Source organism: Ischnura elegans (assembly GCF_921293095.1).
Source record: "Ischnura elegans chromosome 13 unlocalized genomic scaffold, ioIscEleg1.1 SUPER_13_unloc_4, whole genome shotgun sequence".
Taxonomy (NCBI): Eukaryota; Metazoa; Arthropoda; class Insecta; order Odonata; family Coenagrionidae; genus Ischnura; species Ischnura elegans.
This window is the reverse complement of record NW_025791660.1, coordinates 8,543,184-8,615,272: the sequence shown is the minus strand read 5'-3', so window position 1 is coordinate 8,615,272 and position 72,089 is coordinate 8,543,184. Positions and strand designations below refer to the sequence as shown.

Genomic DNA, 72,089 nt, shown 5'->3' with positions numbered 1-72,089 from the left:
ACAAATCAGCACAGTTTTTTCTTCATTGGCAGACATTACAAACAATTAGTTAGCGTAGATATGGGGTCACCTTTGTCCCCCGTCCTAGCTGAAATTTATAATGATAATTTTGAAAAACTTAAGTTTTCTTTAATATGTCCTCCTAAAAAAAGCATAAAATGATATCGATATGTAGACAATGTGTTTTGTGAGTGAGAGGGTATCTCATTACAGCTAATGCGATTTCTGAGAGTGCTCTATTCACAGGATAAATACAAGTATAAATAAATAAGTACAATTTTTAGTATGGAAGTCGAGAAGGAAGGCAAACAATGGAATGTAATGGGTGTAGACCACAGAGTCAATTGGATTAAGTATCCACTGCTGTTTGTTTTTTTATCGTTTTGAAAGGATGGAAATTCAGATTTATTTACATTTGCTGTCATTCATAGAGAATTCATATTTTATCGTAAATATTATTGATTTACTTCTTGGTCACATGGAAAATATAAGCTAATATGGGTGTTTATATGGTTTAAGAAGTAGTTGTATTTAATCACCTGCTAAGATAGTTCCAATTCCCTGTCCATTCATATTTTGATGCTTACTTTCAGCCTACTTCTATGGAGAATGGAGAGCTGATTCAGAAAGAGACAATGGCCATGGAGTCTATGACGGAGGCATTGGGTAAGTGCTCTTAAGTGCTTGAAAATGACTTCACAGGGAAGACTTGTAACAAATTCTGACCAGGCGAATGTTCCAATACTGGATCTCAGAATTCTATCAAATTTTGTGATCTCAGAATTCGATCAAATTTTGTGATCCAAAATTCGATCAAATTCTGTGATGAAATTTGTCGTACTTTCATTTTACTTTTTATTTTACAGAAGCCTGTTATTCACCAATATTTCCATAAATTTGAAAAAAATTTTATTTTATGAGTGGCTCGACACCGTGACCGCTCTGGGTGACAACTGGGCACTTTAAGCACGAGACTAATGCTAACCCTTTGCAGAGTGGCTTTTATTTATTAATGCGTTTGACCTGCAAATGTTTAACTGGATTTATAGTTTAAAATATTTGTAATGCATGTTACCCCATTTGGGGGCTGATTCGAGGACAACTCACAATGGACTACAATAACAAAATTTGGTTAAATTCTTTGATCAGCTTTTTGGACACTCCACTTGTGAAGGATGTAGCATGTGAATTTTTCGTCCTGCTATACTTTCTTTAGTTTATGTTCACGGTTCTGCTGGATAATTTAATCAGGTCGGCAAATTTCTAGTAAAATTTTCTGCACGTTTCAGTGAAATATAGCAATATTTGGAGTCATGGTATCGATAGACAAAGTTAACATGGAACTTGTTAAAATGAGGACAAAAGGTTTGGTTCAGTTTTGAAATAATGGGAAAATTTTAATTTGATACATAACCCTTCCAATTCACTCTGTTGTGCTCATGGAAACTGTGCTTTATTAGGTCAATTACATATTCATGGAAGAAGTGAAATATGGAAAAATACTGATTTGGCTAAAAATAGGAAAAACTCGATTTCAATGCCTTGTGTGCAGAAGTTCTGGTTCTGGAGATAAAGGACAGTAAGCTACCAGTCCATGCTTACTTATTCTTGTTAGCTAAGATTTTAAGGCTATAGTTTCATCCAAATTTTTCATGGTTGTACAATGATGTACAAGGAATCACCCACATTGAGGGTGGATATCAGAGGTTTGAATAATTTGGATGTAGTTTTACAAATAACTGCATGGTATATTTTTTATAAGGATACTCTACTGCCATTTTGCATGAAATGGTGCACTGGGGTGTTTTTTGGAGTAGATATTTGAGGCAATTATGTAATGCCTTACTTAATTTCTCTGAGCTGCAGTGCCACTCAATTTGTGAAGAAATGTTAGGAAAACAGTATAAAAAATCATTTGCAACATTGGTTATGTGTATAGCATTGAACCAAAAGATCGTTTAAAGTTACAACTTTAATATCTGTCTAATGGTGTTATAAATTAGGTCAACGAATCATAGATTAAATTTCTAACTTTACTTATTTTGAATGTGAATTCCTTTTCTAGATCTCCCAGCTTCTGAAAGAGCCTCAGCTTCGTTTGCTCTCCTTGAACCGAAAATTACAGCATCAAATTCAAAGAAAGAAAGGAAGGTGATGGATAAAGGCATTGAAAAATGTGGTACCTATCTTTCTGATAAAATAACTTCATGCTCAATTCCTGGTGATGGACAGCTTCATTCGAAATCTAAGCATGTGTCTAAAATCAGAGGAAAAAGAGCAACAATGACTGTTGCTGGGGAAACAAGTAGTTGTGAGAATCCAGACAGCATAAAGTTTTTCAGGGTCACTGACAGTAGAAAGAGTTGCCATGAGGCAGTCATGCGAGAAAACAAAGAGATGAGTACTAGCATGATAAACAATCCTGGGAAGTGTGCTAAATCAAATGACAATTCCTATCGTTGCTTCGACTGTGGAGATGCATTCAATGCCAAGAATGATCTCATCAAGCACCTCAAAATTCATTTTGGTTCTGGCAATTTCGATATTGATGCTAATTTGACTATTGGAAATGATTTGGCCCTCAAAACTCTTGTTTCAGGAGGGGAAACTAATACTTCTCATCAGCCCACCTCCTCCAAGAGTTTAGATAAGCTGATATGTAACAGACAAGGGATGAGACAAAACGTAAATGGGCTTTTTAAGGCAAACTTTGGAGGAACAAGGGAGAACAAAAATGTGAGGGAAGTAAGGAAAAGCTTAAATGTAGATGGGACATCATGCACAGATAGTTCACACTCAGCAAAGAAACCTTATTCCTCCAATGAATGTGAACAGTCATTCGCTAATAAGAGTTGTCATGTCCATCACAATTGGAATCATGCGAAGGCGAAACCTTATTCCTGCGGTGAATGTGAAAAGTCTTTCTCTAAAAAGAGTCACCTTGTCAGTCACATTCGGACTCATACGATGGAGAAACCTTATTCCTGCGGTGAATGTGAAAAGTCTTTCTCTCAAAAGAGTTCCCTTGTCTGTCACATTCGGACTCATACGAAGGAGAAACCTTATTCCTGCGGTGAATGTGAGAAGTCTTTCTCTGTAAAGGCTAGCCTTGTCCTTCACATTCGGACTCATACGAAGGAGAAACCTTATTCCTGCGGTGAATGTGAAAAGTCTTTCTCTCAAAAGAGTTCCCTTGTCAGTCACATTCGGACTCATACGAAGGAGAAACCTTATTCCTGCGGTGAATGTGAAAAGTCTTTCTCTCAAAATGTTAGCCTTGTCTATCACATTCGGACTCATACGAAGGAGAAACCTTTTTCATGTAACGAATGTGAAAAGTCTTTCTCTCAAAAGGGTAACCTTGTCCGTCACATTCGGACTCATACGAAGGAGAAACCATATTAATGCAATGAATGTGAAAAGTCTTTCCCTGTAAGGAGCAACCTTATCTGTCACATGAGGATTCATACAAAGGAGAAACCTTATTTCTGCGGTGAATGTGAAAAGTCTTTCCCTTTTATGAGCAACCTTGTCCTTCATTTGCAGACTCATGCGGAGGAGTAATGTTATTCATGCAATGAATGTGAAAAGTCTTATGGTACCAAACGAAACCTTGTCTTTCACTTGCGTGTACATAGGAAAGAAGTCTTATTGTTGCATTGATTGTGAAGAGACTTTCTCTCAATTGATTCATGTTTTCTATAATTTAAAACAGTGTTAGGTCTTAGTAGTCTAATTAATTAGTGTTCATTAGTCATCAAGATAAATAATTCTCATTACTACGATAACTGCATGTTTGAAATCGAAGAATTGCCTCATAATGTTCATGTAATACAACAATATTCAATTAGGTCTGTGACCTACTTTCTTAATGTTCGAGTAAATTTACTGTACTATATTGTCAAGGATCAATAAATTATTAAATTATCTTTAACTGCTATTTTTAATGGTAGTAAAGTGTTTAAATTTTTAGGGCTTTTTTCAGTGTACCCCTCCCCTAAATTTCTGGTGTCCCCCCCCAGAAATTTCTCTGAACTTCCTCCAAACTTATCCGCAGAACTTCTCCCGCTAAGGACTTTTTGCGCTAAGGTTTTTCGCGCAAAGGCCCTTCGACTCAAAAGCTCGGAGACTCGAAGTATCGGAAACTCTGGTCTCTTATAAATCCGGCCTCCGGAAAATCCTGCCTCCGGAAACCCAGCACCCGGAAAACCAGCCCCGAATCCAGCCATACGTGGAGAGCGAGACTTATATAGGACTACTGCGGAGGAATACCTACCCCTTGGCAATTAAAGGGAAATGGGTGCTGAGGCACCAATATGGAGTTTGGAGTGAGAAGTTTTACCATAGTTCTATCACTACTCTCTCTCCTTCCAACACCTCACCCCTCTATCTCTCTCCCCTGCATGTTTTCGAAAGAATTTCCCTCTGATTCGAGTGATGTCTCCAACCCAAAAATTGAGGAGAAAATCCCGGCCTGCACGGTGTTCCCCCCTTCTACCCCGGGTAGGATGACGGATGCTTGGCGGAGCTGCTAGTCAACAGGGGCATATACGCAGCTGACTGAACATTGCCATTTTTACCCCTACACTTTGCAAAATCCCTCCCCTCCACCCTGACAGGTCGTGGAGTATGCAAGCCCTCTCTTTTGCTCGGGTGCTCGTGGTGGATGGTTGGCGCGACTGACATGGGTGATTTTAGAAAAATTATGCAGCTGGTACATAGATTGGTAATGTTTCCTATGGGAACATTAGTTATCATCGTTGTTTTCTGTAATTATTCTGATTTGGAATACTTCTACTTCAAACAGATGTTGATTGAAAATAACTCGTAAATATTTTGACAATTGTTTCTTGAGTGCTGAATTCTTGTTTGTGGAGTCTTTCCCTGAACCAGCTTGTGACCGACGATTGGAGTTCCTTATTTCTGGGCTAACGTGGACAATCTCCAAGATTTAACGACGTAACGCTACATTTATATAAAATCCATTTATTTCAACACTTTTGATTGAGGTTTGAGGCACTAAGGCTCAAGAATTATTTTCTATGTGGCATTAATTCTAATTGTATGATTAAATAATGCTTGTTTTTCTGATAGATGTAGGTTCATATAGTGCTTCTATGTAATTTTTATGAAAATGTCACGTTAATGATAATGTACGATTGATTAAGAGAGATCTAAGTCTAACTAAGTAAGTATATTAGAGGGCTAATGTTATAGGAGGGAATCGTATTGACTGTTTTAATTCTGAAAGAACCGATAAATGGCCTCGGAGTTGCGAGCAAGAGGTGAGAGTTCCATCGTTCAAGGTCGTTCTAGTTCCCTCTCTTCTTTCCCTTCCTTCACTCCCTTCCCACTTCCTAACTCTCCGTCCGTATCCATCGCCTCCGGCTGAGGGAAGACGATCTTCGCCTCGGACCGAGAGAATAGTCTAATAGTCTCTCTCCTATCAGCATGCGGAATCGGGACCTTGTGGCAGGGTCCTATTAGAGGGGTTCTTTCACGCTTGGCGAGCTGCGTCCTCCACGAACCCATCGATCTTTTCTTCTGCTTGGCTTTCATCATTACCACTAAAACAATTTAACAACATGCAGCTGTAAAAAAGTGTTGGAACGGTCTAATGTACTTCAAAGATCGAAGTCTGAAACCCAGGCAGATGAGGGAGGGAATTATCAGGGGGTCTTCGGTCCTATAAATATATTTTCATAAACTAAACGAATAGGCTTTCAAGTTATAGCGTCACGAAAATATTCACTCAACCAACAAGGATTATGACGAAATTGTGAGAAGAGATATGCTCGAATATCGAATGGAGGTTGATGGGGTTTTCATATTCAGCATGCTAATAATATGCGTCCATAATGATTCGTTTGACAAAGTACTGCAGCCTCCCTCAATGCGGTACTGGAAAATAGGCAAAATTGAGATATAATATCGGCAATGGTATTTTGTCGGAAGACGTGGTACTGAGCCACATTAAAACACGGAAATCAAGCTAAAACACTGTGAAACCAAACAATCACGCAGCACAAACACTCACCTTGCAGATTTGCTCTAAGGAACAAATTTCCGCGAATACACACACATATACTCCCCAACCCCCACTTTGCCCACCGAAGAGCACGGCCGTGGGGATTTTGTTCTCTTTCAGCTGTTCAACAGACGTAGATCGTCCATTCATTTATAAAAAGAAGTTTCACATTTTATGCATTATTTTCTATTTTATCACTATCCAACCTTACTAAATGTAACAGTGAAATAATTTCGTTTCTCGGTGTTACGCGCATATTTGACGCAGGGGGAGGAGGAGGATAATATTTTATTTTATCGCATGCATGCACGACTTCAATGACGTTTTGGTTAACTTTTTTATGTAAAGACGACAGGCTGCTTGCACTACTATTGGGTACACCCACCTCTGACTTTTCTTTCTTCCGATCCGAAGTGGCAGGAGATCCGTTACTCGAGCACCTGCTGCACCCAAGGGAAGTGGGAAGCGGTCCTCAGCTGGGACATTCTGCTATTTCACAATGAAGCACCACCTAACTTGACTTGATTGCTACACTAGAGGCAGTTTGACTGCAAGTAAAACACACGTGTTAGCATTAGAATGACCGGGGCAAGACACGTACCTATGATGACCGCCAGCGGTCGATTGACCGTTCGCCCTTTTCTTGCGCTCCCTCATTCGTTTTCCCTTTTATAGCTCAACGTAACGAGGATAGAAGTGTTCTGATTACTTTTCATGTTCTGATTAGTTTCACAGTTAGATTTAGTGTTTACATTACAAAAAATATCAATTACACCAAAAAATATTTCTGAAAAATAAAAATGCGTATCACTTGCATAGTTAAAATATAATGCGTGATGTGTTTAAAAACTCAAGTAGCGTTTCAGAACACGTTATTTGCTGAAATTTTCTTGGTTAAAAAGTATCTATTTGAGAAAAAATAAAAAAGAAAACATTAAAATGAAGCACTACAAATTTGGTCTCAAGGTATATATTTCTTTACTCTCTCAGCACTTTTGCAAATATTCTGATTACTTTCGCGGCGTTCAAACATGTATTTGGGAAACACTCATCAGAGTTAAAATGGAATAGTTTTCCTGGAACATCGAGAAACGTTAATTTTGCCCATTAAATAAAAAACGCGATGAATTTTTCTGGGTCAGAAAAAGTGGTACAAAGGAGATGCAAAATGCCGATATCGGCACTTCTAAAGACGCCCAGTGGGATCCAGGAGAAACTGTCGTCACCCTATGACAAACAAACCGGTGACAACTCGAAGCTTAAACGAATCAAGAACGCTAACGTAGACTACAAGAAAATAAAAGAGTCCGCGCTTAGATAATGTGACCGAAGTTGTAGATTGAGACGTGTATTTGAATCTCGAAGAGGTAGAAAAGAAAGCCTTCGGAATGTGGCGTTTTCTACTTCATTCTATCGATTCTCGGAGTTTGTGAAACCTCTTAGTAAGATATATTCTGGAGACCAAGCGCGAAGGGACAATGAGGGTGGCATAGGGAGAACCGATCGACCCAGAAATATATTCAAACACGTTCAATGAGAGCGTTGAAGAAAATATCTATGGGACGTGCAGAACGGAGGAATATAGAAGGAAACCATCAGAAGAAGCAGCGATCAAGGGAAAGCAAGGCGGAGTGAAAACGAACAAGTTGACGGGGAGGTGGTTGGAAATATCCATGATCGTTTATGTGACAGGCGGCACGAACGCAACAATGAATTTAAGCTAAATGAATGTTTATCACTGCCCATAGAATGATCTACCGATTCGATCGATGGATTTTTCTTCCTCATAGGAAAATTCACTAGGATTGGTAGCATATTAATTGCGTTTCGCTTGGTTTCGCTGTTAGTAGGGCCCGTCCACCTTTGTGACGGTGCGGGATTCCTCGTCCCTTCCCTTCCTTCCCTATCCCCTCCCAGGAGGCGTCGTCGGGCTCTCATCGCGGCGGCGCCTCCTTCCTTGTTCCTTCCCGTCCTTCCCCTTCTGGGTGCAGAGGAGAAAAGCTAGCGCTTACAGTCCCTGCCCCAGGAGTATATCCCCGCGAGCCCGCCCAAGGGTTTCGTTTCCATTGCCCATAGAATGCCTATTAGGCTTGGTTAGTGGTGAATCTTTACGAGGACGCATGCTATGGTATTGCTTGTGTCTCTCCTTCACATAAACTGTAAAATCATACGTAAGGAAATGAGAATCAAACTTGAGTATCGTTCGTGTGTGTTAAAGTGCACGCTATGATATTTGATGAAACTGACACCAAGGATGGGCAAAGTGAGCTAAATTACGGTATTAAATACAATAACGGCCATTTGATCGCTCACGGTCATTCTGGGTAAAAGCTGACATTAATCTGGACATGAATTTTTTCCACTCATATAGCTTCATTTTCAGGTTGTGTGTTCCGAAATATCAGAAGACAAAAATCTCAGCGTTATCGGTCGGAAAATAACAAAATGGTGCTGAAAATAAAATGACGAAATGTTAATTGATCACCTCCGGTCATTTTAGTGTTAACAGATGTGGTTTTTACCCTCCATGTACTTCCACATGGATGGGTTTGATTGCAGGTCCGCCGCTAGAATGCAAATCCGCGCAAAATTAATATACATCAAATTTCTTACTATGCGGTCCAACCATATCCCTCCAAGTTATACTGGGGAATATTCAGGTCCCTATGGATTAATTCTCTATTTTAACTCTTACAAATTTTGATCGATACTGTTTGAAACTTTCAGTTGCACGCCGTTCCGTTGATGCCCACCACTTATTGACAAGTACTCTATTGGTTATACTTTTTAGTGATTTTCAGTAATCTCGCAAGGAAGTTCATTAGTTTGGATAACTATAAATCTTGTGGTTCTGTGACTCAATAATTCCTTACGACCACAAAAACAACAATTATTCATTTGGCACTCTGGCGTCATCTATATCCGTTTTTAGAAATAGTTGAGATGAGGAGAGATACTAAATCGTTCGAGTTTTCCCTTTAATTAAAAATGAAATTTTCCTAGCGTATAGGCTGTTGTGTAGCCTTTGCGAACAAGAGATTTTAGGTGTTGATTTTCTCGCGGAGAGTACGGCTGGAAAAAATACAGGAGATACAAGGGAAAAACGTGGACCCACGAAAAGGGATTTTGAACGAATTTAGAGCCAAGAGATTTTGCTCAAAATATATAACAATCATTTCCACGACGAGCTCCAAAGCAGAAAATTTATAAGAGATTTGTAAATTTTTACGAGTGCTGTTTGGATGATTTCTTTTATAAGTAAATTGATTTAATGCCTTAAAAAGTAGTTGGAGTGAAAATGTGAGTGCTACTGTGGGAGTTTATCGGAGTCTTCAGGAAGGAATTGTGAGGGTACCCCGTGCAGACTAAATCTCCGACCGAGGTGCACCGTTGCACCTTTCTGCAAAAACTGATTGACAACAATTTATTTGTTAACTGAAGATCCAATGAAAAACATGTTCTCATAACCAAAAAGAGTGGCATTAAGGCATAATTTATGTTTCACTGCTTACTGTGAACCATTGTAAAAGAATACTTTAATCATGATGCATAAATACTTTTTGAGGATAGAATTCTTCCTTTTATTTAAAAAATAACAATCATTACTTGCCAGACAAACACAAACTCACAGACACCTCTTGCGGCGACGTTATGTTGTTCTGCTCAGATGATCTCTTTTACCAACACCATATTGCTGAGTACATCATAATTCCTAGGTACACGTAGGTTCAAGGTGCACCGCTCTCGCCTAATGAAATGCATATCATTGGAACCCTTCAACAGGCAAGAAAATATCTGGAAGGAGTCCTGGTACATGGTGATTGTTTAGATTGTTCATCTTTGTTGAATGCTGACCAAGATAGAAGAAAAAAGATGCTGAGCGAACCGCATGGCTCCTTTGAGTGAACTAGTGATGTGGACCAAACTCACATGAGGCTGACTCAAATTATATGAATGAAAATGACCGTCCGCCATGAATAATGACCAAAATTATTCATGGCGGACGAGCAAGATGACCGTAGCTGATGAAGCTTGGAAAAGATAGATAAGGCTTTGAACATCTAAGGAAGATATTTTACCTCTAACTCAAGAAGCTGACTCTTTTTGACGTTCAAAAGATAGTGCAGTTGAAGAAAGGCAGTGATTTTGAAGATCAACTAGGTAAACTCGCCGGCTTGAAACAGAATTTCATCAAAAAAAATTTAAAAACCTGAACACATATAAATCATGATGAGATTTTATTGGAAGAAAAACATTCTTTGAAAAAAACGAAGTAATCAGTTTGTTTAGGGATAGACGGATCCAGGATTTTTATCGGATTCTAATCGGATCCTTGATTTTCAGAGCCGGATCTTTCGGATTGGATATTTTCGTATCCAAATTTATTTTCAAATTTCTATCGCTGATATTCCCCCGATGATTGCTCAACCTCTTGGGAAGAGTCACACTATGTGCCAGTCGTATTTTGCCTTTTTTTATTTTCCACGACTGAAATTCTCCCACGTAACCTCTGCGAGAATTTTCAAACAAAACGGTTCATGTGTAGGACAACAATTGAATGCGACGGCGCATTCGAAGATATAATCGTGAATAGAATCTGTATCCACCCTTACGGGCACTGAAGCTATTATTCAAAATTTATTTATTTATTTCCATCGCCCCGAAAACAGCTCACAAGGCCTTTTACATCGGAGGGTATAACATGAAACAACAACTATCACACACAACCATGCCCTGGATAGGGGCAACCTATCCAGGCGGGACTCGAACCCGCGACCTTCGGTTTGGCAGTCGAGGACTTTACCCCGCTGCCACCGAGGCCGTTTCGGATCCAGATCCGACGTCATCCGCGTCTTTGGATCCGATGAAGGGCAGTATCCGCGGATATTTGTATCCGAGGTATCCGTTCCGACCATCCCTAGTTTTAAGTTGAAATACTCTGCTCGAAAGAGAAATTCATAGATACAGCAGTTCAGGACGCGTACTGAGTACGCTTAACGGTGGCAAATTGAACTAAGAGGTGGCCCACTAGGTACACATGCCAGCAATGAGAGGTTAATGATTTATCATTTGTAGATTATGCATCCCTATGCCTCAGCTGCTTCCCAAGGCGAAGAAGTGGATGCTGGGATTTGATTTTGCCATTCTGATTCCCGAATTTATTCATTTAAACAATTATTGTAATTATGCTTCTTGCCGGTGTATGTCAGTAGCGATTCCTTTATACTTGTGGGTAGAAGATCTTTGTAGGGTAGAAGTGGGTAGAAAGCTTGCACTCATGTAATGGAACCAAAATTGTCACAACTTTACCATGCATACTTACAAGAAATTGACAAAATGGAATCTGATATGACTGCTAATCGTTCAAGTGAGGTAATATTCTCTGAAGATCTTGGAAAACGCTGTAACAAAACCCAATGTGACCTGGCACCTACCAGTCATGTTAGATAATATCAGAATTATTTTATTGTATGATATCGCAGACCCCTGATTATCCGGCTGTGGTTTATCCGTGCATGAGTTTAAATCTTACTATTCCCAGTCACGGGACAGTGAGCAAGGTAAGCGTTCAGTGTTGCTGAATGCACTCATTTGGCTCGCCATGGGTGGCATACTCCTGATTATCCGGCTGAAATATATCCGTGCATGAGTGTCACACATTACTTTTCCCAGTCACTTGACAGTAACCAAAGGTGAACGTTCACGTTGGCTAAATGCACTCATTTAGCTCGTCATGTGCGGCGACTCCTGATTTTCCGGCTGTGGTTTATCCGTGCATGAGTTCCACACTGTAGTTTCCCCAGTCACTGGACAGTGAACAAAGGTGAGAGTTCACTGTGGCCGAATGCACTCATTTCGCTCGTAATGTGCGGTGACTCCTGATTATCAGGCTGTTGTTTATACAGCATGTGTTTCACACTTTCGCTTTACCAGTTACATGACAGTGAACAATGTTTAGCAATCACTGTGGCCGAATGCACTCATTTCGCCTGTCATGTGTGGCAACTCCTGATCATCCGTCTGTGGTTAATCCGTGCAGGAGTTTCACACATTCCTTTTCCCGGTCACTGGACAGTGAGAAAAGGTGAACGTTCTTTGCGGCTGAATACATTCGTTTGGCTCGTCATGTGTGGCATACTTCTGATTATCCGGCTTTGGTTTAACCGCGCATGATTTTCAAACATTAGCTCTCCCAGTCACTGGAGAGTGAACAAAGGTGAGCGTTCAGTGTGGCGGAATGCACTCATATCGCTCGTTATGTCCGACGACCCCTGATTATCCGGCTGTGGTCTATCCGTGCATGAGTTTCACACTTTAGTTTTTCCTGTCATTTTGCAGTGACAAAGGTGAACATTCAGCGTGGCAGAATGCACTCATGTGACTCGTCATGTGCGGCTCACTCCTGATTATCCGGCTGTGTTTATCCATGCATGAGTTTCACACTTTAGTATTCCCAATCACTTGTAAGTGAAAAAAGGCGAGCGTTCAGTGTGGCCGAATGCACTCATTTCGCTCGTTTTGTGCGGCGACTTCTGATTATCCAGCTGTGGTTTTCTGTGCACGGGTTTCACATTTCAGCTTTCTCAGTCATTGGACAGTGAACAAAGGTTGGCGTTCAGGGTGGCCGAAACACTCATATTCCTCATCATGTATCGCAGACTCCTGATTATCCGGGTGTCATTTATCCGTGCATGATTTTCCCACCTCACTTTTCCCAGTCACTGGATAGTAAGCAAAGGTGAACGTTCCATGTGGCTAAATGCCCTCGTTTTGCTCGTCATGTTTGGCATACACCTGATCATCCGTCTGTTGTGAACGTTCAGTGTGCCTAAATGCACTCGTTTGGATCGTCATGTTTGGCATACTCCTTATTATCCGGCTGTTGTCTATCCGTTCTTGAGTTGTAAACTTTAGTTTTCCCAATCACTAGTCAGTTAACAAAGGTGAGCATTTAGTGTGGCCGAATGCCCTTATTTTGCACGTCGTGTGCGGTGACTCTTGATTATCAGGCTGTGGTATATCCTTTCATGAGTTAAAGATTTTAGCTTACCCAGCTACTGGACAGTGAACTAAGATTGGTGATCAGTGTGGCCGAATGCACTCATTTGACTCATGATGTGCGGCAGACTCCTGATTCTCTGGCTTTGATTTAACCATCATGAGTTTTACACTATAGCTTTCCCAGTCACATGAAAGTGAACAAAGGTTAGCCATCACTTTGGCCGAATGCACTCATTTCGCCTGTCGTGTGCGGCGACTCCCGATTATCCGCCTGTGGTTTATCCGTAAATAAGTTCCAATCTTTAATTTCCCCGGTCAATGGGCAGTGAACAAAGGTGAACGATCGGTGTCTCCGGAACACTCATCATGTGCGGCAGACTCCTGATTATTCGGCTGTAGTGTTTCCGTGCATGAGTTTCACAGTAAAGCTTTCCCAGTCACTTGACAGTGAACAATGTTTAGCCATCTATGACGCCGAATGCACTCATTTCGCCTGTCATGTGCGCTTACTCTTGATTATCCGGCTGTGGTTTATCCGTGTTTGAGTTCCTCACTTTAGTTTTCCAATTCAGTGGAGACTGAACAAAGGTGAGCGTTCAGTGTTGCCGAATGCACTGATTTGACTCGTCATTTTTTGGCAGACTCCAGATTATCAGTCTGTCGTTCGTCCGTGCATGAGTTTCACACATTACTTTTCTCAGTCACTTGACAGTGTACAAAGTTAAGACATTACTGAGGCCAAATGCACTCATTTTGCTCGTCATGTGCTGCGACTTCTGATTATCCGGTTGTTGGTTATCCGTGCATGAGTTTCACACTTTAGCTGTCCCAGTCACTGGACAGTGAACAAATGTTGGCTATCAGTGTGGCCGAATGCACCCATTTGCATCATGATGTGCGACAGACTCCTGATTATCTTTGCATAAATTCCACACTCTAAATTTTTCCAATCAATGGACAGTAAACAAAGGTGAGTGTTCAGTGTGGGAAAATGCCTTCATTTCACTCGTCATGTGTGGCGCCTCCTGATTATCCGGCTGTGGTGTATAAAGCATGAATTCCACGCTTTAGTTTCCCCATTCACTGGACACTGTTACAAAGGTGATCGTTCAGTGTTGCCGAATGCGCTCATTTCGCTCATGTGCGGTGACTCCTGATTATCCGGCTGTGGTTTATCCGTGCATGAGGTCCACACTTAAGCTATACCAATCACTGGTTTGTGAGCAAAAATGAGCGTTCTGTGTGACCGAATGTACTCATTTGGCTCGCCATGTATGGCATTTTCCTGATTATCCGGCTGTGGTCTATCCGTGCATGATTTTCACACTCTAGTTTTCCCAGTCACTGGACAGTGAACATAGTTAACAATCACTGTGGCCGAATGAACTAATTAACAATCACTGTGGCCGAATAAACTCATTTGCATCATCATGTGCGCCAACCTCCTGATTATCTGGCTGTTGTTTATCCATGGAGAAGTTTCACAGATTAGTTTTCCAAATCACTAGTCAGTGAACAAAGGTGAGTGTTCAAGGTAGCGAAATGCACTGAATTCGCTCTTCATGTTCGGTGACTCCTGATTATTTGGCTGTGGTTTATCCGTGCATGAGTTCCACACTTAAGTTTCCCCAGTTACTGGACACTGAACAAAGTTTGGCAATCACTGTGGCCGAATGCATTCATTTCGCCTGTAATGTGCGCATGGAGATTGACAAAGGTTGGCTATCAGTGTGGCCGAATGCACCCATTTGCATCATGATGTGCGAAAGACTCCTGATAATCCTTGCATAAATTCCACACTTTAGTTTTCCCAATCGATGGACAGTGAACAAAATTGAGCGTTCAGTGTGGGAAAATGCATTTATTTCGCTTGTCATGTGTGCCGACTCCTGATTATCCGGCTGTGGTTTAACCAGCATGAGATTCACACGTAAGCTCTGCCAATCATAAGATTGTGAAAAAGGTTTAACTATCACTGTGGCCGAATGAACTCCTTTCACCTGTCATGTGCGGCCACTTCTCATTATCCGTTTGTGGTTTATCCGTGCATGAGTTTCACACATTACTTTACTGTCACTGGACCGTGAGCAAAGATGAGAGTTCATATCTGCTGAATGCACTCGTTTGGCTAGTCATGTGTGGCACACTCCTGATTATTCGGCTGTGTTTATCCGTGCATGAGTTTCACACTTTAGTTTTCCCAATCATTAGTCTGTGTAAATAGTTGAGCGTTCAGTGTGACTGAATGCACTCATTTCGCTCGTCTTGTGCGGCAACTCCTGATTATCCGGCTGTGGTTTTCCGTGTATGGGTTTCACACTTTAGCTTTCCCAGTCATTGGACATCGAGCAAAGGTTGGCGATCAGTGTGGCCGAAACACTCATATTCCTCATCTTGTGCCGCATACTCCTTATTATCCGGCTGTTGTCTATCCGTTCTTGAGTTGTAAACTTTAGTTTTCCCAATCACTAGTCAGTTAACAAAGGTGAGCATTTAGTGTGGCCGAATGCCCTTATTTTGCACGTCGTGTGCGGTGACTCTTGATTATCAGGCTGTGGTATATCCTTTCATGAGTTAAAGATTTTAGCTTACCCAGCTACTGGACAGTGAACTAAGATTGGTGATCAGTGTGGCCGAATGCACTCATTTGACTCATGATGTGCGGCAGACTCCTGATTCTCTGGCTTTGATTTAACCATCATGAGTTTTACACTATAGCTTTCCCAGTCACATGAAAGTGAACAAAGGTTAGCCATCACTTTGGCCGAATGCACTCATTTCGCCTGTCGTGTGCGGCGACTCCCGATTATCCGCCTGTGGTTTATCCGTAAATAAGTTCCAATCTTTAATTTCCCCGGTCAATGGGCAGTGAACAAAGGTGAACGATCGGTGTCTCCGGAACACTCATCATGTGCGGCAGACTCCTGATTATTCGGCTGTAGTGTTTCCGTGCATGAGTTTCACAGTAAAGCTTTCCCAGTCACTTGACAGTGAACAATGTTTAGCCATCTATGACGCCGAATGCACTCATTTCGCCTGTCATGTGCGCTTACTCTTGATTATCCGGCTGTGGTTTATCCGTGTTTGAGTTCCTCACTTTAGTTTTCCAATTCAGTGGAGACTGAACAAAGGTGAGCGTTCAGTGTTGCCGAATGCACTGATTTGACTCGTCATTTTTTGGCAGACTCCAGATTATCAGTCTGTCGTTCGTCCGTGCATGAGTTTCACACATTACTTTTCTCAGTCACTTGACAGTGTACAAAGTTAAGACATAACTGAGGCCAAATGCACTCATTTTGCTCGTCATGTGCTGCGACTTCTGATTATCCGGTTGTTGGTTATCCGTGCATGAGTTTCACACTTTAGCTGTCCCAGTCACTGGACAGTGAACAAATGTTGGCTATCAGTGTGGCCGAATGCACCCATTTGCATCATGATGTGCGACAGACTCCTGATTATCTTTGCATAAATTCCACACTCTAAATTTTTCCAATCAATGGACAGTAAACAAAGGTGAGTGTTCAGTGTGGGAAAATGCCTTCATTTCACTCGTCATGTGTGGCGCCTCCTGATTATCCGGCTGTGGTGTATAAAGCATGAATTCCACGCTTTAGTTTCCCCATTCACTGGACACTGTTACAAAGGTGATCGTTCAGTGTTGCCGAATGCGCTCATTTCGCTCATGTGCGGTGACTCCTGATTATCCGGCTGTGGTTTATCCGTGCATGAGGTCCACACTTAAGCTATACCAATCACTGGTTTGTGAGCAAAAATGAGCGTTCTGTGTGACCGAATGTACTCATTTGGCTCGCCATGTATGGCATTTTCCTGATTATCCGGCTGTGGTCTATCCGTGCATGATTTTCACACTCTAGTTTTCCCAGTCACTGGACAGTGAACATAGTTAACAATCACTGTGGCCGAATGAACTAATTAACAATCACTGTGGCCGAATAAACTCATTTGCATCATCATGTGCGCCAACCTCCTGATTATCTGGCTGTTGTTTATCCATGGAGAAGTTTCACAGATTAGTTTTCCAAATCACTAGTCAGTGAACAAAGGTGAGTGTTCAAGGTAGCGAAATGCACTGAATTCGCTCTTCATGTTCGGTGACTCCTGATTATTTGGCTGTGGTTTATCCGTGCATGAGTTCCACACTTAAGTTTCCCCAGTTACTGGACACTGAACAAAGTTTGGCAATCACTGTGGCCGAATGCATTCATTTCGCCTGTAATGTGCGCATGGAGATTGACAAAGGTTGGCTATCAGTGTGGCCGAATGCACCCATTTGCATCATGATGTGCGAAAGACTCCTGATAATCCTTGCATAAATTCCACACTTTAGTTTTCCCAATCGATGGACAGTGAACAAAATTGAGCGTTCAGTGTGGGAAAATGCATTTATTTCGCTTGTCATGTGTGCCGACTCCTGATTATCCGGCTGTGGTTTAACCAGCATGAGATTCACACGTAAGCTCTGCCAATCATAAGATTGTGAAAAAGGTTTAACTATCACTGTGGCCGAATGAACTCCTTTCACCTGTCATGTGCGGCCACTTCTCATTATCCGTTTGTGGTTTATCCGTGCATGAGTTTCACACATTACTTTACTGTCACTGGACCGTGAGCAAAGATGAGAGTTCATATCTGCTGAATGCACTCGTTTGGCTAGTCATGTGTGGCACACTCCTGATTATTCGGCTGTGTTTATCCGTGCATGAGTTTCACACTTTAGTTTTCCCAATCATTAGTCTGTGTAAATAGTTGAGCGTTCAGTGTGACTGAATGCACTCATTTCGCTCGTCTTGTGCGGCAACTCCTGATTATCCGGCTGTGGTTTTCCGTGTATGGGTTTCACACTTTAGCTTTCCCAGTCATTGGACATCGAGCAAAGGTTGGCGATCAGTGTGGCCGAAACACTCATATTCCTCATCTTGTGCCGCATACTCCTTATTATCCGGCTGTTGTCTATCCGTTCTTGAGTTGTAAACTTTAGTTTTCCCAATCACTAGTCAGTTAACAAAGGTGAGCATTTAGTGTGGCCGAATGCCCTTATTTTGCACGTCGTGTGCGGTGACTCTTGATTATCAGGCTGTGGTATATCCTTTCATGAGTTAAAGATTTTAGCTTACCCAGCTACTGGACAGTGAACTAAGATTGGTGATCAGTGTGGCCGAATGCACTCATTTGACTCATGATGTGCGGCAGACTCCTGATTCTCTGGCTTTGATTTAACCATCATGAGTTTTACACTATAGCTTTCCCAGTCACATGAAAGTGAACAAAGGTTAGCCATCACTTTGGCCGAATGCACTCATTTCGCCTGTCGTGTGCGGCGACTCCCGATTATCCGCCTGTGGTTTATCCGTAAATAAGTTCCAATCTTTAATTTCCCCGGTCAATGGGCAGTGAACAAAGGTGAACGATCGGTGTCTCCGGAACACTCATCATGTGCGGCAGACTCCTGATTATTCGGCTGTAGTGTTTCCGTGCATGAGTTTCACAGTAAAGCTTTCCCAGTCACTTGACAGTGAACAATGTTTAGCCATCTATGACGCCGAATGCACTCATTTCGCCTGTCATGTGCGCTTACTCTTGATTATCCGGCTGTGGTTTATCCGTGTTTGAGTTCCTCACTTTAGTTTTCCAATTCAGTGGAGACTGAACAAAGGTGAGCGTTCAGTGTTGCCGAATGCACTGATTTGACTCGTCATTTTTTGGCAGACTCCAGATTATCAGTCTGTCGTTCGTCCGTGCATGAGTTTCACACATTACTTTTCTCAGTCACTTGACAGTGTACAAAGTTAAGACATAACTGAGGCCAAATGCACTCATTTTGCTCGTCATGTGCTGCGACTTCTGATTATCCGGTTGTTGGTTATCCGTGCATGAGTTTCACACTTTAGCTGTCCCAGTCACTGGACAGTGAACAAATGTTGGCTATCAGTGTGGCCGAATGCACCCATTTGCATCATGATGTGCGACAGACTCCTGATTATCTTTGCATAAATTCCACACTCTAAATTTTTCCAATCAATGGACAGTAAACAAAGGTGAGTGTTCAGTGTGGGAAAATGCCTTCATTTCACTCGTCATGTGTGGCGCCTCCTGATTATCCGGCTGTGGTGTATAAAGCATGAATTCCACGCTTTAGTTTCCCCATTCACTGGACACTGTTACAAAGGTGATCGTTCAGTGTTGCCGAATGCGCTCATTTCGCTCATGTGCGGTGACTCCTGATTATCCGGCTGTGGTTTATCCGTGCATGAGGTCCACACTTAAGCTATACCAATCACTGGTTTGTGAGCAAAAATGAGCGTTCTGTGTGACCGAATGTACTCATTTGGCTCGCCATGTATGGCATTTTCCTGATCATCCGGCTGTGGTCTATCCGTGCATGATTTTCACACTCTAGTTTTCCCAGTCACTGGACAGTGAACATAGTTAACAATCACTGTGGCCGAATGAACTAATTAACAATCACTGTGGCCGAATAAACTCATTTGCATCATCATGTGCGCCAACCTCCTGATTATCTGGCTGTTGTTTATCCATGGAGAAGTTTCACAGATTAGTTTTCCAAATCACTAGTCAGTGAACAAAGGTGAGTGTTCAAGGTAGCGAAATGCACTGAATTCGCTCTTCATGTTCGGTGACTCCTGATTATTTGGCTGTGGTTTATCCGTGCATGAGTTCCACACTTAAGTTTCCCCAGTTACTGGACACTGAACAAAGTTTGGCAATCACTGTGGCCGAATGCATTCATTTCGCCTGTCATGTGCGCATGGAGATTGACAAAGGTTGGCTATCAGTGTGGCCGAATGCACCCATTTGCATCATGATGTGCGAAAGACTCCTGATAATCCTTGCATAAATTCCACACTTTAGTTTTCCCAATCAATGGACAGTGAACAAAATTGAGCGTTCAGTGTGGGAAAATGCATTTATTTCGCTTGTCATGTGTGCCGACTCCTGATTATCCGGCTGTGGTTTAACCAGCATGAGATTCACACGTAAGCTCTGCCAATCATAAGATTGTGAAAAAGGTTTAACTATCACTGTGGCCGAATGAACTCCTTTCACCTGTCATGTGCGGCCACTTCTCATTATCCGTTTGTGGTTTATCCGTGCATGAGTTTCACACATTACTTTACTGTCACTGGACCGTGAGCAAAGATGAGAGTTCATATCTGCTGAATGCACTCGTTTGGCTAGTCATGTGTGGCACACTCCTGATTATTCGGCTGTGTTTATCCGTGCATGAGTTTCACACTTTAGTTTTCCCAATCATTAGTCTGTGTAAATAGTTGAGCGTTCAGTGTGACTGAATGCACTCATTTCGCTCGTCTTGTGCGGCGACTCCTGATTATCCGGCTGTGGTTTTCCGTGTATGGGTTTCACACTTTAGCTTTCCCAGTCATTGGACATCGAGCAAAGGTTGGCGATCAGTGTGGCCGAAACACTCATATTCCTCATCTTGTGCCGCAGACTCCTGATTATCCGGCTGTAATTTATCCGTGCATGATTTTCACACATCACTTTTCCCAGTCACTGGATAGTAAGCAAAGGTGAACGTTCCGTGTGGCTAAATGCCCTCGTTTTTATCGCCAAGTTTGTCATACTCCTGATCATCCGTCTGTTTCAACGTTCAGTGTGGCTAAATGCACTGGTTTGGATCGTCATTTTGGCATATTACTCATTATCCGGCTGTTGTTTATCCGTTCATGAGTTATACACTTTAGTTATCCCAATCACTAGTCAGTTAACAAAGGTGAGCATTCAGTGTGTCCGAATGCCATCATTTTGAGCGTCGTATAAGGCGACTCCTGATTATCTGGCTGTTGTGAATACAGCATGAGTTTCACACTTTAGCTTTTACTGTCACTTGGCAGTGAACAATGTTTAGTCATCATTGTGGTCGAATGAACTCATTTGCGTCATAATGTGCGGCAGACTCCTGCTTATCCTGGAGTCTGCCGCACATCATGACGCAAATGAGTGCATTCGGCCGCAGTGGTGGCTAAACTTGTTCACTGTCAAGTGACTGGTGAAACTAGAGTGTTTAAGTCATGCACGGATAAACCACAGCCTGATAATCAGGAGTCGCCGCACATGACAGGAAAAATCAGTTCATTCGACCGCAGTGATGGCTAAACATTGTTCACAGTCAAGTGCCAGGTAATGCTAAAGTGTTAAACTCATGAACGGATAAACAACAGCCTGATCATCAGGTGTCGCCGCACATGAGAAGCAAAATGAGCACATCATGAGGAAAATTGTTTAATTTTGCCACAATGATCGCGAACCTTGGTTCACCGTCTAATGACTGGGAAAGCTAAAGTGGGAATTTCATGCACGGATAAACCACAGCCGGATAATCAGCATTCGCCGCATAGGACGAGCGAAATGAGTGCATTTTGCCACACTGAACGCTAACCCTTTGTTCACCGTCCAGTGATAGGAAAAATATAAGTGTGGAAATCATGCCAGGATAAACTACAGCCGGACAGGAGTTTCCACACATGACGAGCGAAATTAATGTATTCGGCCACAATGATGGCTAAACTTTGTTTACTGTCAAGTGACTGGAAAAGCCAAAAAGGTTAATTAATGCACCGATAAACAAATGGCGGACAATCAGGAGTCGCCGCTCATGAGGAGCGAAAAGAGTGCATTAGGCTATACTTAACGCTCACCTTTGCTCACTGTCCAGTGTATGGGAAAAGTAATGTTTCAAACACATGCACAGATAAACCACAGCCGGATAATCAGGAGTCTGCTGTACATCATGAGGCAAATGAGTTCATTCGGCCACGGTGATGGCTAAACTTTGTTCACTGTCAAGTGACAGGGAAAGCTAAAGTGTGAAACTCATGCACGGATAAACCACAGCTGGATAATCAGGAGTCTGCCGCACATCATGAGGCAAATGAGTGCATTCGGCCGCAGTGACGGCTACACTTTGTTCACTGTCAAGTGACTGGTGCAGCTAAAGTGTTAAACTTATGCACGTATAAACCACAGCCTGATAATCAGGAGTCGCCGCACATGAGGAGCAAAATGAGTGCATAAGTCTATCCTTGTCTAAAGCATGACTTTCACACTTTATCTTTCCCTGTCACTTGACAGTGAACAAAGTTTAGCCATCACTGTGGCCGAATGAACTCATTTGCCTTATCATGTACGGCAGACTCCTGATAATGCGGCTGTTGTTTATCTGTGCATGAGTTTCACGCTTTAGTTTTCCCAATCACTAGTGATTGAACAAAAGTGAGCGTTCAGTGTGGCCGAATGTACCCATTTCGTTCGTCATTGCGGCGACTCCTGATTATCCTGCTGTAATTTATCCGTGCATGAGATAAACACTTTAGCTTACCCAGTCACTGGACATTAAACAAAGTTTGGCGAACAGTTGGGCCGAGTGCACTTATTTGCCTCATGATTATCGGCAGTGTCCTAATTATCCGGCTGTGGTTTATCCGTGCATGAGTTTCACACTTTAGCTTTCCCTGTCGCTTGACAGTGAACAAACTTAAGCCATCACCGTGGCCGAATGAACTCATTTCCCTCATGATGTGCGGCAGAATCCTGATTATCCGGCTGTGGTTTATCCAGCATGAGTCTCACACTTTAGCTTTCCCAGTCACATGATAGTGAACAAAGTGTAGCCATCACTTTGTCCGAATGCACTCATTTCGCCTGCCTTGTACGGCGACTCTTGATTATCCGTGAACATAGGTGAGCGTTCAGTGTGACCGAATGCATTCATTTCGCCTGTCATGTCGGGTGACTCTAGACTATCCGGCTGTGGTTTATCCGTCCAGGAGTTTCACGCTTTAGCTTTCCCAGTCACTGGACAGTGAACAAAGGTTGGCGGTCAGTGTGGCCGAATGCACTCGTTTGGCTCGTCATGTGTGGAATACTTCTGATTATCCGGCTTTGGTTTATCCGCGCATGAGTTTCAAACCATACCATTCCCAGTTACGGAAGAGTGAGCAAGATAAGCGTTGGGTGTTGCCGAATGCACTCATTTGGCTCGCCAAGGGTGGCATACTCCTGATTATCCGGCTGTAATATATCCGTGCATGTGTTTCACACATTACTTTTCCCAGTAACTTGACAGTAACCAAAGGTGAACGTTCACGTTGTCTAGATGCACTCATTTAGCTCGTCATTTTCGGCGACTCCTGATTATCCGGCTGTGGTTTATCCGTGCATGAGGTCCACACTTTAGTTTCCCCAGTCACTGGACAGTGAACAAAGGTGAGCGTTCAGTGATAATGTACGATTGATTAAGAGAGATCTTAAGTATATAGTAAGTATACTAGAGGGCTAACGCCATAGGAGGGCATCGTATTGACTGCTTTAATTCTGAAAGAGCCGATAAATGGCCTCAGAGTTGCGAGTGTAGAGGCTAGAGATCCATCGTTCAAGAGTGTTCTAGTTCCTTTTCTCTTCTCCCCCTTCCTTCCCTCCCTCCCCTCTTCCTAACTCTCCGTCCGTCTCCATCGCCTCTGGCTGAGGGAAGACGATCTTCGCCTCGAACCGAGAGAATAGTCTAATAGTCTGTCCTATCAGCATGCGGAATCGGGGCCTTCCGACAGGGTCCTATAAGAGGGGTTCTTTCGCGCTGGGCGAGCTGCGTCCTCCACGAATCCTTCGATCTTCTCTTCTGCTTGGCTTTCATCATTACCACTAAAACAGTTTAACAACATGCAGCTCTGAACAAGTGTTGAAACGGTGTCATGTACGTCAAACATCGAAGTCTGAATGCCTGTCAGAAGAGGGAGGGAAGTTTCATGGGGCTTTGGGCCCCAAATAATATATATATTCATAAACTAAACGAATAGGCTTTCGAGTTAATAGCGTCAGGAAAATATTCACTCAACCACCACGGATTATGACGAAATTGTGAGAGGATATATGCTCGAATATAGAATGGATGTTGGAGGGGTTTTATATTTAGCACGGTAATACTATGCGGGACAGAATTATTCCTTTGACGAAGAACTGCAGCCTTTCACAGAGTGGTTCTGGGACATAGGCAAAACAGTGATTTAATATCGCCAATGGTATTTTTTCGGAAGACTTGATACATTGTGAAACTTAATGAGCATCATTAAATAAGGCAATGAAATACTATCCGAGTTCAGGTCTCTGGACAAAATATTAATATTCCTGAATAGAAGAGGGCGGAGAGCTCATTTAAGAGGGCGTGGACAGGCGAAAACCTAATGAATTTGGAAAAAAATGGGAGAGAGCATGAATGGGTTAGAGAGTTTCGGTGTCCCATTGAAGGATTAGCTAGTGTCGGTGGTAAAGGAAGGGTCCGGAATTGACACAGGGTAACGACGCGATAGGTGGGGCTCAACAGGGAGTAGAAGAGAGAGGAATGCAAAACACGACGGAAAATGTAAATAGTGCGCGAGAGCGCCGCACAGTGGTTTGGATCCGGAAAAACGTAGACAAAAATTACTTTTGAATTTTTTAAAACCCTCTTTTACTATCAGTTGTGTTGCATTATGGAGCACCCCACCTCATGCGTACTTTTTATGAAAAAAATTGTAAACTTAGATATTTTGCGTCATTGTTGCGCTTTTTCTGACGGAAACGTGCTTTTTCTGTTTTTTTTTCGAAAATGATGCATTTTAGATAATGTTTTTTACTTTACTGCGCAAATGATTTGGACGAAAAAACTTTGTACTATATGAATATAGAGATTATACTATCCTAAGATCTAGATATCAACCTTTTAGGGATGTTGATGATTGCTGCAGGAGTGAGTGAAGAGGAATGTCTTCGAAAAAATCGAGTTAATGTTGAGTTAATAAGGAGTGACGTGGATTTGCGCGGAAACCTTTTTTGGTGACAAGGTAGAGTATTATGAAGACAAAGTTAAAAAAAGCAGCAGTATGTATTTGAAAGTAACCGAATAACAGCGATTTTTGTGCGTATCCGCCGTACGCTTGAGAGAAACACGCGATCATCGGCGCAATGTGGGCACGTGGTTAAATGTGTCTTCCTATATTTCTAACTATCGCACTGACAGGTATTCTTTGAATATGTCACACATAAATGCTCACATACACTACTCAGTCCTCTTTCAGCCATTGCAGCAAAGTTCTTTGTAGATATGGACTATAAAGCGCTAAGAAAATGCCCCCCATTAATGACCACCAAAATGTCGTGCAATTTGCATTATACAGGGAGGGAACCAGGAATGAAGGCGATGTCGGAAATTCCGATCTGGACTCTCATCCTGATGAAAGTAGGTCAGGACTAGCTTGGGTTTCGAGCAGGTAGCAAAAAATTAGCTAATCTTAAGAATAACCCCAAAGCATACATAATTTTTCCATGAGCATATAAGACAGCAATTCATACAATGAACTTAAACCGTCTTTGCCGATATTCTGAGCATTAATCGGTACAGTACAATAGTATCAACACTGCAATTTTATGTCATTTCTCTGGAGAATATACGTAAAGGGACTCGCAGTCACCGTCTAAAATTCACACAACCTATCCACCTTTCGGGTATTTTTCGACTTTTTGAAGTAGTTCGACTGCTTTAACCCTTCAATATCCGACTTAGAAAATAATTGACCCTTTATCTCGACGCAGGTTATCTAATCGGAGACTAAGTGGAACTGAAGGTAAATTAACTGAAGCCTTGGCGTGCAAATGAGCGGTACCAGATGGCCAAATCATGCTCCTAACTTATTCAAACAGCCCGCTACTTTGCCCATTCCAAATCGCAGTTGCCATTTTCCGGTGGTCCGCAGCCACGTGTTTAGCAAAGTTAACAAAATCGTTATTTTTCATCGCACAATCACGCTTCAAAGACGTACTTGATCGCACAATTGACGGGAGTACTATGCAAACAATCATCTTTGATAATTGGATTGATTGATTGATTTCCAAATTGCAGTCATAGCGGTCACATTTCGGGAGGGAGGCGCCCCGCTGGGAGGGTCCAAGACACGGGCCAGAGAGGGCGAACGCGTCGAGGAAAGGGTTGACGATTAAGGACCCTACGGAGGGTGTACCACGCCCATCTTCAGACTACCTGCTCCATGGCCTCACCAAACGCACTTTAACCTCACCCAAGTCCTCACCAATATAGTCAAACCGCCTCTATCTCAACTGATGCTGGAATGTATTTGGTATAATAATGTCTTACATCAGCGATTGATTGAGATGTTATCTTATCAGCATTAGGAGTACTCTATTCTTCCAAGTCACTGTCTATCACTTTACTTACTTCCCCTGCATGGAAAACCGAATTGGGACAGATTTTTTAGTGCTTCATTTTAACGCTGTGTTTTTATATTTTTTCTCTGACACATGTTTTTAACCTAGAGAAATTCAGCAAATAAAATGTTCTGAAATCTTACTTGAGTTTTAAAATGCATTACGCATTATTTTTTAAGTGTGCAAGTGATATTTTTTGTAAAGATCAGTTCTTCTAACAATAAATCTAACCGTAAAACTAATGAAAACATGGGAAGAGTAATCAGAACACTCCCATCCTCGTAACGTAAAAATATAAAGGAAAAACGAATGAGGGAGCGCAAGAAAAGGGCAAACGGTCAATCGACCGCTGGCGGTCATTATAGGTATGCGGCTTGCCCCGGTCATTCTAATGCTAACACGTGTGTTTTACTTGCAGTCAAACTACCTCTTGTGTAGCAATCAAGTCAAGTTGGGTGGTGCACCACTGTGAAAAATCAGAATGTCCCGCATAATGACCGCTTCCCACTTCCCTTGGGTGCAGCAGGTGTTCGAGAAACGGGTCTCCTGCCACTTCGGATCGGAAGAAAGAAAAGTCAACGGTGGGTGTACCCGTTAGTAGTGCAAGCAGATTGTCGTCTTTACATAAAAAAGTTAACCAAAATCCCATTGAAATGGTGCATGCATGCGATAAAATAAAATATTATCCTCCTCCTCCTCCCCCTGCGTCAAATATGCGCGTAACATCGAGAAAAGAAATTATTTCACTGTTACATTTAGTAAGGTTGGATAGTGATAAAATAGAAAATAATGCATAAAATGTGAAACTTCTTTTTATAAATGAATGGACGATCTACGTCTGTTAAACAGCTGAAAGAGAACAAATTCCCCACGGCCGTGCTCTTCGGTGGGCAAAGTGGGGGTTGGGGAGTATTTGTTTGTGTATTCGCGGAAATTTGTTCCTTAGAGCAAATATGCAAGGTGAATGTGTGAGCTGCGCGATTGTTTGCTTTCATAGTGTTTTAGCTTGATTTTCGTGTTTTAACCCCCCCTGTCAGCCTTTTAACTTAGCAGCCTCTACTTTGCCCACTAACGAGTACGGCCTTAGGGAATTTTTTCTCTTTTAATTTTACTTCCTACTTTTTTTTATCTTTTTCAATGAAATATAGGAAGACATATTTGACCACGTGACTACTGTGCGCCAATGCTCGCGTGTACTGCGGATTCGCGCAAAAATCGCTGTTATTTGTCACTTGCATAAACATACAGCTGCTTTTTTTTAAACTAATGTCTTTATAATACTCTACCTTCTTGTCACCAACTTAGGTTTCCGCGCAAATCGACGTCACTCTTTTAAAACTAAACATTTATGCGATTTTTTCGAAAACATTTACTCCTCCTCAGTGGCGCATCGAGGGGGGGAGGATTTTGGGGGATAACCTCCCCCCCAGAGCTCACAGAAATTTTCAAGCTTAATCCATTATACATTGGATCAGTGTTACTTATAGTAGTGATAGGATATATCAAATATCCTTCAAAAAGTAAGCCGTTAAACTCCCCATTTTGAACAATTATTCTTAATATTTTTCTAGAGGAGGGTCCCCGCAATTTCTGCTTACCCTGGCGGGTATGCAACACCCCACACTCCTAAGTATTAGTTGCGCCTAAAACCCCTCAATCCTTAATTCTGAGCTGCGCCCGTGCCCCTCTTCCTTCACTCCTGTAGCAATCATCAACATCGCCTAAAGGTTGATATCTAGATTTTACGATAGTATTATCTCCATATTAATATATTAGTAAGTTCTGTCCAAAGTAATTGGCGCAGTAAAGAAAAAATATTATCTAAAATATGTAAATTTTGAAAAACAGAAAAGGCACGTTTCCGTTAGAAAAAGCGCAACAGTGACGCAATTAATCTAACTTCAAATTTTTTTCATAAAAACGTAAGCATGGAATGAGGTACCCCAGACATATAGTAACATAACTCTCATAGTAACAGAGGTTTTCAAAAATCCAAAAAATCATTTTTGTCCACGTTTCCGGATCCGCACCACTGCGCGGCGCTCACTCGCACCATTTGGATTTCCCGTAGTGTTTTGCATTCCTCTCCCTTCTACTCCCTGTTGAGCCCCACCTATCGCATCGTTACCCCGTGTAAATTCCCGACCCTTCATTTACCACCGACACTCGCTAATCCCTCAATTGGACACCGAAACTCTCCAACCCATTCACGCTCTCTCCCATTTTTTCTTTTCCAAATTCATTAGGCTTTTGCCTGCCCTTTCTTAACCTCGCCCTCTTTAATGAGCTCTCCGCCCTCTCCTATTCAGGAATATTAATATTTTGTCCAGAGACCTATCCACGGATAATATTTAATTGCCTTATTTAATTTTGCCCCTTTAAGTTTCACAATGTTGCCCAGTACCACGTCTTCCGACAAAATACCATTGGCGATATTAATTCTCAATTTTGCCTATTTTCCAGTACCGCATTGAGGGAGGCTGCAGTACTTTTTCAAGCGAATCATTATGGACGCATATTATTAGCATGCTGAATATGAAAACCCCACCAACCTCCATTCGATATTCGAGCATATATCTTCTCACAATTTCGTCATAATCCGTCGTGGTTGAGTGAATATTTTCCTGACACTATTAACTTGAAAGTCTATTCGTTTAGTTTATGAATATATATTTATAGCGCCCAAGGCCCCCTGAAAATTCCCTCCCTCTTCTGCCAGGCATTCAGACTTCGATCTTTGAAGTACATGAAACCGTTTCAACACTTGCTTACAGCTGTATGCTGTAAAACTGTTTAACAGATAATGTTGAAAGCCAAGCAGAAGAGAAGATAGATGGATTCGCGGAGGATGCAGCTCGCCAAGCGTGAAAGAACACCTCTTATAGGACCATGCCGCAAGGTCCCGATTCCGCATGCTGTTAGGAGAGAGTATTAGACTATTCTCTGGGTCCGGATGAAAATCGTCTTCCCTCAGCCGGAGGCAATGGAGACGGACGGAGAGTTAGGAAGAAGGGAGGGAGGGAAGGAAGGGGGAGAAGAGAGAGAACTAGAACGACGTTGAACGATGGATCTCTCGCCTCTTGCTCGCAACTCCGAGGCCATTTTTCTGCTCTTTCAGAATTAAAACAGTCAATACGATTATGCCGTAAGCCCTCTAGAATAAACTTATTCTATAGTTGAGAACTCTCTTAATCAGTCGTGCACTATCATCAACTTGATATTTTCATAAAAAATATATAAAAGCACTACATGAACTAACATCGATCAGATAAACTAACATTATTTAACCATACAATTAGAATTGATACCACATAAAAATTATTCTTGAGACTAAATGCCTTAAACTTTTATCAAAAGTGTTGAAATGCATGGCTTCTAATTAAATTCGAACACTTTTCTACCATTCACTTAATCTACCATTAAAAATAGTAGTTAAAGGTAAAATAATGATTTATTCAATCCTTGAAAATAAAGTAATGTTAGTTGAACATCGAGAAATTAAATCACAGACCTAAATGAAAATTAGTATTATTTTAACATAATGAGGCAATTCTTTCAATTCTAACATGCAGTTATCGTAGTAATAAGAATTATTAACCTTGATAGCTAATGAACACTAATTTATTAGAATCCTAAGACTGTTTCTAAATGACAGAAAACATGAATATTTTGAGAGAAAGTCTTTTCACAATCAATGCAAGAATGAGGCTTCTTTCCTATGTACACGCATGTGTAAGACAAGGTTTCGTTTGGCAGCATAAGACTTTTCACATTAATTGCATGCATAAAATTTCTCCTCCGTATGAGTCTGCAAGTGGCGGACAAGGCTGCTCCTAACAGAGAAAGACTTTTCACATTCACGGCAGGAATAAGGTTTCTCCTTCGTATGAGTTCGAATGTGATGAACAAGTGTACTCTTTAGAGAGAAAGACTTTCCACATTCACCGCAGGAATAATGTTTCTCCTTTTTATGAATCCTCATGTGACAGATAAGGTTGCTACTTACAGAGAAAGACTTTTCACATTCGTTACATGAAAAAGGTTTCTCCTTTGTGTGAGTCCGAATGTGATAGACAAGGCTACTCTTTTGAGAGAAAGACTTTTCACATTCACCGCAGGCAAAAGGTTTCTCCTTCGTGTGAGTCCGAAAGTGATAGACAAGGCTACTCTTTTGAGAGAAAGACTTTTCACATTCACCGCAGGCAAAAGGTTTCTCCTTCGTATGAGTTCGAATGTGATGAACAAGTGTACTCTTTCGAGAGAAAGACTTTTCACATTCACCGCAGGAATAAGGTTTCTCCTTTTTATGAATCCTCATGTGACAGATAAGGTTGCTACTTACAGAGAAAGACTTTTCACATTCGTTACATGAAAAAGGTTTCTCCTTTGTGTGAGTCCGAATGTGATAGACAAGGCTACTCTTTTGAGAGAAAGACTTTTCACATTCACCGCAGGCAAAAGGTTTCTCCTTCGTGTGAGTCCGAATGTGATAGACAAGGCTACTCTTTTGAGAGAAAGACTTTTCACATTCACCGCAGGCAAAAGGTTTCTCCTTCGTATGAGTTCGAATGTGATGAACAAGTGTACTCTTTCGAGAGAAAGACTTTTCACATTCACTGCAGGAATACGGTTTCTTTGCTGTGTGTGGAGTATCTGTGCATGTTTTCCCATCTATAATGAAGCTTCTCCTCACTTCCCTCACATTTTTCTTCTCCTTTGTTCCTCCAAGGTTTTCCTTGAGAAGCCCTTTCCTTATTTTACTTCTTCTTTCTTTCCTTGAATTTGATGCTATAACATTTGGTTCACGGGGAACTAACAAATCTGAGGCTTTTTCAGAAGCTGGGAGATCTAGAAAAGAATTTTACATTTAAAATAAGTAAAGTCAGACATGTTATCTATGATTCGATAACCTAATTTATAATAACCATTACACAGATATCAAAGTTGCAACTTTAACCGATCTTTTGGTTAAATGCCACACACATTACAAATGTTGCAATTAATTTTTACGGTTGCTTCCAAATATTGCTTCACAATTGAGTGGCCTTGCCGCTCAGAGAAAATCAGTAAGGTATTACATACTAACCTCTAATATCTACACCATAAAACACCCCACTGCACAATTTCATGCAAAATGGCACTAGAGCATCCTAATGAAATAATATACATAGCAGTTATATGTAAATTAAATAGCTAACAAGAATAAGTGAGCATGGGCTGGTCACCTGCTGTCATTATTTTCTAGAACTAAAACTTCTGCACACAAGGGAATGACATTGAGTTTTGCCTATTTTTAGCCAAATTAGTTTTTTTCATATTTATTTATTCCATGAATATATGTTTGACCTAACAAAGCACAGTTTCCATAAGCACAACAAACTGAATTGGATGGGCTATGTACAAAAGCAAAATTTTCCCAGTATTTCAAAACTGAACCAAACCAAACCGGGGATCGAGCTTTGCATAAGCATAAAATTTTCAGTGAAAATTATAGAAATATTGATGAAAAACAGGCTTCTGTGAAGTAGAAAGTAGGATGAAAGTACGTTAAAATTTAATACGAGGATCACAAAATTTGACTGAATCTCAGATCCAGTTTTGGGGCATTTGAATAATCAGAATTAGTTACAAGTCCTTTCTGTGAAGAGAAATTTTCAAGCACTCAAGAGCACTCACCCACTGCCTCCGTCATAGACTCCATGGCCGTTGCCTTATTCTGAATCAGCTCTTCATTTTCCATAGAAGTAGGCTGAAAATAATCATTTAAGTATGAATGGACAGTTGATTGGAACTTTCTTAGCAGGTGATTGAAGACAACCAATTCTTAAACCATGTAAACTCACATATTAGCTTATATTTACAATGTGAACAAGAAATAGAGTAATAATATTTATGATAAAATATGTATTCTCTATTAATGACAGCAAATGTAAGGAAATCTGATTTTACATCCTTTGAAAACAATATAAATCATAAACAGCAAATTGAATCTGTAGTTGACAATCATCACATTTCAAAGTATGCCTTCCTTCTCGACTTTCATACTAAAAATTGTATTAATTTATTTATGCATGAATTTATTATGTGAATTGAGCACTCTCAAAAATCGCCTTAACTATCATGACATACCTTGTCACTCACGAAACATTGTCTACATATCGATACCATTTTACGCTTTCCTTAGTAAGGACATATAATAGAGAACTGAAGTTTTCTCTAAATCATTCATATAAATTTCGGCTAGGACAGGTGACCCCACAGCTAGGCTATCTAATTATTTGAAGTGCTTGCCAAGATTTTTCTTAGTAAAACATAAGTCAAATACAATGCATGCATGCAACAACAAAAAGAAACAATCAACTTGTCTTGTGATATGAATGCACCTCAAAGAACTCATTAAGGCTGAAGTAACTTAAACCACACAAAGGAGTGTCATTTTATACTTGAAAACATGTCTCAGAGGAGCATATTGTGACCAATCCGGTGTTCGCTCCGGCACTGCCAGCGCCAGCGGCCGTAATAGGAACAAGGAGCAGTTCACGAAACCTGGAGAGGACGGAGGGCGGACAGACAACCGCAGACGTACGGACGATAGGAGAAGGTGCAGGCGGACGGACGGAGGAGAGGCTTATTCACGGAAGAGTCAGGCACCTGAACGCCTCCCGGGATTTTGTTCTTTTCTTCTGTTGTTTAGGCTTATAAGAGTCTGGTTGATTGCATTCAGTGTGGAATTTAATATAACCAAATTGAAAAGTGGAGTCTGGGGTCAAGTAACTCAATATTAAGGTTAACTCAAGCCCAAATAAAATAAACAATTAAAGTATTTACTTTGTAACAAATTATATGTTTAAGTATTGATTCATTTTAAACCATAATTTAAGCATATAAAATGAGTATTTCAAAGAAAGCAATACCATAACACCACCATTCAAATGAGGACATGACATGGGGGAAGAAAAGGGAGTGGGATGATTCCTTTGGGGGGACGTGGTCACGTACTGTGGATTGGGGAAAAGGGGGAGGGGAAGAAAGGGGGGGAAGGTGAGGGTCCTGTTGTGGAAGGGCTTTTTGCTGATGGCTTGCTGGTGTGCATGAAAGACCATGTGCTTACTACACAGATTATGAATTCAACAAAAAATTAAATGCAATTAAACAAGGAAAAATACACACAAATGCATGATATTATTACCCAATTACCTTAACTTTACACACAATACTGGCACCTGAAAAGAAACCAAAATCAATCAAATTAACCCAAAACAAACGACATCCAGAAGATAATTAAAAGATGAAACAAGAATCTTCACTTCTTGTGATTCTCTGGCGTGAATACAAAAACAAATGAAGTGACCACATTAATCCAAAAACTATCCATTAATACATCCTGTCCAAAATACTAAAATATACACTCAGTCACGGGGAAAACAGGAGGACCAAATGAATAAAAAATACAAGGGAAAAATTTTCCAGGGCAACGAGACTTCATCACAGTTAGTTCTTCTATTCTTGATTGGGGAATAAAGGGGAATTCTTCGTGAATCTTTTTACCTTGGGGGGGAGGGGATGTAATATGGGATAACAGTTCTATTTGTCCACTCTTGGTCATAGATGGGTATGACCTCCTTGGCTGACTCCTGTCACGGTCGCTTAATCTTCATTCGCTGTGGGCTGAGAGAATATTTAATTAATTAAGGGCATCGTGGGTTGACTTTATTCCTCTTGGCGCAGGAAATCTACCCTTCTGTTCTTCCATTTCCTCTTCTTCACCACTCTTCTCTGATTAACCTCCATGATTCTCTTACCTCCCTACTTCACCCCCACACGACAGACAAGATGCACTCAGCTCTCCATCATAGCATTTGGCCGCAATACAAAGCCGGCGTAAAAGTATCTTCTCCTGCTGATATTTGTCTGAGATTTACAACCTAGAGAGGGTTAATATTCTGGGATTGTAGCTGGTGGGGGAAACCCTGGAAGAAGTGTGTTTTCCTATAACCTTCACCATGGGCAGGGGGTGTTGCTGAAACATGTTGTCATTTTGTAGAGGGAAGGGGTGCGATTCCGTCACTCTCCATTCCCTACTCACAGGTGTTATTTGGAGGGAGGGGATGGGGAAAAATGTGGACCATTCACTGGCCATGTACACAACACGGAAAAAAACCCAAAAATCAGGAAAGCGGGGAATCGTGGGAGAGACGGGAAACACTTTACACTCCATTTAGGCTTCAAGCACACACACACATACTCACACATGATATTGCATCAGCTCTCCTTCCTTCGTGCACACCAATTAAAAGTTACCCATGAAACATGCCAAGTGGCATTGGTTAAAATACGTTTGGCCATTTTTGAAAATAATGATTTTCAATGGTTTCAATATCTGGACTCAAGAAGGGCATATTTACAGAATTTAAAATTCAGGATTTATCCCAAACATCACTTTCAGTCATTAATTTAATTGAATTTGAATTTCATGCATACCTCAGTGGCATCAGTGTCCTTGGGAGATTCTTTCTTAGCCAAAACCGGCATAGAGTCCAGGTCTATCCCAATGGCTCCTGTGCCTTCAGCATCCACCTCTTCACAATGGGAAGATGTTGAGGCCTGTGCCTGTATATGAGTCCAAAATCAGCATCATTCAAGACAGAGATACAGAAATGTAGAAGTAACTTCGGGAGTTAACCAAAAAATAATGATTCTATTTATTGCATTGATATATATCTACAAAGCACCCTAAAATATTCACTTTTGTAATATTCACATGTTAAAAGCTTGTGTGTGACATTTATATGCACTAAATTGTACAATAGTGCATAAACCACATAGTGCTTGAAAAAGAAAAAAAAGCCACTCATCAAGAAAATGTAGGATTAATATCAAGTAAAAAATCTCTACTAATTTGAGAATGAATATATTTCTGATGCTTGAATGTGTGACTGAGACTTAGGTGTAATTTGAATTGCTTCAAGATTTTGTTGCCATCATTATTCCTTGCTTTGCCTTATCTTCTTCGCATGCAAAAAGTGATTGTACTCAGTTAATTACATCCACTAGGTGTTTTATTTATCTAACATCCTCTTAGTCTTTGAAAATATAGATAAAAGTTTCAGTTTTCGGCACACCATATTTTCGTTAGCTCATCATACTGCAATGCCTGGACTTATTACCAACCTTGAATTCCCATGGTAGCCTTTTCAAAACTTCCTGCATTTCCTGGGTAGTAATCACTCTACCTGCTTTTTTTACATTTACCCTACCATTCTATCATCTTCTAAGATTACCACACTATACCGTGGGGTTGTAGTTCCACATGTCAGTATAGCATAGTTTGGAATTCTGTAGTGAGCTAGGCAGTAAATAGCTAAGGAGTATAAAGGAGCAATTCATAGCATGCAAGCAATAACTGCAAGTTTTCCTCATTCCACAGCCCATCTAACCTTAAGTACAATGGATATACTGCCCCTCTTTATGTACAAGAAGTAAGGCTAAAATAATTGTAAAAATGCTATTCCCATAACATTTTCATTTTTGGTGATCTTTTTAGAGGTGCATTGTGTAACTGTATTAAATGCTTATTATTTTAAGCACACAAAATTTTGTTTTTAAGAGAAGAATCCTAACAGTTTTAATAAATGTTAAGGTTTACCAACGCATGTGACTCAACAGTGCATGCAACCAGCTCACATTCACTGATCACCCTAAAAAGTAATATATCTTTTAGAAAAAATCCCCGATGTTCATATCTGAGCGTAAAACTTGATAATGGAGTGTCCTGGGAGCAACATCTGCAGAAGCTCTGCAGAAAAAATTAAGTCTACTGGTTTTTTGATTCTATCAGAAAAACTGTAGATATTGATGTATTATTGTCAACTTATTATGGTGAGTTCTACCAGCCTGCAATGTTCAGTATCCTCTTCTGGGGCCCTAGATCCAACTATAAAATAATTTTCAAAATTAAAAAGAGGATACTGCAGATCTTAAGTAAAATACCTTCGTACACACCATGCCACCCTCTACTTCAAAAATTGAGTATATTACCTCATCTTTGCGTGTTTATGTATGCTGCAATTGCTTGTGCAAAATATTATGCAGTAAAACCTCTATGTAGTGAACCTCTTTACATCATAAACCTCCATACTTCATACCACCCTACGGTTCTGTCTGATTAACATGTAAATTTATAGACAAAGCTCTTTGTAGTGAACCTCTTTACATAGTAAAACCTCCACTTATCATACCATGGAGACACCCCCAAGATGGCCTTACTACCTCCCCAAATCGTACTGAGACAACTAGAGACCATTAATGCAGCCATGATTACAAACATGGAATGACATTTTCAGCATTAAATGTATCATGCCTATCTTTTTCTTATACACCTTTAAATATGTTGTAATTTTCACATCAATCACTAGTTGTGGCAATTTTGTTCCATATGAGAGCATACCTAAAAGTAAATAAGAAAAAAGGTATCCAAATATCCTAATAATTTTAAGTGCATGTTGAATTGAGAGAGATCGCATAGTTTCTTCTTGAATCATGGTAAAATCATGTAAGAGCGCTCCCATTCTAGAATTATTAAATAATAAATGCGTGTTCATTTATGCATGAATACAATGGTTTAAAACACATGAATATGATGGTTGAAAAGACAGTACTGTCTTTCATTTCTGACGGATATGAAAAAATGGTGCCCATCACTAAAAACTCTCTAAAGCGAACCTCCACACATCAAATTGCCCAAATTTTGGTCCCCTCAATTACGATGTAAAGAGCTTTTACTGTACATTTATAATTTTGCAACCAATGACAATTATCGTTCTGAGTAAACTAGTAAAGCTTCAAGCCTCCACAAAACTTTTATAAGAACAAAAACCTTGAGTTATGTCCCTTGGCACATGGCCTTATTGTTATTTAATAGGTTTCCACAGCAAGTTCAGTATGGAAAGACCATATCCCTCTTCATGTGCAAGATTCATGAGTTTACTTTGAAAAACTTTCTTACTCTGTACACAAATTTCTTCATATATAAATTTATTTCTTTCTTAATTTGTACTTTTTTGTACCTTAGTCACTCCATGACGTCCTATATTTGTACAAACAAATCACTGGATCAATAAAAATATTATTATTGTTACTATCATCACTGTCACCGCTACCATTGCTATCATTATAATTAACATTATTATCATAATTATTACCTGACTAGAGCCTTGGGGCACAAGTTCATTTGTGGCCCCATCAGTGCCATGAGTGTGCACATCTCGCCCTTCATCATCACTGACCTGATCAGCTTTTACAGAAGGGGACCCACATGTTCCTATGCCACTCTGAGAGAAAGAGAATTAACACTTCATTGTAATGGGTTTTAACCAATTGGTACCAGAAGTAAAAAGATCACATCCAAAACATGAATTACAGGTGCTTGCATAAATCAAAAATTCCCTGAAAAGCTATAGTGACCTCAGAGAAGAAGGCGGGATAAATTTGTTAACTAAGAAAACATGGCCCATTAAAATACTCAGCCTTTTCATTCAGCCATAGAAAACCTTCCTAAGATGGAAAAATAAAATTTATCAGCAATATTTTGAGACATGATGGTCTTATGACATCATTCATCAACAACCAAGAATATTTGTCTAAACAAGCAGAAGGAATACAGAAATGTTGATTTCATCTGTGAAAGGTAATCATCATATTTTGTTTCAATCACAGTAGAATATGTATAATATTAATAATATGTCTGAATTTGATGAGATTGGGACTAGAAAGTCCCGTTTTCCATCTGAGCCCTCATCAAATATGACGTTTATGCAGTGAAATACATAATCAAGTTGACCATGAAATTATATGCAGAGAAATTACATGAACAGATGTGGAAGTTCCATTGTCAAACATCAAAAAAATCATAAGCTAACTAAGTTACCATTAACCAAGTGTAAAAAGATGTAAGCAAACGTGGGAAAAACCTAAGGATATTGATTGTCATCCTTATTGGAAAAAAACCCACTGCAGAACAACACCCACTCAAGGAAAGGGTGTAAAAAACCAGTGAAAACCTACCAACAAAGTGCTAATGTAAACCAGGGTATCTACAAATACAAGAAATTACAAGTAAATTTCACCCAGTACCTGGAAATAAAAGGAAAATTAGATGAAGCCGGAGGATATCAGCGCTGAATCTGTTCCCATGATGTTACCTGTCTCATTGTTGTTCTCAAAGAAGTTTTACGTGTAGTGCCTGTTTGAAACATGCAGTGAAGATGATTTACATAGTGGTTAGTCAATGCAATAAATCTAATGCTTTCCCAGAGAATATACTCGAAAAAGGCAATTCGGGCTTCCAGCCGGGTGGTCTCCCTCCATACTGCCGATGTTTTGGAATACAAGTCGGGTTCCATTGCCATCCTATTAGCCCTGAGGATGGAAGCCAACTTGTGTTCCAAAATGTTGGTGGAATGGAGGGAGACCACCCGGCTGGAAGCCTGAATAGCCTTTTTCGGGTAGTCAATGCTGTCCCATTTGCGACATGCAGTAACAATGAATCATTTATTAAATCTGACGGTCCGATTGCAAGGTATACATAGTTTTTCATTTCCCCAGTATATGAGTCATGTACTCCACTAATTACAAACATACAACAAGCTCCATCAAAAAAGGCTCATGGAAAAAATTTATACCTCTCAACCACCAACCTCATTTGCCAACATCCAATACCCTTTTCAAAGATGGTGAAGGACAAATCCTGAGTCCCCATATAATTTCCTCTATACCATTCTCACCACATCCACACTTGCTCTAGAAAGAGTACACTTTCTAAAAATTATTTTTGGGAACAAGGTTCTGTTTGGCAGACATGGCTAGAAACTGCATCGTCACCTGATTTATGCAACCAACAGAAACCAGCACAACAATTGAGTATATGTCCTTCTTCATCATCGCTAATCAAATCTTCTTTAACAGAAGAGCACTTGTTTCTTACTGGATCACTCTATTGAAAAGAAGGGCAACGATGGATACCCATTTTAATCAATTGGTATACAAATAAAAAGTGATCATGAACGAAGCTTGAATTACATGATCTCTGTAGAAAATAAAGTATTCCTGATGAATGATTTTGGCTTCTTTATAGAAAACAGATTAACTTAATGAACCGTTGTGATTCCACCAATTAAGTCCTTATACCTTCCGATGTAATCTAACAATAGCCATTGTATGAAGGTGAAACAACTTCATCGGGAAAATCTTGGAAATAAATAGCTTTTTAAGTTGTGAACCTCCCCGATCATTAAAATTAATTTCCAATAGGGAACAAGGCCAAGAGCATTGACTTCTAAAAAAATGATAAAAATCTAAGAATAAGCAAAATCTTGATATTTCATTAAAAGTGGAAGGGTTTCAAGACTATGAACAACAGCAGCAGAAAATTCAGTTAGAGTAAATAAAAATCAGTTCACATCACTAAAAATTCATATCTTTTGGCAATCAACTTGCATTGCAAACGTCAAACACCCCATTCAAAAATGGCAAAGAAGGATGAATCCCTTGCCTACACTATAAATTGCTCTTCACTTTCATCACAAAATGCAAATCTGCAACATTTTGATCCCTATGAACATCATTCCCTCATAAGGAATGCAAGTTATGTAGTTGAATTTGGCTAGCAGCTACATCATGATGTCACGGTCAATCTGTTTCACTGTACCTAAGTCAAAAGTAATCAGTGTAACTCTCAATTCCTTACATCCCCTTCCACTCCATGGTAAATGGAAGTGAAACTGTGTTTGTGTGATCACATAACAAATGACTGCTCAGTGCCAAGATGACAGAGAGCTTACTTGCTCAGAGAGCAAAGTTGAGTCGTCAGTTTGGCAAAATACACCAAATCTGTTCATTACATTTTATTTTAATGATTCAAACGTGAAAGCTCTTCTGTAGTTGTTCATGACTGTTGCTGGCAAAGGTGAGGCAAAATGGTGTACGTTCATGCTGAAGGGTGTTAGGAATAATCCATAAAGGAATGACAATGTGCCATAGGAAAATTAAATTACACTTGGCAAAAGTACACTCACCAGGTCATCAGTGGCCAATGGGTCAGAGGCATCACTTCCAGGCAGATCTGACGTGTACAGCATGGGATTATTATCCTCACTGAGGTGATCTTCGTTCTCATCTTTTATATGAAACTAGAAGAGGATAATGGGCATCACTCAATAAAAGCAAAATAATAATAACCTCATTCGATAACGAAAACTCCTCTTTTAATTGGTACCACTCCAGATGGGCAAAATACTCGTGAGATTCATGCAGATCAGAGATCAAGTCTAGAATATAAATGTCCAAATAGGGAGAGGGAGCTAGATGACCTAGAGCACACTGAATGAGAGTTATGGTGACTTAGAGTAGGGGCATAACAGTGGGAACGATAGGTCGTGGTTCCAGTGCACATTGAATTGTGTTCATCTTTTCTTTACGCAGGCTTTTAAAGAGGTGCCACAACAATTTATGCTAATTCCATGGTAGAATTAAAGGAGGCTTGGACAAATACAAGGGCAATCATGAGACACAGCCTAGTTTTAGCCACTACCAATGGCTACTCCACGGGATAAGAGACACTTTTTTCAACAGATTAGAAGTGATGTACAACTAATATTGACTTGCATGAATAAAGGTTTGTGTGGTATGGCTTTTTGCCTCATAGATTACAACTGGACCAGTCCAACAACTGAAGGTTGCATAATGGTGAGTGACTTCCCATAAAAATACTAATATTCACGACCGACACACACTATTTCTTCAAGCAACCAAGAAATTTCTACAACTGAAGGTGGTTCACTTGAGGTTTCACTGAGTATAAGAATAAAACTTACCAACTTGTCATCCCTGGGTAGAAGGCAATCTGGCACAGGAACGTATATTTCAGTGGCTTGGGCTGAGCATGTGGGCTGTGAATTGTTTTCAATCGCGTCTTGAATGCAGTCCGTAGTCTCCACACAAGGCCCCAAATTGTCATCAACTGCCCCCCCTCCTTCAAAACTCTGAGACAAAGCCACAGTGATAAAAAAATTATCTCCTCAAAAACACTAGAAGAGAATAATGGGCATCACTCCATCAAGGCAAAACAATAATTCCCTCAATCGCTAATGAAAACTCCTGTTTTATGTGAGACCATTGCAGCTGGCCAAAATACTAATGAGATTCTTGTGACTCACATATCAAACTCCAGCATATAAACGCTCAACTAGGGAGGGGAGATCCACGCCACCAACATCACATGCTTAGAATGAGAGTATTGGCCACTTACAGTAAGGGCACAACAGTGGGAACGATTCATCGAGGTTCCACTGTACATTGAATTGTCTGCATCATTTCTTCACCTAGGCTTATAAAAAGGATCCACAATATTTTATGCTGGTTCCTCAGTTGAAACAATGGAGGATGATGGCATGGACAAATAGACGGCAATCATGAGACACAGCCTTGTAATAGCCACCACTAATGGCTTTAACAGAGATTTGACAGGGTATCCAAAATTACCCTCCGTAGGATAAGAGACATTTCTGTCAACAGATTATCAATGCTGTACAACTGCTATTGTCCTGCATGAAAAAACATTTGTGAGGTTCCACTTCCTGCCTCATGTGTCACTACTAGAAAGAACAACATCTGAAGGTTGCATTATGCTAGTGACTTCCCACCAAAATTCTTAAATTTATAACAGACAAACCCTCGAGCAATTTGTAAAACTGAAGGTGATAAGACTCAGTGTTCACTGTGAATGAGATTATAACTTACCAACTTATCCTCCTTAGGCAATAAGCAGTCTGGCACCGGAATGTATACTTCAGCCATTTGGGCTGAGCATGCGAACTCTGAAGTGTTTTCAATCACATTTTGAATGCAGTCCTTAGTCTCCACATAAGGCTCCGACTCCTCATCACCTGCCCCTCCTCCTTCAAAACACTGCAGAAAAAGTAACAGGGATAAACCTTTATCTCTTTAAAGCACACATATATGGAATACTCTAGGCATTACGAGGAAGAATGCTTCACATATTGCCTCTGCTATCATATAAAAATAGCCTGGTCTCTGCATTCCTGTTAATCAAATACTGAAAAGGTACAGTGCAAACTGAAAAAAAAAATACCGGAAGATCCCTGATATTCCAAGTAAACACAGTGTCTTTTCTAAGTATCTTGGGGACCATAGAAGCTGCCCCTTCACAACAAAATGAACGACAGAGAATGGAGATTATTTAGATGTATCTCTTTTCCGTTTTTTTTCAAATCATGAGAAATCAAAAGAGACTGAAGGTTCAATTTTTTGCAGTTAAGAAAATAAATTAATCAAGTTTCTTATTCTTGCACACAATTTGCTTCTGCAATTATCATTTTTGTAGTAGTAGATGTTAAAAGGCTAAAATCACTATTTATCCTTTTCTCAAAAGTAGAATCATGGAAAAAACTAGTGGAGCATGTTTTCAATGTATTCGTTATGTGTTCTCTTTTCAATGTATATGTTCTCTTACCTCTTGTTAATACTCAAATATAAACTCTGGAAGAGAATACAGGGTACAATATCTATGCAGAAAGAAAACAGACCTCAAAATCATCTTCTCTTTGAAAACTATTAAATGAAACGGTTTTTTAAATTACCCTGTTATTATTATCCTTAAAACATGCTAAACCAATCACACAGCAATTATGTATTACGCTCGAAAAAAAGTTTTTACTGCCTGTCAATAGATGGCTATAGCACTGATTGTTGGTCAATTTTGAACTACAAGAATCATCATGACTCAAGCTCAGACATTAGTTAAACAAACTGCTCAACAACCATGATGAATACGTCACGGCATTAGATACTTAGTGTTGAGAGAAGAGCGCCATAAAGTTTTTAAAAATTAACCGAGAGACTGCTATAACAGCAACAATGTTACAGGATTGGTATCATTGCTTCAAAGTCAATCATTTCAATGATGACAATGGTCTATGTGAAGAAAGGCCAAAAACCTCCAGAGAAAATCAATTGGAGGCATTGCTCAATGAAGATCAATGCCATTCTCGAGAAGAGACTGCTTTGTATTTGGAGTTGCCCACCAAGCCATTTACAAGGAATTGCATGCATTGGGAATTTAGTGTCAAGAAAGGAAATTGTGTTCCCAATGATTCAACAGTAATTCCACAGCATGAAATGCTCAACCTCACATTACAAAGCCTAGAACATTGAACATTAAAACCTAACTGAAATAACTCAAATGCAAAGGCTGAACGCACCCAACTAATTCCTCAGACATTGAATCATCTGATTATTATTTGTTGCATTCAATATTACATGGTCTGACAAATCAGCAGTTGCACTCATAAGAATGCATTAAAAAATGGCTTCATTCGTGCAAAACCTCACCACATACCAGTATTCAAGCTCTGCCACAATGATGGGGAAAAACTGCAGCTAGAAATGGACAACATCCTTCCTTTTACACCACACCCATTAGATATTCTAATAGCTACATTTCCATAATAGGGTGGGCAGAGCCTTATTAATTAACCACAATTATAAATTATTTATCATATCAACCATTAAAATACAAAATAAAAACACATCACGAACTAAATCTTTACTTCTATAGTTAGGTGAAACAGTTTATCACCACAGTTACCTGCATGAACTCAAATGTATTCTAAAAAAATTAGCAAAAACCTTTAATTATTCCTTATGCACTAAGACAATATTTCTGTCAACACATTCCAAACTCATTGTACAAAATTGATTCACAAATTAAAACAGAATCGCATTCCAAATACCACGCAATTAGCATACAAAATGTTATCAAAACAAATAAAAAAAGTTTCAAAAGAGTAGACCTCAAAATAGATAGTAAGAATTAAGCTACTCTGAGCATTTATTTAGAGCCCTTATTTATGCCAATTATGCAAATAAAGCCCCCAAAAAATTTAAGAACGCAATAACCTTGCCAGGCATGCATACCATAAAAAGAATTGTCACAGGTTTTCCCTGCGTATAGAATCGTTAGAATTTACATGGGAATTACACTGGGTTAGGTTCTCCAACTCTATTTCACAATCAGCTGAAGTTTCAATGTACGAGTTGTCCATCGTCAACAGGGCACCTGGACAACTCGTCAAAATAGAAATGTCGGCCATGATGGAGTAGGAGAATTTGGCCTGGTGTAACTCCTGAGTAAGCTTCTGCATGCCATATCCTTTGCAAAGATTTTGAAGACTGTTATGAAGGATAAACATCTCAGTACCTAAAAAATGTATCCTCTGCCACCAAAAATGTATCCCCTACCCTGTAACACAGGTAACCTTTGAACTTATGCTAAGGTCATATTTAAACTTGCTAACCACAAAGTTTGTAGAAAACTTTCAAATTTTATAATGTACTTTAGGAATAAAATAGTTTATCTAAAAGATTACATAAAATACTCTTTTTATATGTAAAAATGTAAATAATTTTTAAAGGGCACTAACAGAAATGGTTCTAGCCAAATATGCTGTGATTTAATTAATCAAAGTTGATGCAAATATAAAAATTATATTCCAATATTGGAAAATAGTAAATTAAATAAAAATAAACTTAACAAATAGAGAAAAGATTTACCACATCCAAGTTCCTAATTTGCTTTCTAATTTTACATTTTTGATGAAAATGTTTCCTGGGTTAATTTCTCTGCACTTAAATTAATTTCTAATACTTTGCCAATATTGCCTTCATAATAACCACCATCTATTCATACAAGATGACTTGAAAAGAAAAACAATCCATTTCAGAAACTTCGCAAAGATATTTTTAGTTACACATAACCATAGCCTAATGAGATCATAATTAAAGGTAAGGAAGAGGCTCCGAGCTAAACAAAGATAATACGTTCGCGTGCACATGAGACTGTATTTGACAACGCATAGACAAACCAATTTCTGGGTCTCTGACACTTCAATCTTTAGCAGCAAATCGTCAGGGATTTTTTCGTTCACTTTAACATGCTCCTTTTACCTGATCAAATACTTAAAAAGGTAGCGTGGTAGGGCACAGAGGGTGGATTGCCTTTTTGAGTTGATAAATAGTGAGTTTGAATGCCATTATTTTCCGGATATCGTAGTTTAGCACACACTTAATTTCACAATCAGACAAAATGTCTTCAATCGTCTCCATTGTAACACCAACAGCAACATTAATGGCATGATACTAATATATCTATGATATATTAGTACCATGATTAATGGGACCTTGCCAACGATTGACGGATAGGGAAAAACCCAATTTACGGGATTTTGGGCTTGTTACACATTTCCGTAAAACGTTTCGCAAAATATATCATTCTTGATTCCTACTTTTGTCTACATAAACCAAAGAGTTTCACCTTTAACTCTGCAATACTTATACTACACCAGTCTTCAAATAAGAAATTACGAAAAGTACTCACCCTGAAGCAACTTTTTCTAAGAACTGCGTCTGATTCTAAACAAATCTTTTTGAAAACACTGAATTCCGTAAGTTTCTTCAAACACAGTGGACAAATGGTAGTGGGCAGGCCATCTCCCACAGTAATCTGAGATTTTAATAAACACGTTACACATCAACAGAGTTGGGAATCAAAACATGAAATGAAGTAAGCACCATTTTAAATAAAATCGATAACATTTAATGTGCCACTTACTTGTAAGCCAACTAAATCATGTAGGGCATCCTTCACAGTTATATTGTACGCTACATTTGAAGTGAATATGCTGTAAAAACAATCATGCTTCTCCCTACAAAGTCTGCAAAGGTCTATTTCTGGATTCCTATCTGAAGATTCCGTGAAAATCCCGATGGTGCGACTCATGTTTTCGATTCAAAATCTTATTTACTTTTTAAATCAGCTTTATCGTCAAAGAAATCATCTACTCAGCATTGACATAGATCACAAATTCCAACAAGGAAACTACATTGACTAAGATGATGAGTGAAAATATAATACTTTAGAATGCTAAACGAAAGGAACACAAAATCCAACAATTGATGAATCGACGGAAAGATATATCACGACTCAATAGCTTGGATTGAGAAATTTTTCAACAATTTATGACACAATTGTAAATTCTTTGGACAAGCATCCACGCCAACATTAATCCACAATGTTCACTTGTTATTATATGACTATACAATCAACCTCTGTATAGAACCGATGTTTTCTAGTTGCCATTTTATCCGCCAGTAGCACACCTATAGAGCAGGCCAAATCTCCGTGTTTGAAGAGTATTTTTTTCCATTTCAAAAAATAAAGGACCATTTCGTTTTAATTTCATCACATTTTCGATTAATTGTAGATAAAAATGTTTGGTTAAAGGTTATTCAACCACCTGTCCGGAAACAAAATTTAAGCCCAACTTCGACGTCCGCTAGGTCAGATTACATCTACAGTCTTTAAATATGAGAAAGAGTTAAAAATTCTGAAATGTAGAATTAAAAAGGTTAACAATATTTTTACTTTTCAAATAATGTAATAAACTAGCATATATATCACTTATTGTTGGAAATATTTCATTTTTCGATTTTAGGCCTGCTGCATTTGCAGTTCTCTAGCGGTGCAATATGCAAATGAAGTCCGGTATGTAAGCTAATCCTTGCTATCATGGTCAGTTAATAGCAAGGCGTCAATGAGCATGGAGTTCGTGGAAAATATTTGATGTCTTTTCTGTTGAAATGCGATTTATTTTTGAGGTCCTTGTCAATGTGAGCTTTATAAGCCCTTCTCCTGGATTATTCTCACGTTTTTGCGTTATCGTAAGTCATAGAAATGAACGTAATGTATTAGAAATTTGTAAATCACTGAGTGCTGTGTGGATGGTTTGTTTGAGGAGTGAACTGGTTTTACAGATAAAATGAGTAATTGCTGTGAAAACATGAGTATTACCACTGGGAATTTATCTGAGTCTTCAGAAAGGAATTCTGAGGGTACTCCGTGCAGACGTTGCATGAAGAAAAATTATTATTGTTACAACATATTCTTTTCAATTGCAGGAAGCCATATAACTGTAAAGGATGCCTTAGGCGATTTTGTTGACTTACAAGTAAGTGAGGGTTTACATTTTATTGATCTCCTCAGTTATTGTTTTAATCCGTTGTATCAGCATGTTTTCCACAGCAAGTCTGAAATCTCTTGCGCATATGTTTTCATTCATTTCGTAGGTTGCTGTTGGAGATGCAGGTCATCTGTGCTTGAAAAAGCTCATCGAATTCAATGATATCATAAATATTTGTCATAAATCGGACGGAGAACTTTGAAAATTTTCGTGTACAAATTACCACAGGGTGAGTGCATCTTATTTTATTTCATTGGAAGCCTCGTATAACTTTCAAATAATGTGCGATCATTCACGTAACCAGATATTAACTTGTTCGTGTTACCTTACCGTGTAGCCCGGCCTTAATAGTTCCAAGTTCATGTGGGCTAGGATAAAAGTTTTGCCAAATGTTTGTATTTGTGGTTTCAACAGATTATAGCAATAACTTGAAAATTTAATTAATCGTGTATTTGATGACTCACTTGCCATGACGGGCATAGTATTTGTTTATACGGTACATTAACACGTGCGGGTTAATGTCTAAATGTACGAACGCCAAAATAACCGTGTAACCACATAACTTGTGTGATTAATGCATGAATAGAAAATAGAACCTGTTCTGATTATGGTCAACGCATATGTACACATTCCATTCTGGTCTGCTAAAGTCGTTCATTCATTCAATGAATAACTTGTATATGTTTGTGTGTGGTGTAAACAGGTGTTAAAAATATGAGGTGATGATTTTGATTCTCATGATATATTTTTTGTCTTCTTTATGGAAACGCTTATTATTTTTACATATAAGTTTTTTTGTGATCAGACTCATGGATTAAAGAATGGGCTGTACTTTATTTTATTGATCAGTTTTGTTTAATTAATTTTGAGTACATGGAAAATTGTTTGTTTTTAAATTGGTTACACTCAAAGTTTAGGTTATTTCTAGAATCATATTTGCGCCCATTTTTGAAGTTTATTTACTGATGAGATGTGGTTTTTTTATAGATCAATTTTGTTTATTTAATTTGGAGTACATGAAAAAAATAATTGCTGGTGTACAGATGGCAATGAACTACTTGAACGGGAAAGTCTTCTTTTCTAATATATTTTGCGATATTTTGCAGTTTTATTTTAATGACTGTCTTCGTGGGCAGTTCTGAGTATTGGTGGTGAATGACATTGTTAAAGGAACAATTTGTGATCGTTCATGTTGCAATCACTGAGTCCTAGAGATACTTCATGGCTTCCACTTGGTCACATTTCATCTATGGTTTTTAAATATGAAAAAGAGTCAAAAATTTCATTAATGTTGAATGAAAAAAGTTCATGTTAAATATCCATGTTTAAAATAATGCAATGCACCTCAATAATGTATCACTCATCGTTGGAAATACCTCATTTTTCGATTGTGAGCCTGTTGCATACGTTAACCTCTAGTGGTGCAATGCGCAAATGAAGTCTGGTATCTAAACTAAACAATTATCTATTATTACAAAAATGCCCTTTGATATCAGAATGCGAGTAAGCAGACTCGCTCTGTGGCAATAACAAAACAGTAACGACGATAACAAACACCTACGACGATACTGATTCAGAACGTGAAGGGTGTGTGAAAACATGTGAATTGTTCAAAAGATTTTACGGTGCTTGTATTGTGCAATGGTTGACTCCGACTTTGTAAAGACGCATCCTGGGAACATTCTGAAGGTAGATTAATTCATGGCAACTTATTTCTTCTCCAGTAATGAAGATTTCTTTGTGCAGAGTTGTGAAGCCGCAAAATTGAAATGTAACATAAATTAAATCAATAATCTCATTTGCTAATAATCTAAAGATTGGTTTGTGTCTCATTTAACTACTGTCATTTACTCATTGCTTTTAATGTGTACTTGGTGCAATATTGGAATATTTGTTGTTAACGTTTCGGAGAAATACAACGGATAATATTTTATGCTGATTTACTGAGCATTCCTAAGGTCTGGAAGAGAGACATACCGTGTTTCAGCAGGTTGTTAGGCTCAAGTGTTAATAAATTTGAACGTTTGCACTGTTGAAGCTAAGGTGACACCAGAACATTAAGTGACAACAATAAGCCTATACTGTGGAAATTGCTGTGGATGAGGGGGATGTGAAAGTAATAAGCGCTATATTGTGCTGCATCTTCCAGTTTGCTTACATTCTTTAAACCTATCAATTATTCAGGATAAATATTTCACATTCCTGATTATGGAATTGACATATAAAAAATTAATTGTAAAGAGAGATACATAGGTTTTTCTAAAACATGGATAAATAGTCTACTGGCACCACTTAAACCTATTGTTTACTGGCCTCTGATGACGCGCTCAGCCAACATGGCAATGGGTCGTTTTGAGCGCAAGATTAATGTAAAATTTTCAAAGTGAAATTTTACGAATAATATTCAGCTTAGGGAAGAACTGCTTTAACTTTAATTTGCTGCACGAAGGATATTTTTTTATCGCATAATCATTCAGTTTCAGTAGAATTCCCCATTCCGAGGGTACCCCTGTGCCGACTTTGTGTGAAGAAAAATGATTATTGTTACAACATTTTCTTTTCAATTGCAGCAAGCCAGATAACTGTAGAGGATGCCTTGTATGATTTTGTTGACTTAGAAGTGAGGGGTTACATTTTATTGATTTCCTTAGTTATTGTTTTATTCCATTCTATGGGCATGCTTTCCACGACAAGTCTGAAATGTCTTCCATATGTTTTCATTTCTTTCGTAGGTTGCCTTTGGAAGTGACCAACCAGCCACTTTATGCCCACTGTGCTTGAAAAAGCTCATCAAAATCAATGATTTCAGATATATTTGTCATATTTTGGACGCAGAATGTTGTCTGAAAAATTTTGTGTGGAAATTTCTTCAGTTTGTTTGATTCTTTTTTCATTGTAAGCCCTGTGAAATCATTCAGGCAAGCAGATATTAACTTGTTCGTGTTGATGTACTATGTAGCCCGGCCTTAATAGTTTCAAGTGCATATCATCGAGAATGAAAAATTTAGCAAAATGCTTCTATCTGTGGGCTCAACAGATTCTAGCAATAGAAAAAGTAACTAAATCTTGTATTTGATGAATCACTTGCCACAAAGGGCAAAGTATAATGCTTAGTGACAGCATCAAAGTATTACGTGCAAAATTTACGAAAAAGCAATTCAATTAGAGATCAAAACTTTATGGAACATTAAAGTTTTTAATGAATAATATTAAATGTCATGAAAGGACCTTGACAATGATCGACTGAGCAGTGAAAAATGTTCAGCATTCAACAAAATACATGAATTGATTAATTTTTGCAAATATAACCGGTAAATTTGATGTTTGAATTGAATGAAACAAATATCTTGAATTCTATATTCTTTGAGGTATCACAGTCAGTTTGGTCTGTTTTTAGTTTTAGCTCATTTTATTGTTAATAACCCGGCAATACTCACGCGAGATTCCCGATCGCGGCAACTCGAGTGAGGTGCTCCTGACACCACACAGAACATTAAAAAAATGGGTTAGACAATAATTTATTTGAAAAAATTCCTAGGAATAATGTATTTTTAAGTATAACATCATTGAATCTACAATGGGTCATGCTTTAAAAAAAAGAAAACAATTTAATTATGGTTATTAGCAGTGCCCAAATGCAATACAATAAGGTTGAACTAATGGAATTAGATTTTATAGTGAAGTAATGGAACGGAAAAATTTAAGTTTGAGTTTAGCATTTAATCATCTGAAAGTACTTATTATGTTTTAAATCAATTTTTACTTGCAGTTTTAATGTGAAGGGAGAGCGTCATCCTCACGGCAGAGGTGACTCACAATTGCCCAGAAAAAACGATGCTCGATTATTGTGTTGACATGTCTGAAACAATGAGCACTGTGACCCGGTGTTTCATCTGAGAAATTTTTGTTCACACTTTCTATACATACCTGATAATACTTGGATTATCCTGAGATTATACTTGGGGGTGGTGTTCCCCCAAAATTTAGAACCTAATCCTCATCTGTCTCCTAAAAAAATTACTTCCTCAGAATCTTCCATATGTACAGTGAATAATGTTATCGTGGCATTAGCACGGTAGTCCTTTTCTACTGCATGCTGACTCATATTTCCGTAACTTATCAAAGTTTTGTAGTCTAGGTTCCTAATGAAGATAAACACATATTGATTTTTTTACACTTTATTTTCCTCGTCAGTGATCCTTAGAATTTTTCTTACAGTCTTTGGAAATACAAATCATATTGCTCACGCACATCCAATTATTGCACGAGCAACAATAATTTTTTTAAATGTCTTAATTCTGCAGACAAATGATACATCTACCACTTATTTCTTTTTTTTTTCTTCGTAGCACTTTCACGTGTTGATAAATCAGCAAATAAGCTGTCTTTCTTTTGAGCTCATTTGAGATCATTTTATTTCTGATCTTCTCCTTATAAATGACTACCAACTCCCTCAAAATTTTTCGCAGTTATTTTGATCCATACATCTTGCTTCTTAGATTAATGTTATTGTACAGACTGTCCCAATGGTCGTGCGTCATTTTTGACCTCTAATTAGAGTAACTCCCACTCCAGCAAATATTCGTGAAAGTTGGCATACTTATGGGGAAAGGTCCTAAGTTTTGTTGAGTGCAAGCAAAATTTTAGAATTTTGATCATTTGACCTCACAATGTGGGCTCAAACCAAAATTTTGGATTCGCCTCATGGGGTTTCAATGTTAAAAAAATCGAGACAGAAAAAAGTCTGAATTTCATTGATCTGAATGTCAATTCTTAGGTTTTCGGACAGGAGGAAACCAAAAATAACACTTTTGTTCATGAAAATTCAACTGTTGACCCAGTCAGGTCACAGTCAAGGACATAAGGGTGGCCAAAAAATAGCATACAATCAAAGGTGTCGATCCACAAGCCATAAGGCATCCTCTACAGTTATCTCGCCTGCCACATTTGAAGTGAATATGTTGTAACGATAATCATTTTTCTTCATGCAAAGTCTGAACAGGGGTACCCTCTACTGAAATTGTACTGAAAATGAATGATTATGCGATAAAAAAATATCCTTTGTGCTGTAAATTAACGTCAAAGCAGTTCTTCTCTAAGCTGGGTTTGAAAGGGTGCCCAAGTCATTGGTACTGTCCAAATACTCGTCTTATCCAGTATTTGACCTCCAAGGCTAATACTGAGGTCAAAGGTCATAGAGGTAAATATCGAGCCATCGTGACAACCAACGTGTCAAACCACGGGTTTTAAAGGGTGCTTAACTCATTTTTGCAGTTCATTTATCACTATTGTTGATTTTTTTGCCTTTAGGAGGTCACAATGGGGGTCCAAGGGTCTTAGAGGTAAATGTCAGGCCATCGTGACAACCAGCGTGTCGAACCATGGGTTTTTAACGACAGTTTTGCAGTTCATTTATGAGTATTGTTGATTTTTTGACCTCCATAGGTCATATTGGGAGTCATAGGTCATAAAGGCATGATTTGATATATCAAGGAAACTAATGTCACCAACCAAAGGGTGACCAAGTGAGTTGCATGGTACACGTAGTGCCCATTTTGTTAAGTCGTTAACCTCCTGAGGTCATAATGCGGTCAACATTCACGGAGGTTTGCACTAAAATATCCTGGAAATTAACCCGCTCACCGGAATGTTTTCAAGGATGCCCCAAGACAATGGAGCGGTAAACACCATGCTTAATTAAAGGCTTAAAATGTGTTCTAAAGGGTGGTGCCGCTCCCATTTCAATGTTACGTAATTAGTGATTAAGAAGGGGATGGTGGGTTGAGTTGAGCCAATTTCAAACTTAACTGTGCATTAAAATGTAAGTAAAATTTAGTTTTATATTAATGTAAAAGTCAAAGTCATATTTATAAATAATAGTAAAAATAAATATGAAGTACCCAGTATTCAATGTGCTCTTCCTCCCGTGCCAGGCATAATTTAATTCACTTGACAAATGATCCAGTAAAAATGTCCTCAAACATAAGCAGGGTAATAAACTCTGCACATCTTATTCTCTCTCTTTTCTGTTCTTCAACATTATTAAATGTTTTTTATACCCTAACTGCTTTAAAAATCCCCATAAAAAGTAATCGCACTGAGTGAGGCTGGGGTTTCTTGGTGGCCACTCAACTTCTGTCCCCATGGACACCAGCCGATTTCCAAACTTCTCTTTTAGCTCATTGAGGACTGCCTTAGACCTGTGTGCAGGTGCTCCATCCTGCTGCAACCACACTTCCTCAGCATTTCGGAAGTTTTCCCGCTCCATATCCCGGGAAAGGCTTTCCTTCAGCATAGCCTGATAGGTGTCTGTCCTCACGTTCTTTTTGAAAAAGTATGTCCCAAAAACATGGCCAGCTTAAATGGCCATGAACACCATTACACCATTTCAGTTTGATGACCGCTCACGCCGTGCCTTTGGATTACTTGTCGCCCAATATCGCGTGTGGGTTGAAGACACAGTACTATTTTCAAAAAATATTGCTTCGTCCGAAAGCATATGCTGAAACATAAAAGCGGTGGATGATTTTCATTTTAAATTTAGATGCATCATACTAGTTGATATAATATTATCAAAAGACATAAAGAGCAAAGGAAAATAACATAAAACAACAGAATGAATAAGATACTAACCTGAAATGTGAACAAAGTGTTTTCATTTAGCTTGTTAATCATCCAGTTGCGGAAATGCTTTCGATATTCAAGATCTCCTTCACGAAGTTCCTGCACCATTCTCACTTTATAAGGCTTCAAGTTTAGAATTTTTTAAATGTGTTGTAACACAGATATGGAAATGTCCAATGAAAGTGCACGTCGGTGGATGGATCTTGATGGAAATGCAAAGACTGAAGCCACAACTGCGTTTCTGTGCTTTGATAAGATTGTTGGGCGCCCTTTACAATTCCTCTTCTTAACATGTTCCACGATGAAAGAATTTCCCTTCCTAAATTTGTCATATAACCAGTGGTCCACTGTGCTTCTAAGGTAAACACCATGCTCAAAGAAAATTTTACGAATCGTTTTGATAACTGACTTTCCGTTTCATATGTAAGTCGATTATATCCACCCTGATTGCGGGAGTAAGGGTCTTCATAGTGGTTCTTTCCATCATGACTAATGACGAACTAATGCCAAAGAGACATGCAGCTGAAGAGTTTTCCAAATGGGTAACATTGTTGCTGAGGTAAGGGTGCCTGCATGAAAATACTTGAAAAATGCATCAAACAGTTTTTAAGACACAAAATAAGTTCAATGTGTTACTTTGTAATTTATGTAGGGTAACCTTATGATAAGTGGACAGCACCATACCTTGGAACAACTTTTAAAATCTTTTGTCTTTCTTGGTAGTTGTCCTGATATTCCCGTGAAAGATTCTGTGACATTTGACCCCTACATATTCATCGGAGGTCAAAAACTAACAAGAGGGATATGTTTATTGCTCCACTGTCTTGGGCACCCTTGAAAAACTTCTTGAGTGATATGTGACTTATTTCAAATTGAAGTAAGTAGTTTTCTTGTTTATTTCTATAATGCATTTAGAATCATGGTGATTGTTGAGGTGTAATTGTTAGACAAAACTAGAGATATTGTCGCTGTGGGGCCCTAAACTTAAAGTTTTTTTTTTACTTCTGCCCTTATCAACCATACTTTGACTATCAATTGACTTTCATGACTCGGCATCGTTGTTCAACGATCGCAATTTCGACTGAGGAGAATTTGAAAAAATGATTTCATTGGACATATTATTAGTATGAAAAATTTCCCTCCTCTTGATTTGAAGGTTGTGCAGTCAGATGGCTTCCAGAGATGCGTCTGTTCTGTCTGTCTGGACAAGCTGAGGTAAAACAGTATCTATGAGGACTACTGTGTTTTCAGAATCCAGTGTCTTGAGTAACGCTCCACCTTCCAGCTATAGTTATGATTGGAGGGTAAAGGCCACGGAAACACAGCTGCTTGATGCTGGAGTTCAGCCAGATCCTCTGGTCAGTGAGTAAATGATTAAGGCAAACTCCATGTTGAAGGTGGCATACTTAACTCTTTCTGCCAAAGAATAATGTTTTCCATTCTACACATAGCATTAGAATATTTTTAATCTCTCTCTATTGAGGTGTAATTTTGAGAGGAGTGCACTTCTCTTGTGTTTGCTTCCCTCTGATTTGGGACTCAACTCAATGGGGTGCCGGGCTATTACCCCAGGCACCGTACTAGACCATGAGTCCACCATCAAATTCTTGCATTACTAGGTACTGTTTTTAATAGAAATATTATTTACGACTCAAAATAATTTATACTTATGTTAATATAAGTTACATGTTCAATTCCCTTTTGAATTTGAAATGGGTAAGGGAAATTTGGTTACTGTGTGGTTATAACAACGTGGTCCAAAAACAATCTCTTGGCCAGGAATTAAAAAAGAACTTCCAGTGTCCAGACGGAAGAAGGTCCTAAGGGTATTAGCATATTAAAAGAGGCTTTGGTATTCAGTGTCTGGGCAAGAGCGCAGTTGGGTTGGGCCTTCCTGAATTTTGAAAACAATAGGCAATTTCATAACAGATATCACTTTCATCGCTGGGTTTACATTCACAGCATCTGTCGTGTATGTTAATTTTTAGTTGTTGTACGGCTGGTGATTGTTTTATTGTTGGCTTATTAACAGACTGTCAATTTGGTGACATTGAGACCGTGAAAACCTGTAAAAAAAACGTGAACTTCAGTGTGGCATGTAGGCAGAGTGGCAACCCTAAGATCTCCTATAAATCACAGGTGGAAAGTCATTGTTTTTGCATTTAATATGTGTAAAAGATTCATTTGTCTAAAGAATGCAAGGTGAAGCCACTGGTTTCAGAAAAACTCAATATTTTCTTAACATGCAGCCTTATGGCAAATTGACGAAGCTGGGCACGACATGATGGTTAAATGCGCAAAGAGTACCGTTAGGCATGGCTTCACATCTGAGGGCTTATGCCCTCTCCAGGAACCCCTATGTAAAAGGGGGAGAGCTAGGAAACGTATGTATTTGGCGTTCATTTATTTGCATAAGAAATCCTCCGAAGAAAATATGCAGCATTTGTCTCCCGGGTCAAGAAATGTGTACACATATATTTTCGTCTTTAGTAGAGAAAAGGTTTAATACACTGAAAGCGATATCTTTTTATTATATTGAATTAGTCACTCAATTTTGTTGTTTACTTTCAACAATGTAAAGATGCTTTGCCGCAAACAATGTTACTTAACCTTATTTATGTACTTACTATAAAAGTTCTGTTTTTCATGGATTTTATTGCTATTTTACAATAAGCAATGTGTTCAATGAATTGCCATTTTGCTATTCCATGTTTCCTTCCTCTGATTTAAATATTTCCTCAATTTGTCACTCTATATGAAGTATTGGCATATAATTGGATTATTTGATTTTTAAAACATTTTACGCATGTTCACTGTGTTCATTTTACATTGTCACCATAGGTGTATTCAAATTGAGCATTATGGTCATCAATGTGTTTGTGGCATTGGAAATAATGCAGAGGTCACTAATATTTTTCCCGGTTGCCTGTTTGAACTTGAGAGTAGCTAATTATGCCAATCGGGAGTAGAGAGACAGAGGTCCTCATGATTTTCAACCAAGTACATTGTTGCTGTGTATTTTTATGAGGTGTTCGAAGGAGGAGTTGTTTGGCTGATCTTCACCCTGCCTATCGTGGCCACACTTGCCTTTTCATAGTAAATCGATAGTGTTCCACATGTGATTGATTTTGATTCTCCTTGGATAGACCCGAGATTTACCGGCACATAATGGTGGGAGACAGCCATTTTGTGTGGTTGGTGTCTCTTCTGGGGTACCACCTTGAGAGAGGCAGGAGAATTTTTTCTCTTTTTAACGAATCCTTAATGCAACTTATTTTCTATACTAAATGCTTCATTTGCTCATAGGTTGTCCCACTGCCGTTGGACTTTGCATTTCGGGCCAGAGCACGACGAAATTGCAGAGAGTTTTGCTGGATGTTGAATGCTTCTTTTCTCCAATTATATTATCAATAGGATCCAATGACTTGGGGAGGGACGTAAGATTTCACCAGCTAATGAGTAATTTCCATTGGATACTTCTCAGGATTCATTGCTTGACATTGAGGGTGGTTCTATTAAGCATGATCCCCACTCCAGCTCAATGGGGAAACATTATTCATCAGCATCATTTAGTAGCCATCAACTGATGGACACAAGGGAGAGTAAGACAATGTTTTCACTCACTTGATTCATAATTATGTCAATTATTCATTTTTGTTACAGTTGCCGTTGCGTTCATGTATTAACATGTTACTCATTCTGGTGATTTCATTTCCCTTTCTGGTGATTACAAATCCCGTTGGTGGATTTCAGGTGATTGACTTCATCACACCTTACCTTTGGGATTGTAGGGTGAGGTAGGAGTATTTTGAATTGTAAGCTCACAAATGTCATACTAATATATTTATATATATGCTATATCTTTTCCTATTGGGCATATGTTCTTACATACATAGCCTCCGTAATTTATAGCTGGATGGGATGGGGGCCGGACATTTTCCACCTTAACCAGGAAGGCATGCGCTTTCTCATAAATATTTTACGGAGGAGTAAAAACACATGGTTTTTAACAGTTTCATAGTAAGCATGTAAAAGGGGGTTTCTTTTCGGTTGGGGTAATTCCCTGGGTAAGGTCAGGAAGCATTTGCCTGGTAACCTCGATAGGTAATGTGGAATAACCAGGGAATAGGTGGTAACATATGCTGTTGGTAGTCGAGGGAAGTGAATCAACATTTTTTTAAACAATATATGATTATTACACAGGGTTTTGCAACATGAAGTGTCATAAACACATGCAAAGGCAGTGTTCACTATATTTTCGAAACTTCTTTACCATTAAATGAACTGCTGATTTCCTTCAAAGCTTGAGGAAATATTTTGGCATCAATGTGTTCATTGTATTTGGAATCAAAAGTATTTAGACTAATTTCATTTTGATACATTGATTCAGGAATACAATATATTCCTTTATTCAGCCATGTAAGGGTGAGTTCAACAGATTCAGGCTTCAATTGGTGGAAGTTAGACATATTTAAGTAAATGAAAGGTCTTAGCACTTTTCCACAAGAATTTTTAATGCGTACAACGCGTTTCGGCTCACTGAGCCATCATCTTGTACCAGATGATGGCTCAGTGAGCCGAAACGCGTTGTACGCATTAAAAATTCTTGTGGAAAAGTGCTAAGACCTTTCATTTACTTAAACATGTAAGGGTGCTTCAAAAAATTGCATCACTAAGCGAGCTGTACACCATAACTATTATTTTCATACCAATTGTAAAAGATTACATTTTAATGATTTTATTGTCCTTCCATAACACATCGTTATACCAATTAAGCATTTGCATTTCCTTATGTGGTTATTTAAACTCAGGAATTGATGGATATTATGGTACATTACGATTCTTAAAAACATTTTCTATCTCCACAGTGTTTCGTTTTTGGTCAATGTCACCATAGCTGTTTCCTAATCAAAGACAATGAAAACATTTAGGCTATAATGAGTAAGTGGCATTAAAAATATTGTAGAAGTCGCTAAATTATAATTTCATTTGAAGTCGGACAGCAGTTTAATTAAACCCATTGTAGCAATTAAGCCGCTCTTGATTTCAATAGCCAGTGCATGAGAAGAAGAAGGTTTTTAATTGTTGAAAAGATGCATTGTAATACTGTTCATTCGTGGTTTGTGGAGGGGGTGTTGATTAGCAGAGCTTCCTTCCAGGTATTGTTGTTGCACTTTCATTTTCCATGTCAAAGACTAACGTACCTGTGACTGTTTGTCCTGCAATCTTCTTCAGAGGCTATTATCAATTCCTTGCTGGAGACTTCACCATATTTTATTATTTGCTGATAATCAATTGTCGACTGCCAAGTTTGACGTCCATATTGACAACTCACCATGTCATCTCCACAGCCGGGCCCATCCATTACGACCCAGGAAAGAAAAACTGATTTCCAACCGTTTTGAACCTCGTTTGAATCTGATCTGAATCGTTAAAATCTGATTTGACACTGTCTTGACAATGATTTCCACTGGTTTCCAGCGGACAGGAAATGGAAGGAAGTGATTTGAATCTCATTTCCATTGGAACTGGCTTCCAGCTGTCTTCCACACGGACTGTATTGACACTGAATTGAATGTCATTTGAAACTCTTTTCCTTATTCATTGGCTTGAAAGTGTTTTCCACAAGTGCTTTCCAACTGTGTTGAATTGTAGAATGAATATGAAATTCTCCTGATATGAGTGTCTTGTAGAAACCTATCTCACACAGGCTTTACCACTGCGTTGATTGGAAAATTACTTTTTCTGAGGCGTCAATATTTAATTCAAAATCATGGTCAGAAATAAAATAATGACATTAAGAAGAAAACATGTACTTTGCCGTCTTGCAAAAATGCACGGGTGATGAAAAAATTTAATGCACATCATCCGCACTTTGTATTGCACATCATCCGCACTTTGTATTGCACATCATTTCACCTGTTGGAACTCACTACCACCAAACGGTACATAACTTTGGAATGAAAGCACGTAAAAACCTCACTTCGCATTTAAAAAAATTTAGCCGGTATAGTGCTGCCACCTAACTACGAAAGATAGCAAAACAAAGTAGCAACGCCGATACTGGATTTCGTTTTGAATGTTTACGTCAGTTTACGTGCTTGTGATTGTCTGTTTTGTGCTAAAGTTATAGGGTGTGGAGAAAAAAATAATCATATTAGTATTATTTAACCAGTGCTAAATTCCCGCAGCGTTGAATTCGTGCATCTCTTCAGGTTTTAAGCGACAGTGAAATTCTTGATGTGATTTGGATCTTTTGTGTTTTCATTGAATAATTTATCTTTTGTCTACAGTTTTTGAGCGATTGCTAATATTTTTGTATGCAATATGTATAATATGTACGCGCGTTACGTCGCCGACGAGAACCTACCAGGATTTTCAGAGTGTTGTGTATCTTGCAGGTTTGTTTGTGCTAAGTGAAACGACCGTGTTCATGTATAAACAGTATGGCAAGTTTCTGTAGTGAAACATACAGATATGGTTGGCTTAATGCTGAATCAGAATTATTTTCATAAGGCATGTAAAGAAGTCTTTCTTTCATAAAGGCATTGAAATATTTTCTAGTGTTGTGGTTTTTCTGTTAATCACGGAAAAATTTGTGTTCTTCGATAATTCAAGATTGTGAAATCTGATGTAAGTTGTTGTTCTGGTGCAATGATTGTTCTTATACTCTTGGTAAACCTTGTGCCTTTCGATGAGTGTTCAAGATTGTTATAACTGATAAACAGTGTGGAAAAGCACTACTAGTTTGTCAAACTCTCCTTCAAATGAGATTTCATCTGTAAATTCTGTGTTTCCCTAAATTATTTCTAATGCATGACATTGAGATTTTATGTGTATTCAGCCTCAGAAATTTACCAAATTAGATGACAATGTATTTTCAATTGAATATGTACTTCCGATAAGGTTTGTACATACTTAATAAATACGTTAATAGAGCCTGTGTTATTTCATTGTGTTGGGAGACTTACATTAAGTTCATTTTGCTAGGCTGTATTTTGTAAACTTTTTTTCTGCCGAGTCTACATCCAGATTGATGATAGAGATGTAGTATGTGAAGTTAAAAACGTTGGTTGAGTGCAGCTCTGTGAAACTTGGAGTTGGCGGAAATAACTCATGCATCAGCAGGTCATAGGAGGTGAGAATCGAGTTGCAAATAAGATTCAGATCGGTATGACGGTGGAAAACAGATTCGAAATAGCTAAAACGGGGAAACCGGATTCAAATTGTTGAACGGTGGAAACCAGAGTCAAACCACATTCATGGAAATGAGTAGGAAAACAGCCGCCATGTTGGACCTTCACAACTGATTTCCCACTGTCCTCCTACTGATTTCCAGCTGTTTCAATTTTCAAAACAGATTCAAAGGAGAAGGAAATCAGTGCGTCAAACCTGTTGGAAATCAGTGTCAAATCTGATGGAAATCAGTTTTTCTTTGCTGGGGAGTTAATTCTTCTGTTAACTGAAAAGCTTGGTTGTTTTTGCATTTAAAGTAATGTGTGTGCCCAAAACACGAATGTTACGTGATCGTGTGTTAATTGGTATTGGTTCCATAGTGGGAACGAATATTTAGCAAACTGTTCATCATTACAAAATAGATTTATTTTATCTGAAAAGCTTGGTTGTTTTTGCATTTAAAGTAATGTGTGTGCCCAAAACACGAATGTTACGTGATCGTGTGTTAATTGGTATTGGTTCCATAGTGGGAACGAATATTTAGCAAACTGTTCATCATTACAAAATAGATTTATTTTAGTTTAATAGCGGCAATTCACATGCCTTCATGAGAGGCACCTTGCACGATATATAAATGCATGATCTCCAAAAAGGAGGTTCTTTGGAGTACGCTATTGTACAATTTATTCACATCATATCAACTTACCCTGATCCCTTGGATGAGTTATTAGATATGATTTTGGCATTAGTTGAAATTCGTGGCAGTTCTGCATGGCTGGTGGGGAATGTTCTGTTCAGAACTATGAATCATTAGTACTTAATGCATGTTATAAAAAAAGTAAAAACTAACAGCGAGAAATAAATTTTTTATTTTTAGCATAGCAACTATATCATTACATGATATGCTGCCAGTGAGTGCTGTAATAAGAAGCATATTGCATCATGTATCAATGCATGGGCTCTTGAAGGAGGTTTGTTGAAGTACACTTGTATAGCCTATCTACCCATTTCAACAATTTTTACACAGGTATGTGGAGTTCTGTTGTCACGTGGAGGGATGGAGGATTCTCCTTCAATCTTTGATTTCAGGTTTCTGTGTTATCGTGAATGTTAACGGGAAAAGTATTTTTTAGGGGAGTGGGGCCTTTTTAGAAGGGGTCTTGAGTTATGGTGACATTAGAGCATCCATGATTGGGGATCCTGCCAGTTGGTGAAACTGAAGGGATCTTCTGGCATGTACCCAGTTCAATTGGATTTTTAAATATAATGCACTCATGTTCAAAAGCCTCAAGTGGTAAATTCATCTCCTTATTTTTAACTCTAATATGTTTACGTGTTGTATGCGTAACCCACCAAAATTTTTTATCAAATGAATTAAATTTTTGTTGAATTTTATGCATTTGTTTTTTCATGACTAGTTGATAATTCATTGCATTGTCTCTCACTTAAGTGGGGATAGTCTCTTTTAATATTTCTCTGTTTTAATTCATCAATAATATATGCATGGTAGTAAGGTACTATGTACATAAAAATTGAATCTCTATGTCAGCACATTTCATTCTCCATCCTGAAGCTGCCATAATTCCACCAACCATCTTGTAGATGAAATGATTCTCTCAGCGATGGCTTCATATTCTAAGGTGGTGTTTTTTTGCAAGTCACCACTTTTATCTGCAAATTTGATGAATATCCTTCAGCACAACATGGTGCTTTAGAGATTAACTTTGGTTAATAGTTTTTTGGCAGCTGCATTGGTGTACCAGGGCTTTGGTCATAAGTAGTATGTTCTCGTTTTCTGCACTGCTCCACTGTTGTACTGGAGAATACATATATGGTATATACTGAAGTGGTGTTGCTGCATTGGATTTTGACCTATGTAACCTCTGGTATAATCTCTACCCTCAGTAAGCCTGAAAAGTCTTGTTCATTCACTTCCCTTCCTACTGCTCCCATTAACTAGAGGCTGCAAAATGCTGTAACATCTCTAGGCAATGGCTAGAAGTGGTTAGTAGTTAGGTAGTCTCATCAGTGCCAGCTGTGGAATTGCCTCTAGGGTCTTAACTATTTAGAACTGTGGTATACCCACATTATAAAAATATTAAATTTCCTAATATGCTAAATCGGTATTATTATCTTAATCATCATTTCCAATACATATAATTTTATGCAGCAGTTTTTAAGTTTATCCAGTTTGTTTTTCCAATTATTCTCATGAAGGTATTCTTTACTTGACTGTTCCAGATGGATTTCTTAAGATATGTAAAGGGCAGAGCAGAGGCGAACTAGGACAACAGGAAATCTCTTCCCTCTGTCTATCCAAACAACATTTGGATACTCTGAAGAGAGCCATGCCTCAAAAGTCCCAGAGGCTCAGCTCAAGGCTGTGAAGTGATGTATGGATGTTAACCCAGAAGTACTTAAGTATGAGACATTCATCTTAATCCAGGCACAGAAGAGACTGGATCGAGAAAGCAGTCTGGATCTGCCTTGCACACAACTAAGCATCAAGAGGTGAAACCCATGGTGTCCACCCATGTATTTCACTGTTTAAGTATCTTACCTAACAAATCTCACCTCAGCAATAGGAAAGCTACGAATGAAATAGCTGTTGAAAGAAATAAAGTGGCCTGAATTTGAACTATTTTACTCGTATCAATAAAAAATGTGAAACAACCATTGGTAAATTTTGCTGACAAAATTTCGATTGATTGTGATATGTAACGATTAATCTCTCCTTTGTTTCTGCTTGTCCAAAGTAATCTTTTTATCCTTAAATTGCTCATAACTGTGTTGCAATACTTACATGTATGTCAACTACTTGATTTTACTTGATGACTTCTACCAAAGTAACTTTCAGTAACTTACTTTTCCTAACTCTGGAAGAGAATGTATGAAATTCATGTGCAACATTACTTTCAGTTGCAATAAAAATGTTGATTGTGAATTAGCAACTTCATATTATTTCTTTCAAAGTTTCACAATCAAAGACCTAGGCTGCTTATACATTATTCTTAAAAAAACATCAGAATTACTCTTCAGTATAAGAAGCATTTAATAGTAGCTGTTTAGGAAAGCATTCCCTGCGGAGAGGGGATTTGAGAATACCTCCGCAGTATCCCTGCTTGTCGTAAGAGGCGACTAAAAGGGTTGGAATCACAATAACTATGAATGTTATGGTTCCTCAGTAATAAAAATTGGAAATAATAATTAATTCCATCCTGGAGGCATTACAAGAATGCAATTTACAGGTCGGATTAAAACTAAAAGAAGTTATACTACACACTAAAAAAACTTCGTCTATAGGAATGACAATAGCTGTCATTTAAATACAGACATTGTTGGAGTGTTTTTAGATGCACTGGAAGGGCATCTAAAAACACTCCAACTAAAACTCCAACGCCATGGCTCCTGATTTTATCATAATGCATAGATCTTACTATCTTCTTTTGAATTTTAAAAGTAAAAAAAATTGAAATGGATCATAGTCATGGAAACAGGAAATACAAGAAACCGTTAACTATATAACTCACTGCTAACATACAGTGTGGAACTGAATTACAATATGAAGGGATATTATATACCTAAGTAAGCCGGGCCCTCACGTATCTCATGCAACCCACATTTTTTATGCTGGCTCATGGGGAAGAAACTTATTAAAACAAAAATTCAATTTTACCCCTTAATTTGTATCATTTTGTCATGGCGTGAATGTACAGTCTATTAGTCAAAATAATTTGCTTAAGTTGAGTGTTCTTGCATATCTTTTGCATGAATTTATTGCCTTACACATCAATATTGCCATCCTGGTATCCAACTACAGAAGTTCAGACCTGTTTGCAATTTCGATTCAATATTATTCAATTACGGAAGTCCTTCAGCAAATTAAATGAAAACAATTGCTCTTCATACCTTCTAGATGCCTGAAAGCAGTGGTTAGGTCTGTTTTATGAGCTGATGGTGTGGGCAAGGGCAAAATCTGAACATCTTGGTATCAAGTGGGAAAACTCAAGGTGATAGCATTTTTTACATAATGAAATTAAATATCATTAGTCTCGAGGAAATAAAACCAAGAATCACTGGTTCATCTATATCTTAACAATTTTTTTTTAATTTTTGTTGCTATCGCCTAGATCTGAGAAAAATCACTTTCTCTGTCCCACACCTCACTGTCTTTGTCAGTGCAGTTCATTTACAATGCAACATTTTTTAATCCTTATCAATTTCATCACTGATTCAGAATTCATCGTGGGCAGTAGTAAGATATTATAGTGATGAAGGTGAATATTCTTAGTTCAAGTGGAGTGCTGATGGTGGTTGAACTTTGTGAAGGGAATATGCATTATATGCATTGCGTGATGCAAATGAGTTAAATGGTTGGATCCAGTGATTTGAAGATGGGTCTTCTAGGCTGTCTGGTGGATGCTGTAGCAATGGTTGAACTACTATTACAACTTAGTAGCACAGCATACCATGCAATGGTTGAACTGTTAATTAAATAGCTATTGGGTTTACACTGCTTCTCCCACCCTCCTATAGGAACATCGGTGTGTTACACTGCTATAACCTGTGACAAAACATTTTAGTATTCAGTATGCTGCTTTGTGAAAAAAATTTTGACATTGGATTGCGAACAAGCAAACATGATGAGAGCACAATAGACTTTGTTCTGATTGTTGCAAGTTCTTGGTCATTCTCATTAGGAAAGCCATCCCTGGGAAAGGGGGACTAGTAAGTCCAACAGTATCCCTGCTTGACGCAGAAGGCCACTAAAAGGGTGACGGTGCAACAAAGGGATGGCCAGCTCAATGTCTTTCTCTGAGGTATCCTTTTGCAGTTGGTTCCTATGCACTGCATCCGCAATGAACATACTGTAATGTTAGCAATCACCCTTATTTTTTGTGTGTATCATACTCTTAGAACTGGTGGTTATGCTAAATATACTTTAAAATTTTTCATAAAGACGGGCAAGAGACTGTTTAAAATTATATAAATACATGAAAACAAGAATATTGATACATAGACTTACTCAGCAACAAAATAAAAAATGCAGGGAAGTAGGCAGTATTACTGACAGACTGCATGGAATATATTGTTTTTCATATAGCGCATTGGTGCCTCCATGGATACAATATTGAGGTTTGAAACACGGTTTACAGGCAAAATTCTTTACTGAGACCTTAAGATAGGAATGCCGAATAATTCATAAATACCAAATGTGGAAAAATAAGTCCCGAAATGAAAAATAATATTTAAGATGCTTTTTGGCCTGCTCAAGAGAGATTTGCGCTCATTACGTACCAACAGGAGGGTTTTACAAAAAAAAATTTAAAAATGTTACCTTACCACCATCAAGGAAGAGTTTCACTGATACACGCAAACTGCACACATCAGGCGGTATAATAAACCGTGTTAAAATTCTTCTTGTTACATCTGCAAGATGATTTCCCCCAACACGACTCAAATAAGTTACCAGTAAAATAAATAAACTGCATGGTAAAGAGTAATTTGTTATATATTAATGTTTACAGCCACATTTATTACAAACACGATACAATTAACATGTTACACTTCCATTTCCGAGAGGGGGAAAAAACAAGCAATTCCAACCTTTGAGATATGACAAAATCCTCCCTCTAAGATTTTAATACACACAAAAAGAAAACATGAATAACTTCCTGTTTACAAGTCAAAAACTTGTTTTGGCTGGGCAAATAAACTGAATATGACTTATTTATGCCATTAAATTACAATAAAACCAGGGGGTCTATTCTCTAACTCGAAGCTCCCGTCGTGGTAGCTTCGAACTAGCTACCAGAATTGGCTACCAACCTTATTCTCTAACAGGGAGTAGCTTTCTCAGACCGAGAATTTCTGGTACCTTTCTCAGACCGGATATGGGGTATGAGAAATATTTCGTGCGAACTCAAGTTTTTACTCTTAGAACCAATGAAATCGCTCGTTTCATTTCGTAACCTGCGGGAAAATCATAATGTAGTCGTTCTCAGCTGACTTTTTCTTCTAGTTGAAATTAATGTGCTTGTAAATTACGAAATGCTGAGTGCCTTCAGCTTTCATAATAATAGAAATACGAATAATAATAGAAATACGTAGAAATAATTATATTTGGCTAAGCGGCTTTTATATCAATTCAATAGTTTCGATCGATGCAGCAGTTTATGTCACGATTGATAATCATGTAGGCCATGTAAATATAATGAAGAGAAAATGTTAGTAAACTGCCAACACATTAAACCAATGCTATCACATTGTCGTTCTAATTCCCGAGAACTTCACACTCAGCGCTCCTTATGCTTTTGCCTGTTTGATGCAAATATTTTGATGACAAACTGTTTCTGTGCAGAGATTGTTCCTTCTTGCACTGCGAGAGAATATCGCAATAACATGTGCATACGATAAGTGTATATTATTTCGGGAATATCTTCAACAAAGTTAATGGGAAGGTGGAGAAAATTATGTTTGAAAGTTACGTCATTTCACTCAGATTGGCCTAAGCAATCATTTTAGGCTCACAATATGCTTCAAACGATATTTACACAAAACTCTACTGTCGTGCCGTTCTCACGACGGCTAAATTAATATTTAAATGGTTTTATGAATAAGTATTATATGCCAACCGCCAAGCTTGCACTATTGCAAGCGAGGGCGATTCATTAGAACTTGACCATCATTATGAAAAAACAACCTATTAAACGTAGTTCCTTCTTCCAATATTAAAGTCATATTATATTATTGTTTTTGTGATGACTTCCTCCGTGGGCTTCTGGAATATCCATGGCCACAATTTCTCAAAATTCAAAACAAATACACCAACTTAACTACCGGCACTGAAATTAAATGCGTGTATACGGCCAAAGACACACAAATGAAAGCAGAATGATATCATGAACACATTTATTCATTGGAAGAGCAAAAAATTTATTAATAACTATCATGAAACACCTTACATTGCATTATAACACAATAATATATCCACCTCTCTCCGGTCTGCATCTATGTAACACTAAACTTTCTTCACACAATCACTTCACAACAAAGATCGTTGCTAATAATGCACGGTAAAGTTAATCATAAATGTATAAACACTTGCAAAAATAAGACATCCATCTCTGTGCAGTGGATACATTGGCATTGGTAATGATTTCAACGCATCAATTTGTACCGTCACTACAAGTCTCTCGCAACATCAATGATAATCACTGTTTTTGGGGTTTTTCTTCTCACTAGTAATGACTTCATGCAAAATAAGATTTCACGTGATATTAAATGATTGAAAGTAACATTTTTCTTCTCCAAATAATGAAATCAACTAGTTAACGCGATCGATAGTTCACTCCGAAACATATATGTTTAGTCACGAAATTTGTCACTCATGCCCACTACTTTGTTAAGAATGCAATAATTGAAGGCTTCAAATAATTTACGCAGCATTCCCGACCTCATTAAAGAAAATAATTACGCAAAACAACAAAAAAAGTCAACACTTTTCTTGTTTACCACTCAATCGCTAGCCGTGTCAAGAAAGACTGATGGGATAGAACAAAAGATTAGCGACACGCGCCACTTGGTTCACGGCGGTTCCAGCCCCCTCCAACTCCCGGCCGCTAGGTGGCCCTAAAGCTTCCGTGCGAGGGAATCGCCGATAGATGGTGCTAGTGGGTGTTTGCGCGTCCAGCATTACGAAATTGCATTGAACCAAATACAATACTTGATCGCTGGAACAACGAATTTAAAATGCCTTCAACTGAATTGAACACTAAGAAGCAATTTAATAGCCTTTTAATTTCATTGACAGCCAGTTAGAAAGTCCATGTACAAAAAACATTGCCTTTAGAAGAAATTGAAAATGAGATGTTGTCGTCTGCTAGCAGTCGTATTTTATTAGCTCTACTTCGTAAAAAAGAAGTTATTTGCGTCCTGATCATCATATATTTATCGCTAACGGCATACTGCCTGACATATAATTATCAAGGTATCGGTCCCCCCAAAAAAAATTGGCGATACAGACAATCGAATCGGCGTTTCCTCCTCCAAGGAACTCCAGCGCAATTATGCTGAATGGGGAAATAAGTTTTGGCTGCAGAAATCTCCTTTAAACTCTCATTAGGTCACCTTAAACAGGCAATCCTAAACTGGTAGCTACGAGGATACGGTTATCTCCGATTCAGAAATTACAAGATCCGCAATGAGAAAAACTGGCCCAAAATTAATTACTGAAAGCTTCACATAACGACTCATATTAAGATTAGATTAAGACTTAATGGTTATTCTGAAATGGAAAATGTACGTTTGAGAACCCTAATTAAGACTTTGGGCACAACAAAAACACCTTGCTAAATTCTTAACCCAAGAAAGTCACAGAAATACACATCACAAGATCAACCGAAACAGCAACCAATGTAAAGGAAAAGGGGACGTCTGGGAACGGTAGTTGAAGGAAGTGATTGTTGTTAAATTTAAAATGCATTTATTCATGAAAGCACAAGCACTATCATTAACACTGTACAGGCGAGCTTAAAGGATAAGGGCAAAGGTTGGAAGTGTGAAAAATGTAAATAAATCTCGAAGTTCATGAAGATTTGAGGGTTTTCCACGGTTGTGGCAGTATCACTTCCACCAAAAGATCTGGAGATGAATGACCGCCTAGAAATAGAAATTTTTCAAAATTAGGCAAAATTTAAAAAAATATGTTAAAAAAATGAGTTGCAATCCTAGGTCGTATCAGTTATAAATGTGGAATGACAGTACTTTTACCACGAAAAATCTCCACAGTTAGCTAATAATGGCGTTACACGAGGTTATGTCTCACCAAAAATGTGAGGCTTTGAGGCACGAGAAAAATATCATAATGAAAGGGTGGGGCCAAATTTTCGATTGCAAATATCAAGAGATAAGTTCATCCTTTCAATTCTTAATATTACCAACATTTACTCTATTCTCATGACTTCCTTTTTTATTACAGATAGTAACCCCTGCCCCTTTTCAGCAAAAAATATCCTGACCACATTACTGTTGTTGCACTTTGTTTACAACTACAACAATTTCTAAACTGCAATGGCAGCAAATCCACAGAAGTAAAAAAAATATGAAATTAATTATATTTCAACATCCGTAGGCGGATCACCGTTAGTCCGTGTATATTATTGTACGCTAAACAACATCAATACTTGCATAAAATGAGCATGGATGCAAGCATAACTATCGCTAGGGCGCCATAAATCTTATCCCACCAGATAACAGAAGCTACCATTATAATTTCACTGTCATTAAGTCCTAAAACTAGAGTAGGATGCACATTAACACTTTCACCATGATCATAAAAACATAAATTCACTGCACAACTGTATCTAATAGGAATGAAATAATACAAGTTTTCAATTCGTGGTGGAGCGATATGTTTCCTCCTCTTTCTGTACTGACACAAAATTCTTCACTAAATATCTAAAGCCATCAATTAATTGCAAAGCGAGCTACGAAACCACCGAGGTTATACAATTGCAATTAAGTACAATAACACAATTAGTAAAAACTGATGGAACTATGCCTCCACGGCAACATGGCATGATATTATTTCGGTATTATGTGAAAAACATGAACCATTGATTTCCCGCGAAGATAAAAATAAAAATTTCCGTAAATAAATATCGGATGCTTTGCCATATCCTCTTTAAAAACAAGAGAAAGGGCATGCATGGAAGAGTAAACAAAGCCGCCATTGCAGATACTGCAGTATTTCCGCTATCTATTTGCACCGCTAATTTATTCTTAGCGAATAACACATATTTTCAACTAAAAAACGAGGTCACTGAGATCTAAAACCACGAAAAAATTACCAAATTAACGTTAATAGAGCCATAAAACTAACATCGGTAACCCACCGCATTTTGAGTACTTACCACTGCTTTGAAAAAACTTTTATTTTCAGCTCAGCATTCCTTCCTGGTTTTCCTGTATCTTGTAGAATTATTAGACACATATCAAAAGCGCGATGCACGAACCATCTTCAAATTTAATAGCTTTTTAGCAATATAACACATCTTCCAAGTGATGAGCTTCGCTGGTTCACCATTGAAATGAATGTAACAGCAACGCGATACTGGGCGCGCGACAGGCTCGCAGCGCCACTCTGTAACGAACTAAAAAAATTGAATAACGTGGGAGGATTTTGGGACCAGCCAACCAACGACATAGCAGCCGAGTTGGAGGGGGCTGGGCGGTTCATAGGAATTCCCAAGAACCCTGTATAAGGACGGCAATGTCCCACCTCGAATTTGTTATCAATGGCTGCGCGAGAAATTCAAGTTCCAACTTTGGCCGCTAGAGGGCCAGCCTGCGCAATCGAGGCAGCTAGCAGACGTTTTACTGTTGAATCAATGTAATTTCAAAATTATTTTAGACCTCAATTTGGCGAACATTGATGGGTTCTACCCAAATTTATGACAATATGTGTTAGATTATAGTCATACCTGTATTCGATGCGAAGGAAGAGACGCACATGCCCGTGATAATTTAGCCATCTGAAATTATACACACACCGTAGCCCTCCACAAGAAACTGTTATAACTTTGCGAAAACAGTGATCGTCCGCCGATTAAGCTTAGACGCACGAAATAATCGGGAAGGAAATTGACATATGCAGGATTACTCAAGAAATTGGCAGCATTCAAGTTTATTAACCATTATAACATCAAAGGATATTTTGAAAACAGTTATCAGGTGATTGCCATGACTCCTTGACAGGTTTCTCACACTGGGATGTGATCAGGCACGAAAATGGCAATTTCGGCAACAAATACCTCCATAACAACTAATCATCTACCTGGGACCAGAGATAAAAAAGTTGGCTTTTCTACACATGGACTGAAGTATATTATATCCACTCCCAAGCAACAATT

At 38.7% G+C, this 72,089-nt stretch overlaps 1 protein-coding gene and 1 long non-coding RNA gene across 2 annotated transcripts; one reads left to right on the top strand and one right to left on the bottom strand.

The window, feature by feature from the left end:
- Positions 1-29,770: 29,770 nt before the first annotated feature.
- LOC124173075 (zinc finger protein OZF-like) lies at positions 29,771-42,136 on the bottom strand. Its single transcript, XM_046552588.1, has 5 exons — positions 42,080-42,136; positions 37,486-37,614; positions 34,766-34,894; positions 31,961-32,033; positions 29,771-31,132 (listed from the first exon to the last, which is right to left on the bottom strand). The coding sequence occupies exons 1-5, from the start codon at positions 42,134-42,136 to the stop codon at positions 30,057-30,059; spliced, it is 1,464 nt and encodes a 487-aa protein (XP_046408544.1). The 3' UTR covers positions 29,771-30,056.
- Positions 42,137-54,688: 12,552 nt separating this feature from the next.
- On the top strand, positions 54,689-64,127 carry LOC124173092. Its single transcript, XR_006868380.1, has 3 exons — positions 54,689-54,877; positions 55,157-55,358; positions 63,418-64,127. It is a non-coding gene; the product is annotated as an uncharacterized LOC124173092 (long non-coding RNA).
- Positions 64,128-72,089: the final 7,962 nt, after the last annotated feature.

Coding starts and splice junctions, on each gene's coding strand:
- LOC124173075 (XM_046552588.1), bottom strand. CDS start 42,136: ATGGCTGAAGTATACATTCCGGTGCCAGACTGCTTATTGCCTAAGGAG. Junction 37,615..42,079: donor TGCCTAAGGAGGATAAGTTG/GTAAGTTATAAT, acceptor TCTTTCTCTCAG/AGTGGCATAGGAACATGTGG. Junction 32,034..34,765: donor AGGACACTGATGCCACTGAG/GTATGCATGAAA, acceptor GATTATTTTCAG/CCTACTTCTATGGAAAATGA.